The sequence below is a fragment of the Clytia hemisphaerica genome, unplaced genomic scaffold (genome assembly GCF_902728285.1).
Source record: "Clytia hemisphaerica strain Z4C2 unplaced genomic scaffold, Clytia hemisphaerica genome assembly, whole genome shotgun sequence".
In the NCBI taxonomy this organism is placed as follows: Eukaryota; Metazoa; Cnidaria; class Hydrozoa; order Leptothecata; family Clytiidae; genus Clytia; species Clytia hemisphaerica.
In genome coordinates this window covers 466,754-538,159 of record NW_027104115.1, presented here as the reverse complement: position 1 = coordinate 538,159, position 71,406 = coordinate 466,754, and the positions used below count along the sequence as shown (strand labels likewise).

Here is a 71,406-nt window from a genome sequence, read left to right as displayed (position 1 = left end):
TGTTTTTTTGTAAAAGCTGCGAAGAAAAATTTTATTGCTTTGTGAAAAAATGCAAAAACCTACAAAATGGTTTTCTATTGAATAACTTTTTATAAAATTTAGTCCCTTTGGTCTCAAATTTTGAACAGTAATTCACTGCAAATTTACCAATGCTACAATTAGATCATTAGTACCTAAATATTTTTAAAACTGCGTTAAAATCAAATTACACCTTAAAACATACACTATTGCTCCTTAAAACCTACAAACATTGATCCCTTGCTCACAACTTACTGAAACTGTGAAATTGCAATTCAGGTGCGGAACCGTGATTCACTTGATCAAATAATTGCTAGAAATACATTCCCAAAACAATATTTGTATTTTTCAGGATTTCATGCCCATAATGCAATTGCGCCTGTTTTTTTGTCAAAAAACGTCTTTAAAGGGTCAAAACTTTTATTCACTTCATTTTTGACGTATGTTACTAATGTTTTTCTAAATCTCCATCAAATTTGTGACATTTTAGTTTGCAATATGACCATGTTTCGAGAAAGCCGATTTTCAAATTTCATTGGCCACTACTATAAATGAGCTTTAAAATAGAACTTTGAGGGCCTTACGATTTCTTTGTGGTGTAACATGGAGAAGAAAATGATTTTTTCGTACCTGCAATAAGTGTAGGTACTTACCTAAAAAGTATAGGTTTTATGACCTTAAATTCATTTGTGTAATCTCTAGGTCCGAAAAACTTGATTTTTGAAGGGATTTTCGATAAAATGTTCAATAACTTTGTCGAATTTTACGACATCAAAAATCGATGTGAAAATACATATTTTAGTAAATTTGATAGTTGAAGAGCTAGACTTTTTGGATCGGAAATTCGTGTTTCTCCCAAACAGTTTCGAAAACGTTAAAAATCCATGTGGAACTTGCATTTTTCTAAGATTGAGACCTTTTTTTGGAAAACTAGACTTTTTGGGTTGGAAATTTGTGTTTGTCCAAACAGTTTGTAGTGGGGTCGTTTAGCATAATTTACGGGAAAACAATAAGATCTAGCGGAAACTTTCTCCAGACCTTCTCTATAGGATGGTTATGCCTCAGGAAAAATTCCCCTAAAATCCCACTGGTGGAACATCCCTTTTATGGGACATTTCTTTTTTCCCCAGGCAAAACCCTAAGGACTAAATCTTTCATTTTCATACATTATCAAGTATACCATTTGAAAGCTCTCGAAAAACTATATAGAAGACTTTTAAACGGGTATAGCCGATTTCATTACCTAACTCAAGATAATTCACGCAGAAGATGCTCTCTATGGTCAATTTTGACCAAAGTGTGGCGAAAAGTGGAACTTGCGCATGAAATATCTCGAGTTAGGTAAGAAAATCAGCTATACCCGTTTAAAAGTCTTCTATATAGTTTTTTGAGAGCTTTCGAATACATGATATTGTCTGGAAATAAGTTTGAAATTTTCAAAAAATTCGCCCTTAGGTTTTTGCCTGGGGAAAATAGAAATGTCCCAAAAAAGGGATGTTCCACCAGTGGGATTTCAGGGGAATTTTTCCTGAGGTATAAGCAAAAAAATGTAGACCATAAATACCCCATAAGTTGGGGTACCCCATGGTACGGCACCGCCTTTTAAAATAACCAAAATGTAAAAGTAAAATCGAATTTTTTTTCTACCAATGGGCTCTTCCAGAAAAATATTTTACATGGGGGTGGAGGATATAACAATTTTTTGTCATTTTTTACCCCCTGGATGGGGTGACTTTTGGCCCCCTGGACAATAAGTTTTACCCCCCGGACAAGCATCTGCTGACCTCCCGGACAACTCAAATTACCCCTGGACAGAGCAAATTTACACCCCGGACAAGGCAAGTTTTGATGATTTTTTGCTACCCCCCGGACAATATATCTTCCACCCCATGTAAAATATTTTTCTGGAAGAGCCCAATGATGACTTTATCATTTAATACCTTATTATTATTAAAAACCTTAGATATGACACACTTCCAAAGAACTTTCACCGTTGAAAAAACACTGATCTACACACATAACTCTGGATTGGATGATGATGTTCATCATTACAAACCAACAAAACCCATAACAGAGGAACAAGAATGTAAACCGATACGAACTGGTCCAAGCATTACGAAGTCTGTTGCCAACTTTAGAGAAAGATCGTTGCAGTATTTTAAGGAAAACACAGTCACAGGGGAGCGACATTTTCCGCCATCATTTTATGTTAAACATAGCAAGGTCAAAGATTGGTTACAAAAACTGGACGAAATGAAAATGTTCAAAGATGTGAAATTTTTGACACCATACAATCCACGAAACCATTTGTACATCATGGGATTGGATGATAAGGATTGTAATGAAATCATAACAACAAAACATGAATCGTATGATGACGTCATTCTGATTGTTGATTTTGATCGTCACCTGTTGATGGTATGTTCTATCATCACTTCAAATGATCGAGAAACTCTGTATCAAGGAATACAAAAACTTAATGACGTCACAAAAACAATTATCCATGTAGCCAGTGATGTCATCAAAAACAATTACGTCACCATTATGTCGGTCCCAGTTTTCCCTGACGTTGACGCGCACACTTTAAAACTGTATTCAATATTCAATGACAATTTTGTTAGTTGCAGTGGAATGTTGGTCACTAAAAACGATTTAGATTGCACACGCAAGTTGGAAACCAAATTGGAAAGCTTCTGTGGAAAAGCTTTGAAAGAGATGTCATCTATTAAAAGACAAGGTACCTCTTCAAGAGATCCAACTCTGTTCCAGGGTTTATGTGGCGAAATAATGAGTTCAATGGCCTCCACAACACAATATCTGCCGAAGATATCGGAAAATGTTCCAGAAAAGATCGACACTATCCTTCTAAACCATAATCAAATCAACCTCATCAACGACCCAACGAAATGGAAGATCATTAAAGGACCATTTGGGTCTGGTATGTTTTTTTTGTATTTCTTCAAAAAACTTCTTATTTTTTTTTAGAATTTCTGGTTGTACTAGTTCATAAATGTCTTAATCCCTATTATCTCCAAGCTTTTTCGATTTTTCTTGTCCAAGCGGGTGGGGGGAGGTCAAATCTACCACCCTCGATTATTAATATTCCACAAGAGCTGTGGCCATGAAAATTGGTACAGATTTTCTCTATCATGACACAAATTTCCAAGAAAAAAAAGAAAATTAATGACGTCATCTAAAAAGCGATGACATCATCAGAAATTTTCCAATTATCGGAGAAAAGCCCAAATTTATGGGTGACAAAAATGTCTGTCACAGTCGTTCCAACAAACAAAGGTATTTAAATTCTATTCAAAGATTCTGAAAGGTTGTTCTTTAACATAATTGCCGGTTTTGCAGTTTCCATAAAGATTTTATCTTAAAATCTGTGCAGAAGATGAGTAAAATTTTTAAAATTTGACGACGTCATAAATAATGACGTTGTAATTTTCTTTTTTTTTCAATTTTTTCAAATTCATATTGTCAAGGTCTGTCACGTGTCAAAATTTGAAAATTATTGCATAAATATTTCAGAAGTTATCAGCACTTTAAAATTAAGATTATCAGCCATTTTAGCGGGTTTCATGTCATTTTTCACAATAAAACCATACAACCTCATCTGGACAACCTATGACCCTAAGATTTGCTTGCACAAGTACTATTAAAAGTCAGAAAATTTTATATTGTTTCAAAAATTTTTCTCCGAGATATACGCAAACCAAAATAATCAGGAGTCATTCAGAAAATATTTTGGGGACATTTAATTGCAACGTAAAACATTTTGCATGAATTTTTTTCAAATTTTGCTGACGTCAGCAGAAATCAGCAAAAAACGAAATTTTGCAATAAAGTGTCGACGTCAGCAAAACTAAAAAGAAAAGTTTTTTTCAAAATGATCCTTCTGCTTGTGGCTCAAAACAGTTTCAATTCACTCCACCATCCACATCCGATTCTTTTCAATTATTTAATAGGTAAGAGTGTCTCCATGTACGAGATTGCACGAAAACTTATGCATCAAACAGATCAACTTTATTACATTACTTTTGATCCATTTTCATTGGTGGATTTAAAGTTCCAAGAGGGGTTCAACAACTTGTGTGACGAGGAAAAACTTGACAAGTCCAAGATCAAAGCTTTCAGTATCGGTGATGCACTAGAAGGATCAACAATCGATATTTCGGATGTTTACGATATGATGTATCCACCGCGTGTCAATCTTTGTCGAGTATTGGAATATCTTTATTCTGATAAAACAAAACATTTAGGATTTATGATCGACGAGTTCCCTGGTGATTTTCTCACAACCAAATACGTTGAAAACCTCAAGGAAAGCCTCGAAAAGAATTTCCAGGATACGACTGTCATTCTTGCGCTCCAAAGTGTAGAAAAAAAACGCAAAGTTATCAAATCAGGATTTTTCAATGGTAGGTCATTCTTAAACTTTGCGTAGATCAAAAAAATCATCACTTTTCGCTCATATTTCAATTTGTACTTTAAAGAAAATACGATAGATTCTAAGCTAATAGAGTATACCTTTAGACCATATCTTTTATTACATGGGTTAATTGGAAGAGAATGTTTTGCAAGTCTTGCATATCCTACCAGTGCATACCCCTTAAGACCGCATACTCCTTAAAACCTACAAAGTTGGGTTTTGGGCTCTCTTAACTACCAGGCCTAATTTTATATTACATATTTCACTTTTTAGAACCTCTTATATAGGTACTTTTATAAAATACCAAACTTCAACAATTTTGATTATCGCAAAGTGTCGTAAAATTCAAACTTACTCAAAATTTTATCAAGAATCCCTTCAAAAAATCTAGTTTTTCGGACCTAGAGATTAAACAATTGAGTTTAAGGTTATAAAACCTAAACTTGTTTCTTATTTTTTCACGAAGCAATAAAAACTTTCTTAGCAGCTTTTACAAAAAGCATACTCAGGGAAGAAATCATAGATAGCCTAGACTCACCATTTCTATTTCTATTTCTTTATTAGCATGAACTTTTTACAAGTTATTTTCGCTAATGGAACAAAAAATAAATAAATGAAAAAATATTAAGTAATTTACAGATTATAAAACAACTATAGTGTACATTTCATTTAAAAAAAAAAAATAAATAAATAAAAATAAAAAAAAATAATAATAATAATAATAATATTAAATTGCGAATAAAAAGTAAGAAATGAATAATAAATAAATAAATAAAATAAAATGTGCTTTATTCAATAATTAAAAAGTCTAAAATCAAAAGACTAAGATAAAAAAGAGCTAGATTTAGGCAGATTCGAGAAGTCTAGTAGTATATTGAAGCTGAATGTGATTTCTTTCACCAGAAAATGTTTCATTACACCACAGTTTTCTCTATCAGGTTTTAAGGGGTACGTATCCATTGGTACTTTGCTTTTGAAGCAAGCGAACCATTCACTTCATTATGCAATATTTTGCATTAAAACGGTTGCTCAAATTATATTTAACTTCCTTTTGTAGACGATGTGAAGGAAGTTGAGAGATGCGACTACCATCAAACCGGTATGACAGTCTTCACTTTGGACAAAACGATGCGAATGGCAGTAAATATTCACCAGATGATTGAAATCTTTCAGGAAGAAATCGAAAAAGAAATCGTAGACGTACCTTTGGAATACAAAACACTAGTTCTACGCAGACCGTACGAACCCTCCACCCGCAAAACAAGAAAAGCTACCAAAGATGTCCCTCTTAAGCCTCAAGAACAGAAAGAACAAAAGCAACCGAGACCAACAGATGACGCCAGTCTCCAAGATAATCCGAATTATCAAAGTGTGCGAAGGAAAACCAACGTTGCCTCGTTCTACGATCCAGAAACATTGTTAACAGACATAAACGCTAAATCAGGGTCTGTTTCCAAAAAACTTTCAACTTCATTCTCTTATGTTCGTGGTCAAAGTGGTCACCAAATAAAAAGTGATTCAAAGCCCAACCTCATTTATTTGAACAACTTTAGATTCGACGTCAATAACTTCAATTCGTCTGATGCAGCTTATTTGAGTGCAATTTTAAGAAGGCTGATGAAAAAGGATGTTCAGTTAACCGTCATATGTGGTACAATCGAAGAACTAGCTATTTTGAAATATGTGTTTCAACATAATTTAGAGGTATCAGAAATAACAACATTTGCACCGTCTTTAGCAGGAAAATATCCAACCAAAACAGAGAAATGGGAGGCTTTAAAAACGGGAAAAGTATTACTCACATGTTATAGAGGTTTCAGAGGCTGCGAAATGGACCATTGTATTTTATTTGCTAGCCCTGAAGATAACGTTCCAAAGAATTTGTACATTGAGATGCTCACTCGAGCTCTCAGGCATTTTAAGGCATGTCCAAATTTTCTGTAATTTTTAAACACCAATAGCACTCGCCAAGAGGTGTTCATTCATACCTTTTTGGAAGCGTATTAGGGTGTAGAATATGAAAAGTGCTGTTCAATAATTGTTTTTCTTGCCTAAATAAAGATATATGAATAAATATTGCAAAAAATACAAAAATGCTGACGTCAGCAAAACTTAATTTTTGAATAACTTTTGATTGGCTTAACTTTAGATGCTGAAATTTTAAACGAAAGTAGGACATTATGAATAGGCACATTTTAAATTAAAAAATATTTTGAAATTTTGCTGACGTCAGCATATTTTTGCAAAAATGCGTTTTTTACTTATTTCTGCTGACGTCATCAAATTTCAAAAAAAAACTTTGATCCGAAATGTGCTTTTCAATATTTTCTTGCATTCTGCAAAATTTCAGCATCTAGAATAAGCCAATCCAAAGTTATTTAAAAAATAAGTTTTGCTGACGTCAGCATTTTTACATTTTTTGCATTATTTATCAATAAATCTTTATTTAGGCAAACAAAACAATTATCGAACAGCACTATTCATATTCTACACCCTAATACGCTTCCAAAAAGGTATGAATGAACACCTCTTGGCGAGTGCTATTGGTGTTTAAAAATTACGGAAAATTTGGACAGGCCTTAAAATGCCTGAGCTATTAATTTCGTTGATATAATCGTTCTTCCCGTAAAGAAATCAAGGTGGGTCAAAGCTGGTTTGATTGGAATTTTCGATAAATGGCTGCAAGCTGGTCTTGTTTCTCCTACACATACTAAACGTTCAAGTACAAACATTACTTTCTCGTCATTGGAAGAGCTAGATGATACTACCGTTACAAAACAAAAAGAGGTAAGTAACAGATTTGAGATTACCAAAAAATTGTTTTATTAAATGAAACGCGCATGCGTTGATATCTTTCGTTTGATAGATGGTAAAACGGTTTTTTTTGTTGTTTTGTAACGGCAGGATATTGTACCACTTGATCAAACCTGTGATCATAATGTTAAAAGACAAATTCTTCAAGTCATCGAGGATAGCTCGTTATTCAATCACTCCCACATCGATGCAGCAGTAAAGTAAGTAGAATTTATTGTATATCGGTACTTCATATACAATATTCACAGTAACCCTTATAACATAAGTTTTTTAGTATATTCTCGAAAGTTTATTACTTACAATATAACCTACACTAAGTACGTAAAATCATTACTTCATAAAAAATCGAAGATACAGAGCACATATTGTGAGAATGATATTCTATCCCATATCATATTTTATCACCTGATAACATCACTGTAAATAACTAGTCTTGTGATACCAAACGGAAGCATATATTTTGAAAACGCGTTGGTTTTTTTTTTTTTAATTATCTTTTCTTATTTTTTCAGGAATCTGCAACAATTCAGGACTAGGTATATTTCCAATGAAATAATTTTCAAACTGTCTTAAAGGTCGTGCCCTTTTTGCTAAGTATTTAAGGATATGTAACTAGTTCAAACTCTACCTCCAGATTGTAGTTACCCGTTCAAGGCTTGTTAGGTAACGAAAGGCTCCTTTACCTTTTGATTGCCAGAAAGAGTATCGTTTATCCACTCAAGCATCATCATTTTTTTCTATAGCGCAAAAACTAAACCTTACCTGTCTTCATTAAAAAGACTGTTTAGATATCGGTTATTTTTGGACGTACTGTATGGAGCGTTTTACACTCCGAGACTGAACTCTGAACCCTGTTATTGAAGAGAACGTGGCGGATCGGGTTCGCATCGTAAATGACGATGTATGTGCATGTAGGTGGTGGATAAATTAGTAACTAGTTTCTTTAATGCCAGAATTACGCATCAAGGCTAACTGTGACATTACTGGTTGCGCATCCTCGCAAATTGTCCCAAAATTAAAGAATACCATAGGCAAGCAAAATCTTAAGCAAACTCTTACCCGTCCCTAAGCATGTCGAGGGTAAAGATAAGCAGGGAAGGAAAAAATGAAAATCTAGGAAAACACTTTTGAAAAATTCCATTTCATCTTTCCTTGTTTTGCAGACACTTCGGATACGAGCTCCGAGACACATCAGAACGACATTATAATGATTTTGATGGTAAGTTTAAATTTTTGGAAATGAGCAACGCACTGTCAAAAATGCTGTGTATATGTTAACGATGTACTTTTACTTTCTTGGGAAACGTTCATATTCTTTTACTCTTGGATTCCAAATAAACCAGGGGGTTGGAAATTGTATTATAATCAGGCTATTAAGAGAAAAATAAGGGACCTTCTCTTTGAAACCTATAAATATTCTTAAAAATTAAAAAAGGGGGGTGCTAATGAGGTCAGGGGGTTTGGAAATTTTCGAAAAATAATTAAGCGGGGGGGTTTATTTGGAACAAATTAAAAAAAACATTTTATTCTTCAGATTAACTTCTTGACGTCCCATCAGCGAAATTTTTTTCTCTTAGGACCGATATTTTCGGCTGCCGGTAGTTTTGATTTAGGACTTTATTAAAAAATTTGACACACTGAAAAGATGGAGCTTTGAAAGATTCCAACGGTACTAAACATTAAGGCTTTAACTATCACCAAACCCTGCTATCACTAAAGCCAAGATAATTCGATTTAAAGTTTAAGCATTAAAAAATCTTTAAAATGCGATTTTTTTGCTATTTGAGAACGGGAGTTAAGGAGTACTTAAGTTTAATGAGAACAATCCGAATCTTTTTTGGAAGAGTAATTTTCCAATGATGCCAAAAATAGCTCATAACTCTTAGAATCGACCCACAATCAGGGGGTGCTAGAGTTGGACAAATACAATCATGGTCGTAATATTTGAGGAAAAAGGGAAATCCACCGGGAAGTTTTGAAACCACAATCGATTTGTAAGTGCTCTAAAGTAGGTTGGAGGGGTAGAGTTTTAACTCTGAGTTCTAACATGAGACTTAACACTTAGGACCTTAGGATCTGAGGATAGGACCTTAGGATCTGAGGATAGGACCTTAGGATCTGAGGATCCAAAAGTTCAAAAATAGTCCAATAGGGCTCATAATATAGCCTGGTGGTCTATAAACCCGAGCCAAATTGAAATATCCTATTAAATTTAAGAGATGGCCCAAAATCGACTTCCTCGCCCGAACTCCAAATTTCGAAAAACGAGGAAATGAGTTTAGTTCTCAATAGATTTCGACCATGATTGTAGAAAGAAAAACTTTTCTTTTTCAAAATAAAGCACGCACAAAGGGTTCAAGAACAAGAACGAAATAGCTGCGAAAAGTCTTTAAAAATATTTTTATTCAGCCAAAGCCAATACAGTGTAGAATTTATGCCGGGGGTTACTAAGTACTGACTGACATGCACCGCAAGGGTCGATTTTCTTTCACGCTAATTTACTCAAATTCTGAAGTAACCAGTCATTTTCTTGTCTGTAAGCTTTATTACACCGGATTTTTTAATCATGCTGAATGAGATGCCTTTAATATGAATAGATAGAATTTATCAGTTGGAAAAAATTGGAAAGGGCAGTTTTAGAGATGAATCTAATCAATTATTCTTTTGTCTTTTTGATGACAAAATGAATAATTTGGAACAGAAATAAGTGATCTGATGATTAAATACAAAGCTTTTCAAAAGAATTTCAGTTTTCATCGCTAATCATTATGACGCTGATAGTACAAAAGGATAGAATTGACACCCTTTTCAGGGCCCCCCTTTTCAAGTTTCAAGAATGTCGAATTTTGCATTTTGCACGTGACTCTAATTAATTATATGAGACAGGGGTGAGCTAACTTAATACAATATATTCAAATGATAAGGAGAGACCATTGAGTTTAAAGCCCGAAGGGCTAGAGTAGAATCTCTAACCTTTCTCAAGCAAGAGATAGTGAAACCTTAAAAAATGCGCCGTATTTTTGACGACAGATTGAATCTAGCAATTCCTTTGTTTACGATTGATATTTTTTTCGCAATTTAGCGGTAAATTTTAGTTTCAATCTGTCATTTGTGTAAAAACCAGGCGAAACGCTCAAGGCCGCGCAACTTTCGGATGAGCTGGAGTTTTTACAACGTCGGCCATGATTTTCGATGTGTATTTCACAGAGCGCAAAAACTGAATAAGTTGAGATATATTCTATCTGAAAAGAACATTCACCAACCGAATTGAAATATATCAAATTTCTATCAGAAAAAAAATTTTGTCCCGAAGTCCCGAAATGTCAAACTTATGAAAAGAAAATTACACCAAACAAAAGTCCCGAGGTCTCGAAAGTCCCGAATTGAACTATATCAAATTTCAAAGAAGAAAAATACACAAACCTAAAGTCTCCAGGTCCCGAAAGTCCCAAATTGAAATATATCAAAATTCTACCAGAAAAACAATTTTTACACCAACCTAAAGTCCTGAGGTCCCGAAGTCCCGAAATATCAAACTTATGAAAAAAAATTACACAAACCTAAAGTCCCGAGGTCCCGAAAGTCCCGAATTATAATATATCAAAATCTACCAGAAAAAAAATTTACACCAACCTAAAGCCTCGAAGTCCCGAATGGAAATTTACCAAAGTATAGTCTGAAAAAAGTTACCCCAATCAAAAATCCCAAGGTCTCAAAGTCCCGATGTAAATATGAAAACTCAAGTAGAAAGAGGACCGGGGAAATGACTGATTGATTAAATTTGATTGGGCAGGGGTGAGATTGATGAAATAGACAAGGGTGTAATTTCCACACAAAGTTGGGGGAAACTCAAGTGGAAAGAGGGGAGAGTTTAGTGAATTTTACATAAAGAAAGATTGGAAATCTATCAAAAGAGGCGGGGTGAAAAAGGGGCGGAAACAATGAATGATAAATTGAATAGAGTGAGACAGGGGTGAGATTAATGAAATGGACAAGGATAAAATTTTTACATAAGGAAGGAAAACGGGTGGGGTGGAACTAGAGTTGAAAAAGGACCGGAGAAAAAGAGTGATAGATTAGACGGGGGATCGGATTGTTGAATTAGGCAAGGGTGGGATGAAATTCAAGCAAAAAGAGGGGCTTGGATAAATGATTGATGAAACACGAGATAAGTGTGAGATGACGCGTAAAGAGAGGTCAGAGATATACATGAAGACAGGGGTGAGATAGATGCAAAGGGATAAGGGAGGGTGAGAAAGGGGTGAGATGGATGTAAAGGGAGGTGGCAGTAATAGTATGAAAAGCGTAGGGGTAAAAATCAATTAAGACGAGACATGGGTGGAAACTTTCGCTCTCAGAAATTTGATATATTTCAATTCGGGACTTCGGGACCTCGCGACTTTTGGTTGGTGTAATTTTTTTTTCTCAGAAATTTGATTTATTGAAATTCGGGACTTTGGACCTCGGGTGTTTAGGTTGGTGTAATTTTTTTTCTCAGAAATTTGATACATTTCAATTCGGGACTTCGGGACCTCGGGACTTTTGGTTAGTGTAATATTTTTTTTCAGAAAGTTGATGTGTTTCAATTCGGGACTTCGGGACTTTTGGTTGGTGTAATATTTTTTTCCGAAAGTTGATGCATTTGAATTCGGGACTTCGGGACTTCGGGACTTCGGTACCTAGGTATGGTGTGATTTTTTTTAAATAGATTTTTGATATTTTGCATTTCGGGACTTCGGGACTTTGGGTTGGAGTAATATTGTTTTTCAGAAACTTGATGTATTTCAATTCGGGACTTCAGGACTTAGGTATGGTGTGATTTTTTTTAATAGATTTTCGATATATTGCAATTCGGGACTTCGGGACCTCGGGACTTTGGGTTGGTGTAATATTTTTTTTCAGATAGTTGATGTATTTCAATTCGGGACTTCGGGACTTGAGTATGGTGTAATTTTTTTAAATAGATTTTCGATATTTTGCAATTCGGGACTTCGGGACCTCGGGACTTTTGATTAGTATAATATTTTTTTTCAGAAACTCGATTTATTGAAATTCGGGACTTCGGGACCTTGGGACTTTTGGTTGGTGTAAATTTTTTTTGATAGAATTTTGTCATACTTCAATTCGGGACTTCGGGACCTCGGGACTTTTGATTGGTGTACTTTTTTTCTCAGAAATTTGATTTATTGAAATTTGGGACTTCAGCACCTCGGGACTTTTGGTTGGTGTAATTTTTTTTCTCAGAAATTTGATTCATTGAAATTCGGGACTTCGGGACCTTGGGACTTGAGTATGGTGTAAATTTTTTAAATAGATTTTCGATATTTTGCAATTCGGGACTTCAGGACCTCGGGACTTTTGATTAGTGTAATATTTTTTTCAGAAATTCAATTTATTGAAATTCGGGACTTTGGGACCTTGGGACTTTTGGTTGGTGTAAATTTTTTTGATAGAATTTTGACATACTTCAATTCGGGACTTCGGGACCTCGGGACTTACTTTTGGTTGGTGTAATATTTTTTTTAAGAAAGTTGATGTATTTCAATTTGTGACTTAGGGACTTCGGGACTTGAGTATGGTGTAATATTTTGTAAATAGATTTTCGATATTCTGAATTTCGGGACTTTGGGTTGGTGTAATATTTCTTTTCAGAAAGTTGATGTATTTCAATTCGAGACTTCGGGACTTAGGGATGGTGTGATTTTTTAAAATAGATTTTCGATATATTGCAATTCTTCGGGACTTCGGGACCTCGGGACTTTTGATTAGTGAAATATTTTTTTTTCAGAAAGTTGATGTATTTTAATTCGGGACTTCGGGACTTAGGTATAGTGTGGTTTTTTAAACAGATTTTCGATATTTTGCAATTCGGGGCTTCGGGACCTCGGGACTTTTGATTAGTGTAATATTTTTTTCAGAAATTCGATTTATTGAAATTCGGGACTTCGAGACCTTGGGACTTTTGGTTGGTGTAAATTTTTCTTAATGGAATTTTGACATACTTCAATTCGGGACTTCGGGACCTCGGGACTTTTGGTTAGTGTAATATTTTTTTTAAGATAGTTGATGTATTTCAATTTGGGACTTCGGGACTGAGTATGGTGTAATTGTTTTTTTGATAGAATTTCGATATATTCAGTATTTCAATGATTGTAACTTTGTAATTTTAAACATTACAGTAAGAAAGGATGAATTGGTGCTGTTCTGCAAAATTCAGCATTTCTCCAGCTTGTCCCGCAATTTTGGTAGGATTTGTTGACTTCAAATCCTACCAAAGAGATTGACTTCTAGCCCTTCGGGCTTATACTTCATTGGGAGAGACACTCTCCCGAAGGGGGGGGGGCCACTCATATGGTCCGATCCACGGCATGTGTTTTTTTTGAGACTCTCGAAATGCAAAGTGTGTACTTTTGATATAGTGCATTATAAGGATCTTCTTTTAGCTGGAAACAATGTAAGTGCGTTTGTGTTTGGGACTGCTGAATCGCAGGTCTGACAGTGAAATTTTTGAATCGCTGCTAATTTCATTCGTTTTGCACATTGTATTATTCCTCCCCCCCCCCCCCGTAAAAGGAAGAAAATTTTTTTACGATATGGGAGGTCTCTAAAAAGCATCAAATGAAATTGACAAGAGTTGTCAATTTTATCCCCGAGGGAGTTTCTTAATCATATAAAAATATTTCTCTGGTGCGTTTTTCATTCATTTGTTATTTAATTCATTGGGGCTTGTTGAGTGGTTGTTTGTGTACGCATAGAAAGTTAATATTATTTTTGGAATGTTGAATAATATTTTATCAGGTAAAATAATTTATTATACGTAGAAAGAATTTCTTGTACAGAATAATTTCTGTAGACATGTTGAAAATGCTTGTTTTCTCTGAGAAATGATTTCTCAAAGTCTGAGAAGCGACTTAGATATTCATCTAAAGTTTACCTTTTTACCCGAATTTAAATAGTTTTTTGAATTTCCCTCTTGGAAAAAAGCCATTGGGATAGTGGGTGCCTTTTACAAACAAAAACTAAACGGTACCTTTCTCGTTTTTTCCTTCAAACTTTTAAGTCCAAAAGAAAAGTGACGGAATTAAATTTTTCGGTTTTAAAGGTTTTGCCCTTTTCGTTGAAATTAATACCATAAATCTGAAAAGATCTTAATTTTGTTGCCCGAAATTTAACTTACAATAGTGGGATTGGAGTTTGTTTTTTTTTTAATTTTTTTTTTTTTTGTATTCTCAGCGTAGAAATTTTTTGTTCATCAAAAATATCTTCAGCCCGAATAAATAAAGTCTTTTCTTTTCAAACTAAATGGAAATTCTAATTCCAAAATTTCAACTTCAAACAATTCTTCGCTCGGAAGATATCGAAATTCAATTTTATTTTTCACGGAGGAGATTTTTCCCGTTATAAGTAAAATGATTTTTCACTGAGCAAAAAGTTTTCGTCCAAATTTTAAAAACTTTTTGCCATCAACTCGGAAATATTTTTGTTGTTCAGATTGGAAAATTTCAGCTTTAAAGTATTTTTAGTTCTTGAGATATCGAGGTTAAATTCTTTTTTAAGTGGAAATATTCTACCGTCAAGAATGAAAATGATTTCTTGCTGAGCAAAAAGTTTTCCTTCAAAATTCAAAATTTTTTCGCCATCAATTCGGAAATATTTTCTTCGTTCTGTTTGCAAAATTTCAGCTTCAAAGTATTTTTAGTTCTTAAGATATTGAGGTTCATTTTTTTTGAAAGTTTTTTTTACCTCGGGAAAAGTTTGAATTTCTTCATTTTTTCTTCAGATGTTTGGAAAATTTTGCGCGAAAAGAATTTCAAGAAATTCGAAGAAATTTTCCAACAAAATCCGAACATCGTCAACTCGTTGCGTGATGGTGGTTTTCGTGGTGGTGGTTTTGGTGGTGGTTCGACACTTCTCATGAAGGCTGTTTATGAAGATCGTTTCGACGTTTTCGTTCACTTGATGGAATATCCGCACGATTTTTCACTCGTGGACAAACATGGTTGGAACGTTCTTCATTGGGTTGCTTCGAGAGGATCAGTTCGTCATTTGGAAATGTTTGATCGACAAACAATCAAAATGTTGATCGATGGAAGAACCAAACATAACTACACACCATTGCATTTTGCAGCATTGAACAACAAACATGACGTCATCAGACGGTTGTTGGCCAAAGGAGCGGATCATGAATTGAAAGATGATAATGGTCAACGCCCTGATGAACAGTCTGAATGTGATGGTGTTACCAAAGAAATCTTTCGATCGTTTCGTTCGTCTTGGTAAGAAACATATCCACTTTTTCATGTTTTTTAGGGTGGAAATATTTTTCGTAGGTTGGAATCTTTTTTTCTATTATTGCGAGAAGTGTTGAAACTTTTTCTTAAAGTTTTTAAAATAGATGTGAAATGTTATTTTAGGTAGACTTTAAATTTTTCAGTTTGATAAATTTTACCTTTTCGGAGTTTAAATGAATGAAACGGATAAATTAATTTCAATTTTTTGATTAAGATTTTTCATTGCATTGGAGCAGACATATTTTGGAGACATATTTTTGCAAATAGATGGTTGTTTATGAAATTTTTTCTCTGGTTGTTATGAATTAATTTTTCAGTGAAGAAAGAAATTGTCGTTTTTTTCGATTTTATAGTACGTTTCTTATTATATTGTGTTCATGTATTTGTTTTCAATTGTTACTCACTCGATGATTTATTTTTCAGATTGATTGATTGATTGTTTCCATTGTCTCTTTCATCGTTTCCAATGACGTCATCGGTTCCAAACATTTCCACGTAAGTCTATTTGATTATGTATTTGGTTTCTGGTTGAAGCAATATTGTGTATGAAGCCTAAAATATCCTAACTTTGACCTAGAAGTAAGAAACAGCTTTGCAACAACATGAGGCTGAAAATTCCAAACAGGTTGTGATACTGTACCTCAAATAAGTTTAGTAGTTCTTATAAAAAATTGTACTGCTCCGTTATCAGATTCTCAGCATTCTCATTAGCTGCTTTAAAAAAAAACATTTATTCATCTTAAAGAAGTCAACAAGTTTCGTTTGGCAATAAACCTCCAATTTTTTATTTTTAGATTCCCAACATGACAGCACGCATGAGAAGTTACACCCGTTATTTTCGACGCCGTTTCTACGCTTACGATATTTATTCATTCCATCTCTACATTTCTGTAACGCATTTTGGCTTGCTTTTAGATGTATTTTTACCACTTCACTATCTTGACTATTATTACGTCAACCGTCACTAGTTTTGGTGGCGTGTCTACTCTTGTGCCCTTACTTTTCCACCTTATGGATTACCTCGGTTGAATATGAAAAAGAGTCACTATTGATTTCGATTGGATCACTTCCCTTGTAAATATCCGACTTTTTTCACTAACTCGGTGAAATTTTGCTCAGTCAGAAAACCCTGCCAACAGTGGCCTCGGTGAAAACATGATTTTTTTCTTACAATCAAGGTTAAATTATCTAAGTACTGTCAAAGTTTTTACGGTTTTTTTTTCGGAAGAGACTCATGGGCGCTAAATATTGGATGGTTTTAGTTTGCTCTTTATTTCAAGCCGATGAACATTTTTTGGTATATATATACGACGAATATTTATATGGTAATAGACGATATCGGCTTAACATGAAAACTCAGATTTGATCCCCGAGAATTCCCCAAGTTTCACAATGCTTTGCACGGAAAAAAGTTCACGGTGAAATATTTTCCGTGCAAAGCATTGTGGGGAATTCTCGGGGATCAAATCTGAGTTTTCACGTTAAGCCGATATCGTCTATTAGATAAGAAGACTTTATCATTATATAGAATTGATAAATACATATACTGTATAAATATCAGGGGGGATCGGGTTCAATAATCCGAAATGATAAGCCGTCGTCGAACATAGAGGTCGTCGTCGCCGCGCATAGAGGCCGTGGTCGGACATAGAGGTCGTCGCCGGACATAGAGGTCGTGGTCGGACATAGAAGTCGTCGTCGTTCATAGAGGTCTCAGCCCAATTTTTTTCGGTCTTTATTTTATAAGTTCTGGTCTGGAAATTTGACAACACAGTCTTCAAAATAACACCTTATCATATTTGTGTATAGCAAAGTCACGGCAGAACGTCGTCTTCTTCGATAACATAGAGGTCTTGGCCGGACATAGAGGTCGTCATCGAACATAGAGGTCTTGGCCGGACATAGAGGTCGTCGTCGAACATAGAGGTCTTGGCCGGACATAGAGGTCTTGGCCGGACATAGAGGTCTTGGCCGGACATAGAGGTCTTGGCCGGACATAGAGGTCTTGGCCGGACATAGAGGTCTTGGCCGGACATAGAGGTCTTGGCCGGACATAGGGACATAGAGGTCGTCGTCGAACATAGAATTCGCCGGGGCGATGCATACAACGCTTCCACATGTGATGAAGGAATAACGATTCCTTCCGGAGTTAAAGGCAATTACGAATTATTCTACGTTTGTTTGAAAGGCGTTATGGAAGGGCGCACTTTTAATGTAATTTGAGTATATTTTCCAAACGGACTTCTAGCTGTCCAATGTATTTAGTTTGATCTTGGTGTTCTTTTTGGTTTGCTGTCATTTGGAAAGCTTTGATTATGTCTATGGTAATCAGACATACTTTAATTTTGTTCATGAAAGTGGATTTTGAGTACATGTTGTGTAATTTTGCTTCTCTTGTCGTAGAATAATTATACATCCGACGGCATTATCATACTTAGTCCATATTTAGTATATTAGATTCTTATTTTTAACAAAACTGAAGCTTTTTATGTTAATAGTTGTTAATATTTGTTAATATATGGCGCCGTCCACATAGTACGTACCCCCTCGTAGTAGTACGTACTTTTTCATTCACCCCCTCGTAGTAGTACGTACTTTTTCATTCCGAAAATCATTTTTTTCCTTTTAAGATTGCGTATATGCCTTTACAAACTGGTCCTAATTTGCTTAGCCTTAGATTTTACGTCTCAGGACTGAAAATTACTTTTGAAAATTAAAACTTATTAAAAGGTACAATAGTTTCGGAAAATTTTACAAACTGGTCCGTTTAGTACTAAATATCACCTAGAACCGTTTTTCGGTATATTTTGCCTTAATTTAAATTTAAACTGAATTTCCAGGGTGCTTTCCTATTTCAACAAATAGGAAATAGGTGGATGAACTAAAATTTTGTAAATCAACTTATTGGTAAGCCCAGGAAAAACAGCGGATTGATCTAGAAAAATACTTGCGGTACACATTTTTTATAAGCAACCGGGTTGCTAAGGGCTCAGGCCTCAAAATGGCCCAAAAAAATTAAGCAATTTGCTTAGCAATCCTGACGCCTCAAATCCAAATTAGCAACTTTTTTTCCTCAGCAATAAAAAAAACTCGAGCACAATTTTAGAAGAGAGCCTTGCAAACATTCGAAAGATGCCTTTACTGTCCATTTAAATTGAAAAATTGTCGAAAAATTCAAAATTGTGCTTTTCAACTATTTTAAGTTTGAAAATCTTTTGCCCTCCTGGATTTCGAAAAATCCTTAGCGAAAAATGGAATTGCTTTTTAAAAAATTTGTAGACTAGGAGCTATTGACGCAAACGCCATTTTGACCAAAATTTCAAAATAACAAAAAAACTTTTTAGAGTTGAAAACGAAGTAGCCAAGCAAGCTCGACGCTCGCTTGCTTCTTACTTCGCGCTCGATGGCAATTCCAAGACATCGAGTAAGAAGCATTAGCGAGCGTCGAGCTTGCTTGGCTAAAAACGAAGCGAAGAACCAACAGAAATGCCTACAATGACTTATATTGAAAAAAAAATCATCACCCCATTCATTGATCATTGATTAATTTCCAAAACATCTGAAATCTTCCAGACGACTTTAGAGTCTGGCTGGGCAGAATAAAAATCAGAATGGCCACTTATCTGCGTCATCCAGTCTATCAAAAAGCTCTAAGTGACCTCCAGGCTAATGATCCCGTTGTTCGACGGCGACTTCTATGTCCGGCCAAGACCTCTATGTCCGGCCAAGACCTCTATGTCCGGCCAAGACCTCTATGTCCGGCCAAGACCTCTATGTTCGACGACGACCTCTATGTCCGGCCAAGACCTCTATGTTCGATGACGACCTCTATGTCCGGCCAAGACCTCTATGTTATCGAAGAAGACGACGTTCTGCCGTGACTTTGCTATACACAAATATGATAAGGTGTTATTTTGAAGACTGTGTTGTCAAATTTCCAGACCAGAACTTATAAAATAAAGACCGAAAAAAATTGGGCTGAGACCTCTATGAACGACGACGACTTCTATGTCCGACCACGACCTCTATGTCCGGCGACGACCTCTATGTCCGACCACGGCCTCTATGCGCGGCGACGACGAGCTCTATGTTCGACGACGGCTTATCATTTCGGATTATTGAACCCGATCCCCCCTGATATATAAACACCGTTTCGACCGTAGCCGCCAATTGCCGCGTGGGCATTTTTTTGTCCGTTTCAACCCACTAAAACCATCCCAGTATTTTTTTTTTGCGCCTATAGACAATAGAAAAATGTGTCAAAAAAGGATTGGATCGAGTTTAAGGGGATAATTAAATAATTAAGTGGCACGCGACTGACCGCGCGACTACGGTCGAAAGGTGTAAATACAGGCATTTCTTTGTAATCAATTGTTGTTTTTTTAACTGTAAATAAAATTCTCATTAATTTAATTTTATTTATAAAAAGTTACAAATTATGTAAGGAAGCCGAGAAGGGACATCCAAACTTCCTTTTTTTGTCGACTGTTTTTCTTTTTTTGCCAACTTTTTTCTTTTTTTTCAAAAAAAGGTTCTTTTTATTTAACTTTTCTTTTCGAGACTGCTTTCTTTTTGTTGATCAGGGCAAATTTTTGATATTATGCTCCTAATAAAGTGTAGAATTGTCCAAAATAAATTGCCCTTCAAATCTCCTGCAGTTTTTGAGTTAATCGATTTTTAGCTAATCGATAGAACTTATCAAGAGTCCCCCTTGAGTTTTTTTCGAGGTCTGAAAATCAAATATCTGATTCTACCAACTGATTCAGTGTGAAAAGTAGATAAAGAAAATATTGGCTTATTTGTTAAGTTTCGACCATCTGGTGCCGAGAAATGGCATTTTGAAGGCGAAAAATCGACGTTTTTGGTGTTTTCCGATGACGTCAGCATTTTGCTTGGATCATTTTTTTAGGAAAAATCTTTCTCACAGCTGATGGCTGGATAGCTCTAATTTATTACATTAAGGGAACTTATTTTGGCGGATTTGGCGAATTTAGACGAAATTCGCCAAAATTAGTTCCCGCCAAAATTAAATATTTCGCTCACTCGCCAAAATAAGTTCCCGCCAAAATTAAATATTTTTTTTCCTTGCCCAAATAACCCCTGAAATTCATCAAAATTACTCAAAATAAGGCAAAATAGAACAGATTTACGCTGTCATTCGCCAAAATTAGTTCCTGCCAAAATTTAAAAAAAATCGCTATTCGCCAAAATAAGTTCCCGCCAAAATTAAATTTTTTGTTTCCTTGCCCAAATAACCCCTGAAATTCATCAAAATTACTCAAAATAAGGCAAAATAGAACAGATTTACGCTGTCATTTGCCAAAATTAGTTCCTGCCAAAATTAAAAAAAAAATCACTATTCGCCTAAATAAGTTCCCGCCAAAATTAAAACATTTTAGGATATTTGCTGCCCGCCAAAATTAGTTCCCGCCAAATAAGTTACTTTAAGGTAGTATCCAAAATTGGTATTGTTTGTTAACTTTCGATGTCTACATCTCGAGATATTTTAGTTTAAGTATTGAAAATTATCGATGTTTTCAGCTGAGTCAGCAGTTTTTCAGTATAGATACACCTTAGATATGAATTATCTCGAGATCTAGACACTAAAACATAACAAACCATAACATCTTTAAACCCGGGGTTTTTTTTGAAAAAAAAGAAAAAGTCGGCTAAAATAGAAAAAAAGTCGGCAAAAAAAGAAAAAAAATCGACAAAAAAGAAAGTTTGGATGTCCCTTCTCGGCGTCCGTTTTTATGCGACTTAAAGATAGTCTAATTTTTACAAAAATAAATAAAATCTTGCTTTAATTATTTTCTGCTTAACGTGTTCTCATAACGTTACGAAGTGTCACTACAAATGTTGTATTAGTTTTAAGTGTGTTCCTTGGAGGGTTTTTGGAGTAACGTTTTAAAGTGTCACAATTATTAACCTTTTTGGCTTTTGGCATGATAAAGAAAGATCCTAAAAGTCATTACGCGAAAAAAAATAGCTTTTTGGAGATTTTCAAACCAATCAAAATACGATAAGAGGAAATCCGTTGCTAAACTCGTCGCAATCGCAATCACAAAAATCGGAGAGATCGAATTCAGTAAACGGGTTTTTGTCGTTTATGTTTCAGGGCTAGTTTCGTCTATGCGGATATGTTTTGGCGCAGTTTTTGGATGTCACTTTAACCTTTTACAACTTTGTGTCCCCCATGAGCGTCCCAGAAATTATGCATACAACACAATAAAATAGTGTAGAATTGAATGGTGAGCCAATGGGCTATTGGGGCCAAAAGTGACCCGATAATCAACTTTCTTCAATTTTGTTGGAATTCACAATTTTTTATTGAGTTTTTCATGTAGAATGCGAAAATTAAACCAAAAATTTTCAGTAGTGAAAATTCCAAAAATAAGGGGGTTTTTGGTCCAATTATGGGCTATTGCGTATTGGGCTGATTGGCTATTCATTAAAGTTTTCCACAGTGATCTTTCATTGGAACTTTTGCAAAATCGGGATTATTTTGGCTAATATCCCTTGTATCTCCTTAAGTAGTGCTCATAAGGAGATGAAATTTGGTAAATAAAGTATCCTTATAGAAATGTAAAAGTAGGAAAAAAATTTTTTTGATACATAAAATTGTTCACCAGTTATTGGGCACTTTCGTTTTCGAGAGATCCCTCTATCCCGTCCTCATCCCGCTTGAGATCCCTCTAAATCGGAATCAAGATAATTCCGGATGGGAAAGTGCTAGAGACTTGAAATTTTCACAGAATGTACTTATATTTGTCCTCTAAAGGATAAAAGAAAAAGAAAGCATTTCTTCTCAGTTAATTTCTTAAAAGTTGGCTAAAACAACGAAGATTGAATCCGATTAATCCGATCAAAGATCGCCGTGTTCAAGTAAGGGAAATAAAAACAAATAAACAATTTGTTTCAGAAAACTTATTTACATAGTCGAAATGCCCGGGGAGGGGGGGGGCAATTAGGCAAAAATGGGTACTGGGTAAGTGCAGACGGTAAGGGTCGGTTTTTTCACTTTTCAAAGTCTCTCTAAGGATCGCAAAAATCATGAAAATCTAAACTAGTCTCTCAAAGGGTCGGAAAATTCACGATTTCTAGGAAATTGTTTTGATTTAGAGTGAGAAGAATTGTAAAAAAGTCTCTCTGAGGGTCACTTTTTCAGCAAAAATCAGTCTCTCTAAGGGTCAGATTTTGGAGGTCCAATCCGCACATACAATCATGGTCGTAATATTTGAGAAAAAAAGGGAAATCCACCGGGAAGTTTTGAAACCACAATCGATTTGTAAGTGCTCTAAAGTAGGTTTGAAGGGTAGAGTTTTAACTCATAGTTTTAACGCTAGAAGTAAGACTTACGACCTTAGGATCTGAGGATCCAAAAGTTCAAAAATAGTCCAATAAGGCTCAGAATATAGCCTGAAAGTCTGCCAACCCCTCCCAAATTGAAATATTCGATTAAGTTAAAGAGATAGCCCAAAATCGACTTTCTCGCCAGAACTTTAAATAATCTTGAAAAACTTTAAAATAACCTGAATTTTCATTCTATTTCGACCATGATTGTACCATCCGCACCCGGGTAGAAATGAAATATATTTTACAATATATCAAGGATAATATTATATAAGAAGATAAACTAAGTCAAATAAAACATTAAAAAATAACGCCGGCCCTTATTACGCCACAGCCTAATTTTGGGCTTACGCCAATTAGTGCCGTTAATAACGCCAAAATTTGTAAAAATGGCTACTTATGCTTCAAATCAATAAATTACATTAACATGTCATTTTTCAGTTGTAAACTGTTGAAAATTCCATCGACAATCATTGATTTTTAAATATATTAAATATTTCACTGAAGTTCTAAATATGGAGTAAAACAATGGATAATTTTCGTCTTCGAATCATACCTAAAATCCTTTAAATTGAGAAATAATGATAAAAAATTAACGCCGTTTTTTAGGTTAAAATTACAAAATCTTGGCCCTTTGTACGCCGGCCCTTACGCTACGAGCTAAGAAATAACTCCAATAAGGGCCGGTGTAAAAAGGGCCAATAAGGTAGAACAAAATCCAAATAGTAGTCTCTGTTCGGAGTTTGGAGCATCAGTTTTAATTAACTTTACCTCGGAATGGCGACCTAGATGTTAATTATTACAACTAGATTCACTACACACTTTTTTTACAAGAATACACTTCATAAGAATGTCCATGATGAAAATGGTCAAAAAATTAAGAATAATCCTAAGAATATCACCATCATGGAATTTTGCTACTCATGCCAAGAATGCCATTTTTAGAGCATTTTCAATTATAAAGTGCCAATTACCCTCAAGTAAGGCTAACTCCTTTCACAAAAATGTCATTTATGCTTGAGACGTATATGTACTAAATGATAAATCTACTAGTAGTCCGAATTAGGATCTTAAGCTAAGAATGGTGTGAGAATATTTTAGGATGATTTTCCCAAAAAAGAATATCCATGATGAAATGGATTTACACCACTCTTATAAAAAAGTGTGTATATACTATGATTTTTTTTCTATATGAAGAACTACTTAGAAAGGATTGCTGAAAAAGTTTTATATAATATAACGATTCATGCTACACGCTAAAAGAAGCTCTAAAGACTCTGGTTGTAAAATAAGGGAATTAAAGTTTTAAGATTCTCAAAGATTCTCGAAAGGTTCTTTCGCATTGGGTTTTTGCAGAAATAATCCGTACCCCCCTGTTGAGGATATCGGATACCCAGGGGGTTAACGATTTTTGTTCAAAAGTGGATATCCACGGGGTTAAATATCTACAAGGGAGCGGATATCCAGGGGGTAAACTGTCTTTTCAAGTAAAAAATACGATATCCAGGGGGTTGAGCATATTTTCAAAAGTGCATATCCAGGGGGGAGGGGTCTTTACTAATAAAGTAGGATACTTCGAAAAATCAATATCCTCAACAGTGTGGGTAAAATCTTTTTCTGCAAAAGCCCATTTTAAGACAAACCAACAAGTTAGATGAGATATCTTATACGGCGGAAGACTGTTCCAAAATCATATTTCGGTACATTTGTGACCCTATAGAAAACATCAGGAAATGAGAGCCTTCTACCCCAATGGTTTGTGTGTAGGGGCCTCCAAAAGCTGAAAAATTGATTTCATGTTCAGCACGATAGATTCAAGATTATTTTTCTCACCAGCTGATGAGAACTGATAATATTGAGCAAATGAAGATCTAAAAGATTCTAAAAGTCTTCAATGAGTTCATCTTTAGGGTATGCGTGGCCTATACTAGACGCCACGGCTTTTTTTCTACGCTGTAACGTCTATTCCACTTTGCGACTTTTTTGAATGTTTTGAGCCCAGGTTTTCGGGCTCTAAACATTCGATTTTTTGACGTCACTTCAAACGTTTGAAGCTCCTGCAGTATCAAAAAAACCGAATTTGCGTCAAAACACTTGAAAGGCTTCTATTTTTCGAAAATCGTCAAAGTGGAACTCACTAAGAAACGGGATGAAAAATCCCGGTTTTTGGTGAGGTACTCGCTAGGCTATGCGCAGACATCGCGGTTTTTATTCTACGCAATAACGTTTATTCCACTGTGCAACTTTTTCGAATGATACGAGGCCAGTTCTAAACATTCAATTTCTTGACATCATTTTAAGCTTTCAAAGATCTTGCAGTGTCAGGAAATTGAATTCGCGTCAGAACACTTGAAGGATTTGAGAAAGTCATCGAAGTTCCAACCAACCAAGAAACGGGAAAGTGAAAACTCCCGGTTTTCTTTGAGGTACTGGCTAGTTTATCATTAGCAAGTTAGTAGCCTTGAGCGGTAAACCCCTTCGCTTGATGCATCTACTGAGTCGCAAAATTCTGTGAATTTATTTACGGCATCCGAAAGATAATAGCCTTTGCTATCGTTCTGTAAATTAACAATTTGAAATTCTTGTTCTCGCGTGCAATAAAAATGGTAGACATTTTCAAACTAATCACACGTCGTTCTAACTCTCTTGTATATTCAAAAAAAAAAAGAAAAAAAAGTTTAATTTTTTTTTTTAACGCAATTTAAAAATTTTGAATTGAATTTTGTTATGATCTCCGATCGTGTTTTTGGTATTTGTTTTATTGGTTAGATTCGTCAAGGCTCCTTACGGTTTCCTCTATAACAGCTCAGATTTTTACAAATTAAGAGACAGGCTGGGCACCCATTTTCGGCTACCGGGGTTATGGAGGTTTTTGCCCGGGGGTAGTCTTGATCTATCTAATCCAGTAGAGTTATCTTTTCGAATGAAAATTATTAGAGGACGGTTTTGTTTTTTTCTGTTTAGTTGCTATATTTGTAAAGAAAAATTTTTTTATGAATGATGGTTAGTTTTTAGCAGTTAGAGATAACATAAGAGGTAATTTTCATAAAGATGGAGTTTAAAGAATTTAAAAGAATTTTAATTTTAGATGGTTTATTTTTTTTAACGGCAGATAAAGATAAATTTGTAACGTAAAGGTGGAGTTTTTTTTTTTAAAGAGTTTATTTCTTAGATGGTATTTTTAACGGTAAAAAAAAAAAAAAAAATTATATGGAAAGTAATAAAGGTAATATACGTGACGATAATGAAAAGATTTTAAGAAAGGATTATTAACGGAAAAGGTGATTATGAAGTAAAAGGAAAAGGAAAAATTTGTAACGTAACATAGGTTGTTTTTTATTTTGTATAGATCGTGTTTTATAAGATTTAATTTTTATTATTTAGAATTAATGTAGGAACGTTTCGGGTTGCCATGGGCCTTTTTTCCCACGAGAGCTTGAAACGATGAATTACTAAGCTAAATAAAATTGGTCAAAACCTGTCTCAAAAAATATCAAAATTTCTCAAATTTTTCTGTCTTTCCCTGTGTTTATCTGAAGGTGCAGTAAATAAATAAAGTTATTTTCGGTTCAACGATTAGAAAATAAGTGCTTTTAATACGCTTCCTAACGTTGACATTAGCGCCATGTGAAAGATGCACGAATATTCCGTTTTCGGGACGTAGAACTCCAGTAGGTGATTTCATTGGAATGTATCGGACTCCTGAAAAGAATTAAGATAACATCTCCTACTTAATTTGGAAAAAGGTTTTGCAAAGATCAGCCGTTGAAATTCAAGTAAATTATACACATTCATTGGTGTTAAAAAAGAAAGTGTAAATTAGGAGCTTAAATATGGCTTAAATGAAAGATCCAGGGTGTTTTTCCACTGGCGGCTTAAGCTAACAGGATTAACAGAACGAGTAATAAAACGCTGAATAGCCCAAAACTATCCATAAAAAATTAACGTGCAACCATCTCTTTTCATCCAAAAATTATATGAATAGTTTGGGCAATTATCTTAAATGAAAGATCTTCATCCAAGGATTTGAAGAAATATCACATAGGGGGCCTTCAAAATATTCAACAATTTTGTTTGCTTCTAACCAGTCACACGAAGGGAAAACTTTTAAAAAGAACGTTCCAAGGACAAGTTTAAAATGTTTATTGATAACGATGACAATTAGTAAGGATATTTCACCAACAAATAGCCATAGGTAGTTAAAAGACACAAAGACCATGGAAATACTCAGGGATGACCTCAATCCGAGATTTTAGTACCCGGGAAATTCTATCAAAACAAATTACCTGTCTTTAAACTAATCGGTTGACACGTGACACACTCACAACCTTTACCAGCAACAAGCACTGAAATGTAAGACAGTCATAATGTAATTTCATCAAAAACTTTTCCTAAGGGAGTAGTCAGAAGGTATCTATAATCAGCGCCGAGATATATTGGCAATTTTAGGTATTTTAACGTTTTTCAGAATTTAAAGGTCGGGCGAGAATTGCAATTTCAGTACTTCCACTTTGCTTCATTGGATTTTTCGATTTGGGAGGGGTTAAGTGGCTTCCAGGCTATATTGTCAGCCTTATTATTGGAACATTTTTGAATTCCCCTTTTGTGCCAAATATTTCGGCGCTGATTATAGTAGGGTGGGATGGAGGATATTTTCAAAAATTCCAAAAATAATTTGCACCCCCCCTTGATATCCTCAAAATAAATTCAAACCCTCTAACCAGTCAAGATATTTTTCGCCCCTATCCTTTCTAATAAAGAACCCCCCTAAAGACATGAATATTTTTCAGACCCTCCCCTAAGGGTGGGAAAAACTTTTCATACCCCTAGAATCCTCCATCCCCCTAGTAGATACTTTCTGACCACTCCCTAATGAACTTAATACTCAAAGCACATTCTAAGAAAAACTTTGAGGGAAACATTTAGTTTAAAACCTGAGTTGAATCTTTTCCATTGGGGAAACGAAACCACTTATCTCATATCAAAAGCGCACGACGCTTGGCTACACATAGTTGAAAGTAAAATATATCACCGTAACGACAAAGTAAGCGCTGAAGTCACAACCATGGTAAGATGGAATTTTTATCTCTGGTTATCCATTCAAAGGTAATTTGAAAGTCAAAAATCACATACATATCAGTAGTCTTTGGTTTCCCCTTAAAAGTACATACCATTGAGGGTAACGATAAATCGAAAGTGAAAGTGCTTCGTTCCCAAACAGGATTGAACAGGTTATTTGACGGCTTGAAAAAATAGATAAAAGTAAATAATGTTTAGCAGGCGCAGTCCATGAATTACGTAACGAGTGATGCTTACCTTATTTTACAAATATTTTTTTGATTCCCGGAGAAACTCATAAGAAGAATGCTCTATTCATGATATGCACCATTGCAATGTCTTCCGTTCCACCCAATAGCTGATTGGTTGAAAGTGACGTATTGACTGATTTTACGTCACTTCCAACCAATGAGCTATTGGTTCTGTGACGTATTGTCAGAAGACATTGCAGTGGTGCATATCATGAATTAACAAAAGTTACACTTGAGGACTCAAGGGGTGAAATCATTGAGTTTCAAGCCCGAAGGGCTAGAGGCGAAACTTTAACCTTTCCCAGGCAAGAAAAATTGAAGGCACTTATTTCCCATTCAAAACGCGCATATGACTTGCCGTAATCATGACGACGGATTGTATCTAATAGTTCCTTTGTTTTGGAGGAGTATATTTTTTGAAAACTAGCGATAGATTTTAGTTTCAACCAGGCGTTTGTGTAAAATCTATGCGCAGGTGTTCTGAATGGGAAATAAGTGGTTTCATTTTCCATCCAGGAGGCTCACCTCTAGTCCTTCTGGCTTAAAACTCAATGGTTGAAATCATCTTGGTAGTGATTTCAAAACGAGGCAGTCGTTTCACTCAAAATAAAAATATGAAAAGGCCTGATTGTCTTTCCATCTATCGCTCTAAATAATCCGATTAAATTTTGTGTGAGCCTTTTCTTCGCAAAGCGAGAATCTAAAATTTTTGCGTTGAGTAAAGTTTGCGAACGAGTCTCTTTTTTTCATTTTTCTATGAGTTTTGGCCAAAATTTACAATAATAGAGAAACTAATCTACGATAAATTTCATACACATAAACGCCTTAGACCACTTGTGATAGCTCCTCAGCAACAGCTACTGGTGTCTTTTAGTAAATATCTCAAGGGAATTTCTTTTGGCCAATTTAGCAAATTTTGACAAATTTCGTCACGCCAAAGTAAGTTCCTAAAAACCTTAGTTTTGTCTGTTGTCTGAATTACTCACTTTTTGGAAAAAGAACCAACTTTTTTACAAATTAGTTCTTATCAGAATAATAAAAAAATTTACTGTCTCGTCAAAGCAAGTTCCTCGCTAAATTAAAAAGTGTTTTAGTGCGATTACAATGAGCCCCATTTATACCTCAGTGTAAAAAGATTGACAATCTTTTTCTACGGCGCCGATAATTTCCATCTCTATAGCAACTGGTAGGTCTGTAAAATGTTCACTTTCAACAAACTGACCACAAAAGATCTGTAAAAATACGAAGAATAAATGGAAAATAAATATTCACAAATCATAGAAATGTTGAAATTTTCTTGCTGATGAAATCAAACAATAAGATTTTCCATTCCATTTCTCACTCAGTTGAGACTTTTTGTGATGGCTAGTAATAAAGTGATTTCAGATACACTTTCGATATATAACTTACAAACCTCGATTTTCATTCTTTGTGAAAAATCACCGGTAGCCGGTTTCGTCATCTGAGGGTGATATGTAGATCCTGTAAAGAAAATAGAGTTTCAATAAAGTTTTAATTTGTCCTCCTCATCAGCATACTTATAAAAATAATTTTTTTTTAATAAGAATTGAACTTATAAGCATATATCATATTATATGGCAAAAACTTAAGAGTATACTAAGGATTACCTAGCCCGGGGGCTTAATAGACTTATAGCTTTTTGATAGACTGGGTGGCGCTGATAAGTGGCCCGGTGTAAGTTGGTAAACTGCATTTTTTGGCTTTGCTTGAGGTGGTATCAAATACATGCCACTAGATCCACACCCTTTTTAGAGAAAAACAAACATAAAACCATGACTAATGAACCAACTTTTTTCAAATTTTGGAGGTACTTCTTGTTTGGTTGTTTTTTTATGATTTTTGAAAACGAAAGTGAAAAAATTCAAGATAGCGATATCCTCTTGTCTGCTTCACTGGACTCTACTCTAAGCATTACCTTGAAGCTACATTTTTTGAGGCTACAGAGTCTTGCTTAAAATTTTGCTCAAGGATATATCGTTCAAGCATTTTTCAGTATTGATCTAATCATCTCCGAGCCAGTTTTTGGATGCTTAGGCGAGACCGATTTGATTTACGGGCCCGACCAACCCTGAAATCTCAAAAATCGAGATAAAATTAAATTGATTTTGGTAAAACGTTTGCTTTACAGACTGCCAAATTTTCAAAATTTTGGTGTCTTTTTATTCTCTATTTGACATTTTTGTCAAGATGTACTAGTTTTTGCTGACTTTTTAGGAGATTTTATAGGAGAAATTCTACTTTTATTATATTTTTTCGCCGACAGACCGACCGACCCTCTTTTTTGGGTAGCTTGGCCCGTAAAACAACAAATTAAATTGGTCTCGCCAATTTAAAAAAAAAGTACCTTTTGTTGTCATCTGTGACGGCTTGAAAACGTATCCAGTGCCATTAGATTTTATGAAGAGTCCATCGTTTATATAAAATCCATTATCTGTATTAACAAGAACAAAACATAAATATACACGTTTTTTCATAAGAATATCCACAATTTTGAAGCCTTTGGATATTCTTAATTTTTTGAGTTTAAAGCCTAAAATGTTCTTAAAATGTTTTTATTTTCACCATTTTATGAGTATTTTTGACCCATTTTCCAAAGAAATTGGATGTTTTAGGGTGCTCTGAATTTGTTCTTGATAATTCAGCCATCGAGGCCTATTATGTTCTTATATAGTGTGTTCTTATAAAAAAGTGCACATCATTTTGGTTGCTCGGATGGTTAAAAGCTATCCAAGCCAAAATTTGCTGGTTTATGTTAAAGCCGTGTAGCACAGAAAAAGTAAAATAAAACTGACCAGGTTTTTGAACATTGATTGCAGCCATTTGTATTCCGTGTCTCCATGACAACATAGGATTGTAATTTGATGAATCTACCCGTGATGCTTTGGGATATGTTCGAATAAATTTGCGTTGTGTCAAATAGATCATCTCTGAAAAAAACAACAACAATCGTCGTTTTTGGAATTCCTACACAGAAGTAAAAATTGGAGAAAAACCCAAGATTCGTTAAGCAGTACTAGTCGTATTAAAATATGTTTTAGAATTTTTCAAAATAAGCTAAGCAAAGTCACGGACCTTGTCAACGTGAACTTTTGTGTCAAACAGGAAAAATGCACACAGAGTTGTACAGAAAAACTAAATTACCAGGTAGCACAAAATCACAATTCAAATAGTTTTTAGTGTTCTTCACTTACAAGAAGGACATTTTTCGCGCACGTCTGAACCCATTGATTTTAAAGCACCGGAAGGTGCTAGATCCGAAACTCCTGGATTGGAAATTTCCTATCCAGAACACGTGACCCGTGTGTTTTGCAAACAAGATTTCTAAATGTTATGCAAAATTAAGGCTTCACTTTCTTTTTGGTTAGGAAAGGTGAAGATTCCTCTCTAGCCATCTTGGAGCTTCAAACTCAATGTCTGAAACACATCAAACATCAATTATTATCCATACAGCGGTCATTAAGTAAGCCATTAAAGATTCAATCGGCGGGCGCTATTGAAAGGTTTTGTGACTCAAATTGTCATACCCGCGCTGAGGAAACTAAAGCACCAGGCTTCAGAGGGCTGAAATATCATTAACCGCCTGGGTTATAGGGCAATAACGTCATTTGCGGCCCGCTCGGAATTGGATTGAAGTTGTTGCATTGAAGCGAAGAGACTAAACTAACGTCAGAAAAAAACACGTTTTGGTCATTTGCGGCCCACTCGCAAGGTGCTAAAAACTTATTAAAGTCATAGCATTGAAGTGAAAAGATTTAGCTGACGCTAGAAAAAAACGTTGTTTGAATGTCCGATATGGATAATAATACGTAATAGTGTTATATTTACCTAAGGGACATTTTTCAACCAGTGTTGAAATTTGGTTTACACTAAAATAATGCATTTCACAACAGTTGGGGTTGGTTTCCCCATGTTTATAAGGTACACTTATACAATACACAATAAGGCGTGCCATGGAAGCTTCGAAAGGGATTTGAACCTGTTCGCTATCCCCAGTCTTTTCTTCGTTGGAAGCCTAGCAAAAAGGAATAAAATGAGATATAATTAACGAAATTTTCTTCGAAAACACAGTACTAAACATCATCAAGCATGGTTTGGGCTATGGACTTTCCGACGAAAATCCAATTAGGCGATTTCCGGCAACTTTCATTTTTTTTCATTTTTGGGTAAACAGTACTACTATCCATGGTTGTATGTTCTTAGCCCCAAGTCCCAAATATTTAATGAAATTCGACATTTTCTTGCATATTTCTGAGGTTGGAGCCTCAGGTTGTTCCCAATTTGTTTAAATTTCCGCTATAATTTTGCTAGTCTATCAAATTATGGTCCTTAAAAAACATCAGAGACCGTCAGATTTGTCCGAACATAACACCAAAATGTCCGAAAAAAAATTGGCACCCAAGAGAATTTGATTCCCCTACCCCTTACCATTCCCCTACCCATTCCTTTTTTCACTTATGTATAATAAGTGCTTTGAGTAAAAAATCCAGCGACCAAAAAACAAATTCCCCCCTGCTAGTAGTAGAAGCGGATTTAAAATGAAAGTCTTGACTATCGTGAAAAAAAATCGTGAATTAGAATCGACCTGGAATAAAAAAATAATGAGATATAAAGAATCTTTTCCAACCTCATTCATCTGTGGAGAATGTTGTGAAGGACTGTTGAATGACGTCATCTGAAAAAGATCATAACGTTGTAGTATACAGGGAAAATCTGACGCCCGTAAAATAATTTATAAGTATTTTAGCAGTCCGGGAGCTTGGGGGGTCAATTATGCTTTGGTTTAGATGACCAAATGATTGTGAATTAATAGTCCCGTAATTTTCTGCTTTTCTCTGAAAACACACAAAAGAATACACCCTCATTTTGGGATGAAGTAGAAAACAATTCAAGTTTTTTTGACAACTTTCTGGATCATCTCTCTTATTCTAAAATTTTTGTCGATTCTGTATTCTATTAGGTCTTATCATACAAAAAATCGACAAGATTTGTTGGTTCCACCTGAAGCTATAGGGAAAAAGGCTCACCTACATTTTGGGGTGCAGTAACTTTAAAAAATTAAACTTTCAGCTTGAATGATTTTCATCCAAAATGGATTCAAATGGAACTATGCACTAGGATAGATTCTTTAGGTGACAAATCAGTGGCATTTGGCTCATTTTTTTATTTTCAACGATTATTTGAGGCGTCAGAAAGAAAACAAAATTCATCGACGTTTTTGGGTGCAGACAGTGTAGGAAGCATTTTGATATTTGGGGGCTAAAGCTTAGATTTTTGTATCTTTAGAGAATGCCTAAAAATGCACTCAAAAAGCAACGATTGACTGAAAACAGCACATAATAACGTAAATGCAATGACTTCTTTCAAGTCAAATTCACGATCTTAACTGTTGTCAAATGTTACATTTAGAATATGTCAGATCAGAAAGCTGGCCGTCTCAACCAGCTATGATGCACGTGTAAAGATATCTCTTAGTGTAGCACTATACACATGTCCGAAAATTCTAAATTTACTTGATAACTGTCCGAAACTTTCTCGTAGGTTTAATACCTTATTTTACACCTAATTTTGACCTTTCGAATTCATTCATGCTATACTTCTTAAAATTCCCTTTTTCTTTGGAGTATTGAGGCTCATTTTTTTCTTCAAAAATAAGAGTAAAACATACTTACCGAGTTAACTGATATCGAGCGTTGTGTTTTCAATCCTGGAGTCTTGACAACCTTCACATAAAGCATATTCGTGTTTATTGGTATTCATGATATGTACCACCGCAATGATTTCACAAAATTATGCAACTTTTCTGTTTTTGTTCCACCCAATACGTCAATTTTTCTATTGTTTAAGTGACGTATTGGGTGGAGAATTTTAAAAGTTTTCAGAAGACTCTCCAGTGGTGCATATCATGAATTAATACATTGTAAACATATTTTAGCAATTTTGGCGGTACTTTTTACGTTGCGAAAGGTCAAATAATCAAATGCCTATTATGAGTAAGACTGAAAAAAGCAAATCACAAAATTCCAAACTAGCTCAAAGTCAAAGTGTTAATTTTATTCAAATTAATCAATTTTATCGGCGATCCAAAAAATATTAGCAATCTGATTGGTTAAAAAGAGTACAATATATCTTGTATTTTGTATTTGTATTTTGTATTTTTGTATGTACAAAATATAAATTGACCAAAAGATGTTGTTGCATTGTAGCGGTAGAAGCAGTCCAGTAGAATTATGTAAATTTTCACCAGAACCTGGACAAAATTCCCAACAAGCTGAAATTTTGTACATAGGTCCCCAATAGGATACTTGACTACCAGAAAAAAAGCCCCATCGATTCGGACATGGGAAAACTTTTTACGGACGATTTAATTTCGGACACGTCCGAAAAAAAAACTTGAAAAAAAAGTTCTCAAAATATGCAAGTGTCATATATCAAAAGAAAGATAATTTCAATACGAACAAAAAAGTTGCCTACAAAGAAACCTGAAAATCATCTCACAAAGATTAATGAGGCCTTAAAGTGGATACATTATCAATAAAAAATAAAGGACAATCGGTTTCGTTTTTCAAGGACCTCAATCAAACAAATCAAAAATATTCCTATCATCGTAAAAGTTATTGAAGGTTTCGTTCTGATTTTCCTCTGTTGTTTTAATTGTCGTGTCATATGTTGCTTCGTGTATTGTTTCGTCTGGTATCTCCTCGCCGTCTTGATCCCTTTCCACCTGAGAAAACCATCAATATAAGAATTAAGAAAGAAGCTTTATTTACGCCCCAAATTTCAGGCCCGGTTAGACTTAAATGGTTATGGAATCTTTCCGTTTTATTGTTACAATCCATGCCATGGCAATTACCACACGCATGTATACATGGTACACCATTTTTCCGGCAAGAGCAAAGATTTGTTCCACAAGGATTCTTAGAGGACATCTTGCATTTACATTTGATAATTTTGAGAATTTCGGGTGGCGCGACTGACTTGATGGTTCTAATTGGACGAAGACCTGTATCAGAGCCCTGCCAACCCCATTTTGTTGGGTCTAAGACGTTCTCATCAAGTTCTTTCCACCAAATCACCTAAATAAGTAACGAAAATGACATCTATTATAGTTCATAAATTGTTTGGTTTTGGTTTCGCACTTGATCAGCCAGAGGTGATTACCTGGATGTGAACTCTGGCACCATGTTGCGTTGCAGCATCAGATGTGGGGGGGGCAATCGCTCAGGTTGAATTAATCCTTTGCAAAGCATCTCAAGGTATTTGTTGTATCTGAAGTGGTCGAAATTGAAACCAATTATCATAAAAATATCTGATACATATGGACATTTGAATACTTAAATGTTAGAATGGTTGCATTTTATTGTACATATTACACTGTTATGTAAACTATACCTTAAATTTGAAAGTGATTTATCATGATTTCCACCATATATCTCTCTGAAGGCTACGATTGAGACATCCTGAATTTGTTCCTTGGTCGATTGAGAGTCAGTAGAGGCTTCAGATACTTCGCCCAAAATTTCTGATTTCTTGATTTGATTAACGAAACTGACTTTGGCCTTGCCACATATAGCAGATGTCGAGTCGCATCCAGTCCAAGCATGGATGATCAAGAGATGTTTTTTTTGTCCATTTACCTCGTCTTGACAGCTACCAATATCCCAACACTTCTTTGCTCGTTCTGACAGGAACAAAAGTGGTTTCTTGCCAGTGATACGCCATCATGACAGCCACGTCAGTGTCATCAGCAACTACAGTTGTTGATTCTTGTTTTGCCAGCTCCGAGGCTGTGGATACGATCTTGGTGTCAACATCACCTTCACAAATATGGACGCTTTGGCCATCACGAGTTAGATACTCGGCAATCAGCGCTACCAGTTGTTCTTTGTTCTTCCAATTAGAAAGAAAACGTTCCCGGTTGTATTTTGATTCGTTATCTTCCAAAATGTCAACGTCAGGACAGGACCCATGTGATTTCTTCCTCCGTTCGTGCTCATTGGATTTTATCGAAGTGGGGTCATTGTAGCCATCGAAAACGACACGACACGTACCATAGTTGGCTCTCACATAGCTGACATGATATGAGGCTATTTCCATGAATGTGATGCCTTTCCTCCAACTGACTCTATATGTATCAGAGCACCACCATCAAGAACAAACTAGCCACTTGACAAACGATCACAAGATTTCTGTTCTGGTAAAATTAGCTTTCTCAGTGATGCTTTGTCAGGTTTTCTCATCAATCCTCTTTTTAAAGAAAAAAACTGTGTCAGCTCGTACTCAAAATACTTTTCCACATTTTCTTCTCTTTGAGAAACAGCCACCAGGCGAGTGAAGAGGCTTGTCGAGTCAACTGCTATTGGTTCATCATCGACAATTATCGTATTTTGAATAACTGCTAGTGATTTCACTTCGTCTTTCCGTTTAAGTTTGGCGTCCGTGAAGGCCTTTTCATCGATAGTTTCCTGGAACTTCTTACCAACTTTCTCGGCCTCTTCGCAGTTCACGTTGTCTTTGTTTTTCATTGATACAACGCCTGATGAAAGCGAATGTAGGTGCTGATCTTTGAAGATGAAAGGGTTCCTTTTCTCCACCCAACAGAAGAACTTCATTGTTCATTGTCAGTTTTGATCCGGGAAAACCCCATCTCTTGATGTTGATCGCTACTTATTACTTTCACCCCGGTCAAAGTTGTCATAGAATCATGGACAGCTGCACAATAGCTCATACTCGAAATCCAGAGTTGACGAACATTCTCCTCCATTCCTTGTCCTCGCGTAAGCCCACCTCGACTTTTAGCAGACCGCATAAGCGTTTGTTCAATAACTAGGTCAGACCACAAGCCAGCCCAGTAGCGGTTTGATATTCTCACTGATTGTTGACCAGCGGAGAATTTTTCGAACAGGTACGGGTACTTTTTTTTAAGTTCTGGCATTTGCTGGAGGTACATTTTTGCACTTCTCGCGTAGTTAACGTGGCCTGTTGCAGCAAAAAGATTCAGCATTTTAGATAAAGTTTTCAGATGGAAGTTCCAATCGGATGTTCACTCTGCAATAATGTAATCTTTGACGATGTCGATGTAGTTGATATATTGGATCCATAGTTTGGCGGTTCTCGAGTCTTCATTCAAGCGATCACTCAATTTCTTCATCTCCTTTTCAAAGGATTTTGCACCTTCTCCATTGGCAAACTCAACTAGATCTTCAACTGCCAACTCTCCTTTCAGAAGTTTTGAGTAGCAAGATTCGAAATCATTGATGGGGAGCAGCTTTCCTTCATCATCCATGATTTCAACGAGGTGCTCCACAAGTACACTCTGAGTCATCAAATGAACTCGTAATATGCCCTAGCATAGGCTTTCCCTGATGTCATGTGTTTCACAGTATCCTCAGCATAAACTTCTTCAAACAATCCCTCAATTCCAGACCCCATCATCAATTTCCCAATACTACCAAGGAAACTCATTAAGTAACGTATGAAACCCACCAAGACGACACACAATAACCAAATTTTTATCCTGTATGATCCCGATAGCTTTCTGCCATAGAGGCTGATCAAAGGTGATACAGGGTACTTCAATTTTGTGCTTCTTTGCCTCGTCTTTAATGAATAGAAGTGTTGAGTATAAGCAAGTTTCGTCGGATGAACTGAGGTCGATGATGGGTAAGAATGTTATGGACGACTTTGACACGGGATTGTCGCTATTTTCTGGTACTGCCGCAATCTGCATTTTCTAGGTAAACTATTAAAAGGGACTGTCGAAAACTTTATACTTCTAAGGTTCTAATGAATCTAATTTACACATTTCCTGGGCATTTTCTTAAAACTACTGAGATATAAAAACCTGTGCAAATATCTTCGAGATTTCTTTGTTTGGCAACTCGAATGAGTCTGTCGAAGCCTTTTTTCTTGACTTCAACTAGATTGTCTGGCTGAACATCTTCTTCACATAAAATACATACTCTGCCCAATGAAGCCATTCTACAATATAACACTTTTATTTAAACTTTTAATATTTTCTTTTTTACTCTAAATAAAAACAGATGAAATACACAGATCATGTTAAAAGTTACTTTTCCAAAAATGAAAAATATACCTTTCAGGAGTTGTCAAGTTGATGAATTGATGAATGTAAATAACACTTATTCGCATTCGAATGTTTACATATTTACACTGCAATGGCATCAAAAATAATGAAAAAGATCTTTCAGAGTGCTCAATCTCTTAAAATCGTATTTTGAACCTAAAAATCATACTCAAATCATAACAAACTTAGACATAATAGTAATTTTAAAGAATTTAAGCATAATATAAAAAGAAGATGAAAACCATGATGTATTCGAGGTCTCCTAACTCTTTGTGAGATGATTTCCAGGCTTTCCTGTAGGCAATTTTTTTGTTCGTATTGAAATTATCTTTCTTTTGATATATAATACTTGCATATTTTGAGAACTTTTTTTTCAAGTTTTTTTTTTCGGACGTGTCCGAAATTAAATCGTCCGTAAAAAGTTTTCCCATGTCCGAATCGATGGGGCTTTTTTTTTGGTGGTCAAGTATCCTATTGGGGACCTCTGTGCAAAATTTCAGCTTGTTGGGAATTTTGTCCAGGTCTCAGGCTAATTCTACCGGACCGCTTTTTTCCAACACAGAAAAATGTATTTTTTGGGTCACAGATAAACCAGTTATCAGACCTTTGCTCGTACAATATGGAAATATTTTACTCATTCTCGCCTAAAGGCTCGGAAAATGTTGTACGGAAAAAGCTCGGAGCTCGTAAAATATTTCTCATATTGTACTCACAACTGTCCGATAACTATTACGTAACAAACTATTTTCAATCATTTACATACCTCATTCCTTTTCTCCAAGTATTTGGGTGAAAAGTTCACCGATGTTGCCTAAATGAAATCTAAATATTAATATGCTAATTCGTGTATGTTTACAACACCTTGTACTGATGATTTCACTGATGATTAGTATGATTGGTGCCTGAGAAACTTAGCATGAAACTCTGAGATATTGTGTCGACTCTTTATTATAGTAACGCTCTGTTTACTTATCGAGCACTCTACGAGGAGAAGATAAACACCCTCTACTACAACATTTTGTAAAAAAATTTCGAAAATCTAACAAAGCTCTTCAAAGCATACGGCTAGTTTATTAGTATCATTTAAATTAGTGTCATATGGAGAGGAAAGGGGGAGTAGGTAGGTTGTTGGGAACCACTCACGAGTTGTCTCTATGTCTGTGTATCAGGGTGTAGTTGGGCGGGGGGGGCAGAATTTCGCGGATCTAATCTTTAAAAAGTTAATAGTTCGAAAAAATTTTTACTTCGCAAAGAGAAAAAGCAGAATCTTTCGAGTAAAAAAATCGGAAACACCGGAAAACACCGAGGTTTAACCCCTGAACAGTACTAAAAATAGCAACACAGGGGTCCAATTTTTTCTGGTGTTTCTGATATGAAAAATGACGTAATTTTTTCTTATGCATATCAGAAATTTACAGTGAGGGATGCCTAACTAGGTTGTAACTTTACTAAAAAACCACTTGTGGTGTATTTGCCAGTGCTTTATTTACCTTATTTTGGGTTTTCAGAAGTACAATTTCCAACTCTTCCGGCAATTAGGTCCCCCCCCGTTTATTAAAATTTTGGAAATTTTCGGTATGGCACATAAGAGTAACCCCATTTTTCCAGAAGAAAAGGTTTTGATTGACATCATGCAAGTGGCCTTGCTCAGAAAACATTTTAATAAACGTCCCCTAATTAGGTGGGTTAGAATAAGAATGTCCTTGGTGGAAAAACTTAGGAAAATTAATCAGCGGAGGGAACGGCTATTAGGTACCCGAGAGTAGAAAGTTAAGGCGCGTTTAATCAAAGTAACCCGGTAATTTTACAAAATTCTTATTTCAGTACCACCCTACAAGATGGAAAACACATTCTGGATAAAATACCGAACACCACCGAAGCATACAATACGATAACCGCAGCAGTGAACAAAAAGTACAACGCTAAACCGTCTTACTATCCTAAAGCTCACCCCACAATCTGATTGGTTGAAACTCAAATATATGATGTAATTGATCAAAATTAACCAATTAGGGCTCAGATAGTGATTTGATTGATCAGCAAACTTTTTGATAGTAAATCGTAAGTAAAACAAGACGACTTAAAGTCGAAAATTTCGCCTAGAATTTAAACTACATAGGAAAAACAAGAAGTAGAGACTGAAGCCAATTTGAAATTGCTGGCAATCCTGAGTGATTCAAATTATTACAATTAAAAATCTTAAATTAATAAATTAATAACTAATATATATGGATAGAATAATGGATTTTATAGGAAAAGAGTTTGAAAGCAAACCTGAAAATTTTCATAGAGTGAGGATTTTAAACGAAGGTAACTTCGGATGTTGGTATCTTGGATCAGATTACAGTTGATGCTCTTTTACTCAAAGTTCCACTATTTAATATTAACAATACGCTCAATTATTTGATGAAAATCCAATTCATCTGGACAGTCCAGTCTTTTTTTTGAAAACCGTTTGATGGAGTTCAATTCCTTATGTGTTATGAAGAAATGTATTTGATAATCCTTTTTTGTATTGCTTGTCGTTAGAGATGTCAAGTAAAAGAAAAAGAAAACCAAAAGGAATTTTACAGGATTGGTTCAAGAATGCCCTTTTGGACGACATGGCTGATGATCCTGACCATTTGGAAAAAGTTCCTAAGCTAAAAGAGGCTGTTGCAAAACGTCAAGCATCGTTAAAATGTCAACAAAGAAAGTCCTCAAGCAATAAAAGTAGATCAAATGCGACAACAAGCTCTAGGCAAATAGAATCTGAAGATGTGTGGTATATTATATTTTTAAATGTGATTATTCTTGCTATATTCCATGATATACTACATAATATATTCCACAAGGATTTTTCTGTTTACTTTTTTTTGAGTTTAAAGGCATTTAATACCTAACTACTTTATGGTTTTAGGGGAAACAGCCATCGTACTTCAAAAAAGTCACACATGGTATACGAAAGAAGTTGTGATTTGTACCCTACCAAATCGAAAAAGGTTTATCGCATAGAGCCTGTGACTGAGCGACCTCCTAACTTTGTTCACGAAGAACTATCTATGGTTTGTAATGCTAGATTTTTCCATATCGATATCCCTGTTATGGCAAATCTCTGAATTGATCTCGCTAACCAAAGCCTTCGTGTAACTAAAATTGTGCTGTTTTTACCTACAAATTGCTAAGATCAAAGAAAAATAAATTCCCCTTTTTATTAGATTAATCTCAGAAGTAGGATCACTGCAAAAAATGCTCAATCAAAAAGCAAGACAAATCTAGTAAGTTAATTCTTTATTTAGAGCTATACCTTATAGTGCTATTATACAATGGCTTTTTAGGACCCAATTTAAAAAAATCTTAATCGCCTTGGGAATTGAGTATTCATTTAGTGAACAAAGAAACTACATCTTATTTTAACTGGTGTGAATGCCAGTATATATGAGTTTTGAGGATTTGACTTTATACAAATGAAAAATAAAAACTACGGGCTTAATGTTCTTGCCCAACATGTTCAATAACTTATTTTTAATAACTCCCTACAGACTTTAAAACATTGTAAAGCTTCCCTTCATACCCCTGCTTTAGATTTTTATAATGTTACAATAATTTTTTCAAAAGAATTCGCTGGATTTACCATTTTGCCGTCAAGTGCCTCAAAGAAATGAAGCGGAGAATTTCGAGGTTAGAAAAAAATTTTTTTTCCTTTTTTGTCTGGAAAGAGGAAGTATATTATAAAGGAAGTATAGATATCAATTTTTTAATGGTGAAGATATTTTTCTCGAAATCTGTCAACAAACATCAATTAATTTTTGAATGTTGTTAACCTTTTTTAGTCGATTAACAATCCAACTACATCTTCAAGTTCAACAACCTCGCATCGAGAGAATGAAATAAAAAATTTGGAGGTAAGACAACGCCATTTGTCTTCTATTCAGAAATAATCTTGAACTATTATTGATACTTATGTACATTATATTTACAGCCAACGCAATATGATTACACATCTCCGTCAATTGCTGAACAGACCGATGTTGATGATGCTGGGGATGGTGACGATCTTTATGAGGTAACATCTCTTCCTTCCTATTCACAAAACACATCAATGGAGAATGCTTATATAGCTATGAGAATCGGCCTTCGTTTTTCATTTTGTTACAAAAGTTTTATATTATTTGAGATGTAGAAGTTTCCTTGTTTTTTCTTGTTTAGGAGAGCTTGGAAACAGACCCTAGTGTCTTTTACGAATTGCTGGTTCGAAAATCAAAATGTTTCGTACCGATCGATGACCATTTCTTCACCGTTGTTGTTCCCGACTTTGATCCAGAAAAAATGGCCTTAATGGTAATGATTAAAATATTTAAATTCCTTGTTTTAATATTTTGATGTTTTTTTTTCATCGCTTGCAATAAGTTAACTTACAGATCCTCATTAAATGAAATTCTTTGAGCTATGGAATAGTTTTTCCTATCGCTAAATACAAAACATAAGGAAATTACTTTTCTTTACAGAAGTTACATACATTTCTTTAGAGTAGGAAGAAAAGTTACATCAACCGTAGAAATCCTTTATAGAGCAATAACTCATGCATTTATTTTCTTTAGAAACGCAAGTTTGTTGTCGTTCAAAGGAAATGTGTTCTTGGGGAGGAAGATAAAATTCGATGGTTATATTCCTGTACATGTAACCCCTTTGAGAAAGCTCATATCGAAAGTCTCTCATGTGACACTGACCAAGTCCAAAGTGAAACAGGTACAATGACTTTTCACGATTAGGGTTGAGTACACGCTTTCATTTTTATAAGATTGATGTAAATCCATTTCATCATGGATATTCTTAATTTTTTTGGGAAAACCATCCTATAATATTCTTCAAGCATTCTTAGGTTAGGATCCGAATTCAGACTAGATTTAGCATTTAGTACATACGTCTCAAGCATAAAATGGCATTTTTGTGAAAGGAGCCTTACTTGGGGGTAATTGGCGACTCATAATTGAAAATGCTCTAAAAATGACATTCTTAGCTTGAGTAGCAAAATCACCATGGGTGGTGATATTCTTAGCATTATTCTTAATTTTTTGGCCATTCTCATCATGGACATTCTTATAAAGTGTATTCTTATAAGAAAAGCGTGTGAACTTCATTCAATCGAAACGACGTATGTACAGTTATTAGTTATAACGAGATAAACATAATGTTTATTTGACATTATAAAACTACTCACTTGTTGAATTCGATCTTTAATGCCAGATTTGTGCATCCATGTCAAAGTAGCAAGATCATTGATAAACGAGTTGGAAGTCTGGGAAGAGAATGAAGACCCCTTCGGTAATCATTTCGTTGCTATCTTGTTATTTCTTACTGACCAGATTTTTTTTAATTCAACAGAGAATTTCATTTTGATTAGAATGGTGAAAGTATTGTGTTTTTCTTTTTACGTTTTAGATACACCTCATCCAAAAAATGTAAGACAATTTTTGGTTATTCTTTTTTGTGTGTGTGGGTGTGTGTGAACTATTTTTCTGGATCCTATACCTTAAATCCTACAAAAAAACAACGATAAAAACTCATTATAAAAAGATCTTTATATCTATTCTGTTTTCTTTTCCGGAACACTGCAGTTCCTTTTGTCGAAATATTTTTCTTCTCAAACGTTTGTTGTTTTTGTTTGCTTTTACATTATTTTGAAGGAGAAGTAGTTAAATGTTTTCTACAATTTATTTCTACGTTGCTTGAAATGGCAGCTAATTTAAATCAGAATTTGCATATTGTACATAGTAATTAACTTAAACTCTCAATTTTAGGACAATGAAATTTCAGAGATACCTTTTGCAACGGGAAAACTTCTCGTCGTTGTCGAGGGAACACCAGGTGTGTTAACTCATGATCGAAGAAAAATCTTCTGTTGTGTATGTTTAAATATATATTGCTGCCACTGTAATATGATGAGAGAGAAGCGAAAAGAAGAAAATCCGTCAGAGATTGTTGCAGATTTCTTACTGGACCCTCCTACATCCGTAACATCTGTACCATACAAAGAAACAGTTTCATGGAGAAAGATATCTTTCGATGTTCCCAACCCAGATACATGTAACCCGACGAAATTCCTCAAGCAGGAGGAAGGTCGATACATCTGCGAAGACAGCATCAATTGCAGATATTGTGGTCATGAAGTTTCACCGCTCATGTGGGAGGAGAAGATTCTGGTTTGCAAAAACTATTCCTTAGAATGTAAAGGTAACATTTTAAAATAATGTTTCCGATTTCAAGCTAACCATAAAACAGATCAAGTGAAACCTGAAACGTAATTTTTTTAAATTTTGATATGTATTGTAGATTTTATTTTTATTTTTTATTTCAGTAACCACTATGAAGTGTACAAGCTGTAACGCTTGTCTTCCGTATGATGGTCTTGACCAAGGAATTTTGAACATGGAAAAATTTCTGATCCACCATAATGTTATGCGTGACTATATGCTTCATTTCTTGCATGGAAATAGGTAAAAATCTTGAATAGGTAAAAAATCATTTTTCTAGGTCAACATTTTCTGTATCAGTAATTTTATGCTTTCGCGACTGTGCTTTACTTGAAATCTATTTGAACTGTCTTTGCAAATTAAATATCTGATGTTTTGTTTCTCATCTATTATAAACTTAAGTAAGATGGTGAGTTTTGAAGAATCCACTCTTTATAAGTTCTGACATGCATGGGGACAATTATATTTATAATGTTCTTTATTATTTTCATCCAGTTGTACGATCCATGGTTATTACCAGGTGCTACAAACCCTACAAGCTGGTAGTGGGAATTCAAGTTTCAACAAATTCGTGTCCTACAACAACTTCCGTTGTGCTTGGTACGGTTTCTTGAAGCTTCTAGATATCAGCCTCAGCGACAATGCCAAGTGCAATATTTGTGGACCAGCCCCTGACACTGTAGTTTGTGACGCAACAAGCCTCGGACACCAACGAAAATTTTTATCTCTGGCGCTTACAGATGATGATGATCTTCTATCATACCCCAGATTTTCGTAAGTTTAATTGTAATATGTTATGCAACCGACATCCAATAAAAGTTACCATAAAAAATTACATTACATTAACTTTTTCACTGAAAATCTTCCGACTTTTAAAACATAAATTGACTAACTTAACTAGTTTTTTTATCATTTACTTATTCTCATAGTCATTTCAAACACCGGATTGCCATTGCAGAGCCAGAGATCAGAAAAAGTCTAAAACGATGGTATGAGGTGAAAATGGATGTGCGTTCGTCCCGTTTATTTCAAGAAAACATGCGTTTGAAACACCGCACCATCCATAATATCATGCGATGGGCTTTAGATATTTTTAGCAAATGGTCAAAATTCCCTGTCAGCCTAAAAGATATATTCAGCATGCTAAGTTCTTCATCGCCTGTATGCTCCTACATCGACCCAGATCAAAGGTCCTGTGATCTGTTGTTAGAGATATTGAAACCAAACATCAAAGCTAACAGTGATAAAATGAGAGAACTTCAAACGAAGCACCCATTTTTTCACAAGCTGCTAGCTGACTTGGCCGTGGAAAGCAGTTTACCCGACATATGGAAAGGTTTGCTGCTGGACCTTATCGATAAAGCTCAGCAGCCTTTCAAAAACTACCAAGAACTTAGAACAGGGTCCTACGACACCGAGCCTGGATTTTCAAGGTAATTAGTTCAATATTTTATTTGAATTGTTAGCATAATTTCATTAATGGTTTGTCTACTAGTAAATGTAGAAATTAGCATGTTTCTTATTTTATTTTCTCTCTCTTCTCTCTATGTTTTGACAAGAAACTTGATTTTAAGTTGCTTGTGAATGAATTTGCGAAGATATCAAACTAGATAGAATCCTGCATCATTTAATTCACCTGCATTTTTGGGTCGAGACTGTGTATTGTTTTTCTATTTTTTTCTCCAGCTTCCCGAATCTTCCTACTGTGCGAAAGCGTGGTAATTTTGCCCAAGACAAGGTAAAGACCAAAACTGTTGAATGTAGGAAAAACCACAGGGGTCATCCGAATTTAACATCTGGAATATTTACAGTTTATTGCATTCATGGTAAGATATTTTTATATGTAACCTGTATCACAAACCCTGTCGCTAATGAATGTGAAATGAATGGGCAAGAGACTATAATAGAATTTGAAATACTGAATAAAAAAGAATGTTTGGTTTCACATCTCTATTGGCATCATGTTCATTTATTTCAACCCACTGGCTGAGAAAGGGGTGTTTATATGCTTTTAAATCGACTCAAATAAAATGTTTATTATTTTCTTTCTCATTTTCTTGCTCCAATGGATATTACTCTGAGAGGCTTTTATATTCTGCCCGACCCCATCAAAGTTTCTTTGTCCTTATCTTTGCTTTAATCTTTCTTAATTTTAGGTATATGCATAGGATTTCAAGTCATGGACAAAGAAGAGTCTCCAAATATTCCATTCACGATCTTTCGGACGCGCTTTCCTACAGGTTATTTACTCTGTAAATATTTTTACATCAGATAATAGATGTGACCCGGGGAGGAAAAAGAAACTAAATAGAATAGATATTTTTGAGGAAAGAGCAGTCCATTTCCTTGTTTTTATCGGATATTCAGAATAACTCACCCTCTACCAGGTGTAATAAGAAACAAGCTACTTAAGTGTTGGGTTTAATTACAAACATTGACTGTTTAATAAAATCTTCCTAATATTTTACATTCTCAGCTCCAAAATATATCGTTTATGATAACGCATGTAACTTGCACAACTACGCACTGAACAGAGATCCTTTCTTCTTCATGAATTCGAAGTTCCTTGTGGATCGTTTTCATTGGCCAAATCACACAGGTGAGCTAATCTTGTACTGTATATGAATATAATTAATTAGAAAATAATATCATATCATAATTAGTGATTTATAACTTCTTATTTGTACCATCCATTTTGACAAAGGTTCAAGTGTAATTTTTTTTCACAACAATAGGCTCTAAATAATGTTAACCAGAAGTATTGAAATAAGTAATAAAATGTTCTCTTTACATTTTCTAGCATGTTCATTGGGCTATTGCATGTCGCGATACAGAATTCTCGATGGAATGAACTCGGAGGTAAATGAACAACAAAATTCAAGAACCAAGAAATTGAAAACACAATTATCCTACATGTCCCCAGAAAACTTCATGAGGCACTGTGAACTTTTCTTTTGGTTTAGAAATAGTTTGTGCAATAAGAAGTCAACGTGAACTAATTAATGTACTTGAATTTCTCGTGTGAAGAACTATACAACTATAAGGAATGATCGCAAATCAAGGCTAAAACTTGAAAACCTGTACACCTCGAATTCCTTCATTACGCGAACGGTTGATTTCTTTTTCTACGTTTTCCACAGTGGTTCAATAATAATACGGAGACTCAAAAATAGTGAAATTAAGGTTGCATTAATGGTAAAGGTAGCATCAATGTAAAAACCACTGCTTCAGGCTTCCTAAAAGCAACATTTTTGCTTAGTTTGAACTATATAAGATGAAAATAATTTTAAAACGTAATCCGTATTTTCAAAGACGCCTTTTAAGATTTTATTGTATTTTTTATGTAGTTTTGCCAAAGCCTGTAAATTTATTTTATCATATCATATCCATTGTTTGTAAGGCATTATATTTGTGTTCATTGTATAAACAGTATTGAATATGAAGAATAACACTCTCACCTTTTCAAAACCAATCTAACCAACTGTCGAACTATTCTTCCTTCTGAAAATTTGAAAATTGCGATGAATGAGCTGATGAAAACCCTTCTGTCAGCCCTTCTGTAATGCCCAGCTTGAGTTAAAAATCGTCATTCTTGGTCTAAGTAAAGTCTATGGATTGTGGTCTAAGGATTGTGCTTCATGGTCAAGCAAAAAAAAGTTGAGTCTTTTTAGTGAGATTTTAAGCCAAATATTGAAACAAAGATCAACCTCCAAACTTGGTCCTGCTTTACTTTATTCTGTCTTCTAGCAAATTGATTTGAAGTTTTACTACTGAGCATCTTTCCGTCATTCAGTTAGGCGCCCAAAAGAAAGAGGCTTTTAACTCCTTCTAGATCCGGAGTTATAAGCCTTTAAAGTTTGAGCTAGCGATTTTTTTTTTAATTTAGAAAAAAAGGACCGGGGCACTTAAAGGGTTAAAAAACGTGAACAAGAATTTATGGGAATCCCATTTATAGAGCGCAAGGTATTCAAAAGGTATTTTTGCTCCATTTAGAGGTTTTAATCAAGATAACAGAGTTTGCATAAGTCAACCCTGTTCTTGTTGAAAGGCGTGAGCAAGATTTTGTGGGAATCCCATTTATAGTGCGCAAGGTATTCAAAAGGTATTTTTGCTCCATTTTAGAGGTTTTAATCAAGATAACAGAGTTTGCATAAGTCAACCCTGTTCTTGTTGAAAGGCGTGAGCAAGATTTTGTGGGAATCCCATTTATAGTGCGCAAGGTATTCAAAAGGTATTTTTGCTCCATTTAGAGTTTTAATCAAGATAACAGAGTTTGCATAAGTCAACCCTGTTCTTGTTGAAAGGCGTGAGCAAGATTTTGTGGGAATCCCATTTATAGTGCGCAAGGTATTCAAAAGGTATTTTTGCTCCATTTAGAGGTTTTAAACAAGATAACAGAGTTTTCAATAGTCAACCCTGTTCTTGTTGAAAGGCGGCTTGCATAAGTCAACCCTATTCTTGTTAAAATACGTGAGCAACATCCGTTTTCTCAAGTTAAGTGTAAAGCTATAGGAATCATTTTTGGCCTCATGAAAATTTATATTGCCAAAATATAAGAAATAAGACATAATTGATGTTGGTCAATGCACCCAGGGTTTGATGCACCTTTGAAGCAAGCTTAATAATAGTCTTTTGAGAATACATAATTTCCAACGGTAAACTTTACTCTGAAACTCGGTCCCACTCCCTTAGTTCGGTCCCACTTTTTTATGATTCTGATGATAAAGCTCATGAAAAAGTACATTTATTTGAAATCTGAATTATATGACCGGCCGGTAATATTTACCACAGCTTTTGTATCATATCCTGAGAAAAATCAAATATTTGGTCCAAGTGACCCTGGGTACGATATATTATGTTGGTTGAGGTTCACAAGTCTCCATGAATGTATATACAGATAAAATTTTTGTCACATTGAGTTATCCTGTGTTTAAAGCGCTTCTTTTTAAATTTTCCTCTAAGTACTCTTAAAACTTTGACAAAAGTCATCTCAAAGATGAGAAGCGTACCTAGCGATAAGTTCGAAATATCATTGTTAGTGCCTGGGTTAACGCAGTGAAAAGAGTGGAGAAAACCAAACCAAATACTTGCTTATATCGGGTAACTGTTAATTGCAGACAACAGCAACGATCCTAGGGTCGTTGTCATCATTTCATTTTAATATCTTGGTTAACGATACTAATCCCTAGCAGTTGAGATTTACGAAAATAAAAATTGTGAACTGTTATTTAGTAAGTTGGTTCTGAATTACCTAGATTGCTTGCATTCATCAATCAAGTAAGATTGTAACACATTTATATATTTTCAACTTGATGGATACCATAGCTGGTAAGTTTAAACCATGGTTGGGTTTACCGCGACGAATGTACAGTAAAGTTAGAAACCTGATAGGTCAGACTAGAACCTTTAACCTATACAAGAAAAGGATTTACGCCGTGTAATAGATGATTACGGATTGAATCTATAATCATGGTTGAAATACATTGAGAATTCCGGTTATTTTAACGTTTTTCAAGATTTAAAGTTCCGGCGAGAAAGTCAAGTTTGGGTTATCTCTTTAATTTAATCGAATATTTCAATTTGAGAGGGGTTGGCAGACTTCCAGGCTATATTCTGAGCCTTATTGTATTGGACTATTTTTGAACTTTTGGATCCTAAGGTCTTCAGTCTAGCGTTAAAACTCAGAGTTAAAACTTTACCCTTCGAACCTACTTTAGAGCACTTACAAATCCGATTGTGGTTTCAAAACTTCCCGGTGGATTTCCCTTTTTTCTCAAATATGATGACCTTGGTTGTAGCGCTTATTTCTTTATTTCTTTGTTTTTGTGTAAAAGCCAGACGGCCCATGCGACATAGGAGATTAATCTCTATTCTTATTTGGCTGTATTTCTTTTATTACAAACAATTTTTTTCGGAAAATGAATTTAGTTTTAGTTGTTTTCTTCTTTGTTCATCATATTTTTAGTAGCTTTTTAGCCTAATTTACAGTAGAAGACTATCAGCTAAAAAGTCTAATAAAAACATTCTTACAGTACTTATTGTCAGAGTGAACGATAAGCAAGTAGTTCCGCATCTCAACAGATAAATAGTTTTCCATTTGAATATTCATAACCTACAAAAAAAACTAGCAAAGGTTCCCGGGAAAACTTTTTACAAGACATTTTGCTTTTCGCTGTTTTAGTTAAAATTTACCCCAGGCCATAGTCTGAAAGGGGTACGGGGATGTGCCATAACTTTAGTAACTTTTTGCGCAGATTTTGGCATTTGTCAGCAAGGGTAGTATCCCCTCGAAATTTTAATTAATGTATGTATGAATTATATCTGAAAAGAAAATATGCAACAGGACCAAACCGAAAAAACAGGCTACCAATCTGTTTATAGTTTGTAGTTCTGAGATAACAAAGTGTAATCAGTTCCAAACACAGATATCTAAGCCCGAAGGGCTAGATTTGCAACTTTAAGCTTTCTCCAGCAAAAAAAAGTGAAGCAAAAATTTGACTTTTTAAATTTCGTGCCGATGGATAGGATCTAGCATTTTAATTGTTTTCGGAGCGCGAGATCAAAAAACGTAGGCGGCAAACGCTATTTCACATCTCTCAAACCGGTGAAATTGCATATTTTAGTCACGTGACTCTGGTAGGAAATCCTTCCAAAGATGAGCTTCACTTTTTGAACAAAGCTGCAAATCTAGCCCTTCGGGCTTTACAGATATCTGTGGTTCCAAATGCCTCCTAAAGTGACTTGTGACATTGTGACTTAATTTCTTGAATAAAAACCAAACGCATAGAAATTAACGAAACGATATATGGGAATGTAAATGTCCGCTCAGAAACGTCAGTCTTTTTTATTTTTAAGGGGGCTTCAGTCCGTTAACTATATACGATAAAACTTGATTGACAACGTGTGTACTTTACGAAGTCAATGATCGTGTACACGTGAGGCTTTGTTCATAGCAAGAAAGTTTCTTGTTCATAGCAAGCTAGGAAGACCACAAGCAGACTGTATATTAGAGAGCTTTGTACACCGAGATAAACTTTCTTTTCCTTTTCTATATAGAAAATAATCACTACTATAAAATACAAAAATATGATTTCATTTACATAACAATCTGACAATAGGTTAATATGAATAAGGGCCTTTTACTGTTTGATCCAAATAAAGTGGTTTAAAACTTCTCGATAAAGGCCGGGGCGTATCATCTAGGGGCGTATGCTTAACAAAAAGGCTAGATATCCAGAGGGGAAGTAGGAAAAAAAGTATTTATCTTAAATAAATAATTTTTTTTCTTCAATCTTTGGGGTTGTTAGTCATGGATACCCATCAAATATGACGAAATATTAATAAACTGTATTCAAGTTTTAACTACGCTTTAGGAATGCAAAGCAAAAAGCAAAGAGCAAAACAAGCAAAATTATGTAAGAAAGAGTCAAGATTCAATGTATTAAATTGCAAAACCTGAAATCTGTTCATGAATTGATATCCTCAACATCCCAACGCAATTTTTTGGAAAAGTGCAATACGGTCGAAGAAGAGTTATTTCAAAATTGAAATGAGGGGTATAAAAATCATAAATCATATTCTAAATAAAAAAGGATATTTGAAATCGTCATCTCCGAAACATTCCGAATGCCATTTGTTGCCGCCAAAGTTTGGCAAATCTTGATGACAACCTTAAAGAGATATAAAAATATTTATTACAACAAAGTGTTTTTTATTGCATTAAAACATGGTTTCCACTGTGTATTAGTGTGTGACTTAAGCTTTGTTTACTAGAGACACACCTGTTGAGGTGACAAAGTACTTATTCGAATTCGTTACTGAGGTTACTGCTAACCTATCTACTTATTTTTCCCATCAAGAAAAGTCGTAAGTCGTATTCTTTTTTATATAAAAACTGGATTTCAAATTCATTTTGATATGTAATCTTTGCTTCCATTTGGCTTTTCCAGAAATAGGCAGTGCCCAATGAAGTATAAGCCCGGAGGGCTAGAAGTCAATCTCCTTGGTAGGATTTGAAGCCAACAAATCCTACCAAAGTTGCGCGGCCTTGAGCGGCTCGCCTGGTTTTTACACAAATGACAGATTGAAACTAAAATTTACCACTAAATTTCGAAAAAAATATCAATCGTAAACAAAGGAATTGCTAGATTCAATCTGTCGTCAAAAATGCGGCGTATTTTTTAAGGCTTCACTTTTTCTTGCCTGAGAAAGGTTGAACTCTAGCGCTTCGGGCTTTAAACTCAATGGCCGTGCCCCCCTGTCGAGGATATCAAATATCCACGGGGTTAACGATTTTTGTTCAAAAGTGGATATCCATGGGGTTAAATATCTACACGGGAGCGGAGTGTCAAGGGAGTGTCTTTTCAAGTAAAAAAATACGATATCCAGGGGGTAAGCATCTTTATAAGAGAGGATATCCAGGGGTTGAGCATATTTTTAAGAGTGGATATTCAGGGGGTCTTTTCTAATAAAGTAGGATATCCAGGGGGCTCCATACTTTGAAAAATCAATATCCTTGCATGGTCAAGCAAGCAAGTATTCTACTTACATCTGGCATAAGCCATTCTTCGATCAATTTCTCGATCTTATCCTCAGGGAATCTCTTCATAAGCTCTTTCCTCGACTCGTTCGTAATAGAGTTCTTCACGAATTCGACTGCTTTCTTATACTAAAATAAAGATTATAAATTAATGAAACTAAAATCAGCAATTTTATACAAACCTTATGAATTGGTTAGTTGTAATAAATTCATCTGATAATTTTTGCTTGAGATAATATACAGTTTCAAGAATTTTTCAGTATTCAAGATCTCTTCGGAATAAAGAATGAGTTGAAAAAAAAAACATACCGAGTTGGTATGCATAACATTTTTGAAGAAGCCATTCCACCACTCTGCTTCTTCTTTTTCAAAGAGTTTCGTCGCTAAATTGCCCCGAAACGTTCTAAACATACCATTTGCCAGCTGTTTTACAAAATCCTGTGATAGTATGAAAAGAATAAAAAAAGAACCAGTGAAAACCTTAACTTTTACATTCAAACTATGCATCAATTGTTAAAAGGTCTAAAAGCCATTCAGAGAAAAAAGTCACCCACAGTTAGAGTCAAGGTCCTTTTGGTCCACCTTAAGGGCTCTGACCATAGTTTCTAATATTTGCCACGTACAAAATATAAATGTCTGCATGATGTAGCTTTGGCATGTTATTTTCTGTTAGGCCGACTATCCTTGAGTCTGAGAATTTAAGAAACATAATGAAAAAAATTAACGAAGACGAAAACGAAGTCTTTTTAAAGTTCATAACGTCATTTTTGCAATTAAATTCTTAATTACTCTTAAGGGATTTGATTAAAAGGCAATTCTTTGTTAAAACTGTAAGGAACCTATGAATGTTATGTTCAAATAACAAAATCAACTTTTCGAGGGTCATAGCCCTTAATCGATATTATAAATTGGTTTTTGGTAAACAACGTGACATACCCTATTGGTCTGAAATGACCGCAGAAATTATTTTGAAATCGTTGGATAACCAGACAGACAAAAATAGTAGATATTTTCTTACCCCAAGGAAATCTACTCCTATGTCAAGATATTTGTCGAACGTATCGGGATCGAGAATTTTTGTTTTTACACTAGAAAAAAAAATCTCTATTTAGAAAATGAATTATTTTATTGAAATAGAATAATTAATAGCGGTTGTTATGCCACATCAGTGGGCTATGGGCTTAACGTTTAGGCCAGGTTAAAATAATACCCCAAGCCAAAAAAAAAGAGAAAAAAGAAAAAAAGAACGGTCCCCAACAAAGATGAAAATATAATCTAAAACCAGCTCTTTTTACAATTTTGAGACAAAACTTAGACCCATTAATGTCATAACTTAAGCTCCAAAAGCATAAACCATTCGAGCTATTATGAAGATAGATACTTTCAAGGGAGGTGCCTGCCGACAAAAGATCAAATGAAAGAAATCTAATTTGATACAGACCTTTGTGCCAGAGGAACCAGGTTATCACATCCACAGAATTCCTCATTCCAAGCCACACAAAATTTATGGTAAGTCAGTCTACAATGCTTGCATTTCATGACAGCGTGACTTGAAATAGGAGAGGCCCAACAATACGGGTTCTCCCCACATGGACCATTGTTGATGGGCTCTTTAATCTTCATTAGACTACAATAACCCGATTCAGACTTCAGTATTGTTATTGTTGTGCTACTGGGAAGTGAAGTCTTCTTTGCAATCTTGTTTTCTATTCCTTCCATATCAATAATATTGACTGTCAGGTCGAAAGCAAGAACACACCCAAAAAGATAATACATTTCTAAAAAACAAATTTTATTTTATAGTTACACATATTATCATACATGTTCTTTGGAGTCAATCAATGTCGGTGACCTTTTGTTATATGTCAATTACCCCCGTACAATCATTTAAAAGTAGTACAGTTCAGTTGTTATTCGTATACCGTCAAGTTTGTCACTATTCGTCGGCAAACAGTTCCGTCAGTCCTTTAAAGAAGAAAGAGTAAAACATCAATATATATCAATATGAAATAACATGTTAACGCCTTAGAATTTGGTTCTCCCTTGAGCTTTGTTGCCTTCTTTTATCTTCCTTCCTTAAAGTTTGAGCTCTCTTTTTTTTTTAAAGAATCTTGAATATGGTTTTAGTATTGCTTTTAAACCCCGGTAAATTTCCAGATCATCGTCAGGAGACATATTAAACCTTTTACTAATTAGTAATACATCTAAGAATTATTGGTAACATTTATGGTAAGGTAGCAAGTTAAATACAAAAATTCATTGCACTTTAGAATAAGACAATAATAATTACCACTAGCACTGGATATATTCATTAAATGGTCCTTAACGATGTAGGCCTCCGTGTTAAAATCACCATCAACATTCAGCCAGGTTTTGATTTGGCTTGCATCTATAGAATCAGTACCTTCTCGAACCTAAAATTACGAAATAAAAACTAAAATAAAGTGTTTTTAAACTGATAAGTATCTTTGACATAAAAGTGCTTTACAGAAAATGGCTACCGTGGCATTAAGTTAGAGCATCCAGCTACGGTGCGCAAGGATGTGGATTCGATCCCAGCCGGGTTGTACCGAAGATTCTCGGTACTTGATGCTCTCTGCTTAATTATCAGGAACTAAAGAGACGGATCAAGGGTAAGTGGAGAGATCCAGGAAAAAGAGTGGCGCCCTCTCCCCTACCTTCGGTAGACAGTTAGAGAAAAGAGAGCCTTCAGGTCGCCCTCGACTGCGGTCGCAAACTTACTTACAGAAGTAGTGAGAAAAAAAGCAAATATCCCAAACAAACTTACAAAGTTTAAAAGAGCTGAAAAATCTTTAATGCATGCAGCAAGTGCAAGATTTTTAATGAATTTTTCTTCTTTTGATGTGGCGAAACCAGCAAAAGAAAGAGATTTCGTTAGATTGGCCACCAAAAGGTTCTCTTTCGGACGATGCAATCCAGTCCGATGTGACAGATCTAAATCTGAATAAAAGTAGAAAGGAAATGAATTTAACTTATTCTTAAAGTTAATGATTGGCTGTTTAGATTTTAGGTTTTTATCCTTGTATCAAAGGTATTGTTTCGTAAATAGTTGTACGGTTGGTATTCAATACTAATCGCAACTACTACGTATTCGTTCCAAAAATGACATGAAATAAACCTACTTAAACGGAAACTAAGCAACAAACCTGCGCGAAACAAATCTTTTGTTGATCGTGGGTTCCTGCAGTCACATTTTACCCAATCTACCACCAAATCAACTTCTTCAACCGTCGTATCGCCCATTTCTTCAGTTCTAACCAGGGTTGATTAGGCATCTCTGTAATTTGATTCTAAATCCAAAATTAGTTAAAAAAGTCGAATATCTGACAGAGTAACGCATCATGTCATTGCTACATACAGATAAGATCAGATAAGATACAGATAATTGACCATACTGTATATCATTGGGTTTTGTTACTAGCATTTTCTTGCATGAGTGCGTGAAAGTTGGTCCGCTGAGGTCCATACCGATATTTTCAGTCCAAAATTGGACAGAAGTGCCTATATCATAATTAAATAAATAAAATAAAAGACGGGTTATGACAACCATAATAGAAAAAACTCACAATCCTCGACTTTATCAACATCTTTCGGTAAGCATCGAGTATTCGATCGCAAGATGCAACATTCACACTTTTCATGTTACCGAATGTAAGGTTAGACGGCCACCAGAATGGTGTTCTTTCCGTGTCCCATTTGAAAGCGTCCCCCAAACCTAAACAGAAATTAGAAAACGAATAAAAAGTTTTGTTCAAGACGAAAAGATACTTAATTCGAAAATTTTTACGGAAATTCTTAGATTTGAAAAACTAAACAGGAATACTCATAGGATGAAAATAACTGACCCATCCTCTTTATATTTTGATCATTCTTAGAAAGACTTCTTCGCAATGATAATTAAAAGCCGTACTGAAAATCATGTACCTGAATCCCAAACCACGATATCTCGGATGACTTTCCTTTTTTTATGGACGTTGCCAGTATTCCATCCTTCCTCCAAGGGATATGTTGCACTTTCTTGCTTACTGCCTATAAACAAATTAAGTAAAAATAAGGATAGGGGATGGCAATCCGATTCAATTTCACACTTCGGAAAGCACGGTGTGAATTAATTCTTTGAAACTCTAATTATGTCTTTTCGACATAACATTTAATTTTACAATTTGAGCTTAAAGAAATAGCTAAATTTTCATCATAGATTAGTTTGTTTGTTTAATGTGTAGAAAAATATAATCAACACTAGTAGAATGTCGAAAATCGGAGGAAAGTAGGAAATTTACTTGGACTACTTTCAGCTATTGGTTCTTCATCATCTGACGACTCCACTCCGGATTAGCTTTCGCACATTCAAGAAAGCGACGTTTAATAGATCGTCGTCGTTCAAAAACTCTTTCATTGCTTTTGTTGAGCCTGAGAAGAGTGAAATATATTATTATAAAGTACGTCTGAAACAGTCTTTTGATTCTTTTTTTATAATGGTCTTTTTGTGATTAGTGTCACTTCAGATCAGTTGTTTTAAACACTAAGATTGTAGGTAATCTGCTTGGTACTTACCAATTACTTCTACTTTACCTTCAGAGAAGGCAAAAAATGCACTCGGCATCTTGGTCAATACAGCCGCATCGCGTATCTTAAAATAGAGCAAAAAAATGCATTATGCAGAATATCATAAAATTTTCTTTTACTTTTCCAACGATTCAAAATATCTTCTACAGAGAGCAGAAAATGAAGTCTCGATCAAGAGTTAAATCTGCCAATGCTTACCAAATAAAATGATGTTCATTAGAGGAGTCATTTTGTAGTTATAAAATCAAAGAAATTGGTTTTACAACAACAAATTGGAATCATATACTGTTTCCTTTCATATATGCCAAGATTTAACTTACATTTCTTCGAATTGATGCTATTTTCGCTTTTTCTTTGTTTTTGCGAGAGGCAGGATCGGTATGTACTTATCCTAAAATTATGATAAAAAAGGAATGTAAATAATTGACCAAGCATTTTTACAGAATATCAACCTAGAATCAAAGTTTGTTAAATAACAATTATAGAATTATACAGCTACAACTTAGGTACCTACAAATAAAAAATACACTTACGCTTTTTTTAAACGACCCGTGACTACCTTGTCGCTTTCCTGGTTGTTGGTCTTGTTGTTGGTCTGATGATTGACTTAGCGTCTCCTCCACTTCCATGATGATTTATATATTATAATATTCCTATGCAAAAAGATCTTTCTACGAATAAAACCGAGAATTAATTATTAGTCGATGAAATCGAAAAACTTCCTTGGTCTAAACTTCAAATTTTAGTGAAATTCAAGGCGACTGAATAACTGCACAGATTATTTGTCGGAATGCCTGACAAAATAATCTTCTCACTTCGGTTTGTTGAAAGAAAAGAGAAAAAAGTTCTAAAGCAGCTATTTCCCTACGTTCCTAGTTTTATAAAAAGTTTCTAAGAGAAGACAGAGACAGTTCAAAGTAGAATTTTCTATTTCTTTCCAGACCGAAAATCCAAAAAATTGATTAATTTAGTTTAGGAATCCAGGATATCAAATTGCTTCATCTAGGAATATAAAAAAGCATTCCAGGATCCCCCCTTCAATCATGTAGTGTGCTGGCTGAACAAGTATATTTTCAGATAATATAATCTCTGTTACAATGTTATCTGTAACCATAATGTCATTTGTATTTTAAACGAAACAAAACAAATATTGCAAATGCCTCCAATTAAAAACATTTCTGGATGTTTAAATGATAGCAAAGTAAGAATAATCTACGAAATAGGGAAAAAATCCTGAGACTTCCTTGCAAAGTATCTCAGCAAATGGATTATATAGCAAAGTGTATGTAAATTAGCAATGTTCATAGCTGTCGTCTGTTCGTAGTCAGTGCATTGAAGCATGAAATTGAAATGCCCACATATCCAACAAGTCAATGATTGAGACAGCCTGGGCAAGAGCTCAATAGTTTCATTTCAAAATGACGTATGGGGTTTGGTATGTTTTCTAGTGTCTAGGCTTATAAATCTTAAACCAGCAAACATTCCACTTCCAATGTCGCAGTTAATTGTTATGTTTGTTCCACTTTTGGATAGGTTCCAGACTTGTAAAGTGTTCCANGATGATTGACTAGCGTCTCCTCCACTTCCATGATGATTTATAAAATATTATATTCCTATGCAAAAAGATCTTTCTTCCAATAAAACCGAGAATTAATTATTAGTCGATGAAATCGAAAAACTTCCTTACGTCTAAACTTCAAATTTTAGTGAAATTCAAGGCAACTGAATAACTGCAGAGATTATTTGTGTGCCCAGAATACCTGACAAAATAATCTTCTCACTTCGGTTTGTTGAAAGAAAAGGGAAAAAAGTTCTAAAGCAGCTATTTCCCTACGTTCCTATTTTTATAAAAAGTTTCTAAGAGAAGACAGAGACAGTTCAAAGTAGAATTTTCTATTTCTTTCCAGACCGAAAATCCAAAAAATTGATTAATTTAGTTTAGGAATCCAGGATATCAAATTGCTTTATCTAGGAATATAAAAAAAGCATTCCAGAGTTTCCCCTTCAATCATGTAGTGTGCTGGTCTATTGAACAAGTATATTTTCAGATAATATAATCACTGTTACAATTTTATCTGTAACCATAATGTCATTTGTATTTTAAACGAAAAAAAAAACAAATATTGCAATTGCCTCCAATTAAAAACATTCCTGGATGTTTAAATGATAGCAAAGTAAGAATAATCTACGAAATAGGAAAAAAATCCTGAGACTTCCTTGCAAAGTATCTCAGCATTTCAAATGGATTATATAGCAAAATGTATCTAAATTAGCAATGTTCATAGCTGTCGCCTGTTCATAGTCAGTACATTGAAGCACAGAAAATGAAATGCCCACATATCCAACAAGTCAATGATTGAGACAGCCTGGGCAAGAGCTCAATAATTTCATTTTAAAATGACGTCTGGGGTTTGGTATGTTTTCTAGTGTCTAGGCTTATAAATCTTAAACCAGCAACATTCCACTTCCAATGTCGCAGCTAATTGTTATGTTTGTTCCACTTTTGGATAGGTTCCAGACTTGTAAAGTGTTCCAGGTTTAATTTGTCATCAAAGTTTGTGCGCCATGTTAGCTATTGTTGGCTGGAAAGGTAGTAATAGTAATAGTAAAATAATTGCAGTGAAGATTAGGGACTGTTGAGTCATATTTGGCAACCTTCAATGGAGGGCATTCTATTCTTCCAGATAGAAATACCAACAACACAAACAATTTATTTGTTTTGTTTCATTAACATTTTACTTATTGAACAATGCTGTTTGTATTGTATCTAAAGGAAAGAAAATAAACATTAAGAAAAAGTACTAGAAAAAAAATATGGTCACAGGCTAGTCCCTTTTCAATGACCAACAATCTTGGACTTTGAAACAAGTTCCAAGAAAAATAGTTCAGATTGTACTTTTTTAGCCTTTATTCATCCTACCAATATCTGCCAACTTTTATATTAAAATCTTGGAAGATTGATAATATAATTTATCATTTGTATCATTTGAAAACTAAAAATTCACCTGCTGGAAAATATGTGAATTGTTTTATTTTGTTCAATCTTAGCAAACACTAACATAAGCACCAAATATCACCAAATATATCGTGCGATGTGATTGTTTTAAAAGTAGCATCCAATCAGATTGTACTTGAAACAAATAAAGGTGGCATTAATAGAGTGCCCATTATAAAACCTCCTTTGTGCGAGGCACCAAATAGTTGAATATACCAAAAAGCAATTGACATTGGCGCCAAAATTTAGGTCCAACCATCCGTTAACCAGGGATAACGATTTGGTTAACCTGCATCATAACATATGCTGCAATTGCATTGCATTTATTGATATAAAAAAACACTTTCTTATGGAGCAAGGGGTTGGTCTAAAAAGCAGAGTAGCCAATTTGCTACCCCAATTAGCTACCCTGCTTTTTAGACCAACCTTGGAGCAAGTAACAGAAGCACTGAATAGAAGAGATCACTTTTCACTTTTTCACTGTTTTTATTGCAGATTTTGATATAAATATCACATGGGCAATATTTTTGTCAATGTGTTTCATGTGTCGACTATCACTTAGAGATGACGACTCGGTAAGGCTGGATTTAAAATGCGGTGGGATTTTGGGTAATTTATAAGCTGGACAAAATAGGTAAGGTTCAATTCCACCGGACAAAACTTTACAATGTACGTGTCCAGGGTCAGAAGGTTTAACACACTTATTCCAAACTTCCTATTATATATGGAAACGCAGAGAACAAAACCCACAAAACAAAAGGACAAAACAAATTATATAATATGCCAATTTATTTACTGAGCTGCTGTAAATATGTGTGGCATATTTTGAAATTTAATAACTAACAACCCTTGGCTCTCTGATCACAGAATATATATTCCATGGAAGGTTGCCTAGCTAATAAAGTGCAATTTTTCATTACAAGAGGAGGTTCATAGTATCAGTTTCACAAGTTGTGTAGAATAGCGCGCTGTAAAATTCTGCAATGTTGCAGTTTTCGCAAAGCTTTCATAGTGTGCGTAACAGGTGCGCTGATATTCATGCAGCAATTCCAATCAAAGGCTGTAATTGAAAATTATGAATACCTGTGCATTTGCCTTTAAATCACAAGCAAAATCAGGCTAGGCGAATTCAAAAATATATTCCATTCGGGTCCTAAAACATCTTCAAATCTAGTTGGTTGGTCGGTCGGTAGTAAATTTTGTCAGATTTTTAAGATCTAGTAAATCCAGATGAATCAAGTCGGCAATCAACAGAATCTTATGCCGCCATCTTTAATTTGCCAAACTAAATGTGCGCGTGCATGTGTTAACCTTAAAGAGGCCCTTATTTTTGGCCCCCAGGGTATTGGCCCTACCGCGTTGCTGAATTTGGACATGAAAATTTCAATAAGGGTACATGAAAAAACTTGAACGGGACTCAATGTGGGTTAAGTAAACAAAACATAATGATTCAAAGACAGACATGCTCTGTTCACCCGTGCCCGCCATTATGGTAAAGATCCGAACCTGCGAACAGCACCCAAAAAACCCGACGATTTTACCGACTTTCCGAATTGGGTTTTCTTTTAAATAAACAGTCGGTCAGACGACCCGAATGGAACATATTTTTGATTGCCGCCCTAAATTTATAGAGCGCCTTTTTAAATAATAAAGTAGCCTTACTGCCAAGCCAATGGGGCAATTTCTATTTTTATTTCTATTTGGTTGAGTGGCAGAAGGCTTTAAGGCCTACGTAACTATAGACCTTTTCAATGAACGCCTCGTCAGCACCTTGGACTGACTACCCAATTCCCCTCACATGGCATGGGTTAACCCAGGCCAAGGTTCATTACCAAGTGAACCGCTGCAAGTGGGAATCGAACCTCAGGTAGGACGTGGAAATTAAAATTATAGGGTGAAAAGTTTACTTTTGGTTTGGTCTACAAAATGCACATGATTTTGAGATCCCTTTCGTGACCCTGTGACCCTGTTCATGGTTCTTTGAATCAAAGACAAGCGTTATCAAATTTGTAATTTGGCAGCGGAAAAAAGCTGCAATTATTTGACAACGCTGGGGAATTTGAGAAAGCAAAAGTTACAAAATTTTGCAGCGCTCTCTCCTGTACTATAATTCTATGCAATTTACCAAGCTGCTATTGGCAGTTGAATGGCAAATCTCAAACACCAACTAATATATATAAATACTGCTAAAGAATTTTCACGCACTACTGCACCCACTGTATATAATCAAATTCTCAATTTGGCTTTGTTTTGTTCAACCATCACCATTGTTGCCAATTTTGTTGATCCTAATGAACATCAGGAATAAACTCAATAGTAATAACAACAAATAACCAATGCTATCATTAAATATGGATGGTCATCCATCCTCTCTTTCTTTTCTGTTGTTTGTCTGTCTGTGCCCTTGATTTCAGTGTTCAGACTAGACTGAGACTAGCTCGACTAACTAGAGAAAGGGCAGACTATAATCAACTTAACCAGCATATTAAACATAAAGAACTGTACTTCGATAGCTATAAGTATAAGAAAACTCACATAAAAGGTTAAATAAAAACAAAAAAGGACCTGGAGTGACCATACGATGCGGTGCTTAGTTTACCATTTTGATTAAAGATTTCCTACAGTGTGCGGGCGCTATCAGCGTTATGCGGCGCTCGAAAGTGTAATTCCCCTTTTGCGCAGCCCTTTGCTCAGCCTGTCGGATTCCGATAAGAAAAATAACTCATCTGTGCTAGTGTCTAGATACAAGGCTATCCAGGCTATGTGGGCTCAAAACTAGACTATTTTCATCAAAATTTTATGCTTTGGTAGCTACGCAGTTCTGAAAGTTCTAAGGACTTCTCGAAGTCTCAAAGACAGGCTACACAGATTTCGAGCCCTCTAAGTCTCATTACATGCATGAATAATAAAGATATCGTTGTGTGTATTTTACAGAGCAGAATAAAGGAATTAGATGATTTTGACGGATTACACTCAGTAAAATTCTCCAGCTCGGGTTTTTTCGTGGTAAGTTTAAACATTTTAGGGTAAGAAGAAGAAGCACTTAATTCTGGTCCGTAAAATACACACAACGATTTACATGTATTCTTAATTCTTTGCATTTGTCAAACTAAAGAATAGAAGGTTCAACTTTGTTTGATGTCGAGATACAATGAGAGACTTTGTCAAATCTTTGAGTAATAGCTTGGAAATTTCACCGTTTTTGGGATCAAATCTTACCAAAAAGAATACGCTTATTAAGTGCTGACCAGATACATTTAGCCCCTATATATTCCCCAAGTACCTCTCTGAGTATAATATGAAGAATCGAGTGGCTCTAAACCTTATTAAGAATGATTTCACTCATTCATTTCAGACGAAAAGGCCAATTTTGAGAGAAAAAGATCTTTTTTCTACGGTAAGGAAATTGTACTCTGGTCTGTAAAATACACATTTTTACTGCAAACTTATTGAAAATTTGCACAAAGAATTTTTAATGCCTTTTCTAGGAGCACTTAAAGTTTTTATATGTTTAAAAGCTAATTTCTTGAGATATGACTAAAAGAATTGCCTCACTCGATGAAAGCCCGCCTACAACTGCAGCTAAACCTGAGAAAACGAAAGTGATTTATATCCCAGGAGAGGAAAGTTTTCAGACCCAACTTTCTATCTCAAAATTAATCAGTATCAAAATTCAGATCGATTGATATATAATAAGCCTATATTTGGTTTGAAAAGTTTTTCAGTTTTGGCTACGGGGGTCACATGACCAAAAATCCGCCATTATGGATACCCAGGTGAGAAATCCAGGTGGCCCAGAAGCTTAAAATATTCTTATTACCATAAGGAACAAGAAAAACCTCAAGAAAGTTAGTCCACCAAATGGATAAGATACTTCCCGGCTCGTACCTGTCTACTATGGTATTTCCTGAATCTCAAGCTCAGGAGAATTTTTTTTGTGACCTCAAAAATTGAAACACACGTTGTATGGACATTTAGATCCTTCCCTTAAAACTTTATTATTGAGACTGACTGGTGAGAATTTCTGAGCTGCAAGCAAAATGCCAACAGAGCAACTTTCCTTTTCCTTTTCAAACAATTCTGAATTGCTCCACTCTCCATATGGTCAATTTCTCACAGCACTCAAAGAATCTCGAGAAAATCTTAAGGTGCATGGAAAACTTCATTACACTGAAGTGAAAAAGTTGCTATCATATGGTTTTATACTGAATGGAGAAAAGTTCAATGTTGTCCCGTTCTTACGTGCTGACCTATCTTTTGTCAAAGAAGTGTTGGGAAAATGTTCATGTACGAGTTTGTACGGGTTCTTCTACTGCGAAATGAAAATAGATGAATGGGTAAAGACCGGCCAGTTAAAAGACAGAAACAAAAGAAGAAAAGGAAAAGAGATTTGAACAAGAAGAAATTGACTACAAACAACGACAGCTGAACATATGTGATATCATCTTTGCAGGTTACTTTAATCGTAGAAATTTTAGCGAGACTAATTTTAGCGTGTTAGCGAGTTTTCCCTATTTTCGCTAAAATAAATATCGCTAAAATTTGAAATTTCTGGTTATATCTAAGAAAAGTTTGAAAATCTCTCATGGATCAAAACACTAACCTCAACATAATCTCGGCAAAAACTGAAACACCATCACACCCCAATTGCTCGACCGACAATACCAACAAATATCATACAAAACAGACAAAACATTCAAACAGACAACTATACAAAGAAAAAGAAAATGGCAAGATGAAGACAAAGCCTAGAGTCAGGTGTGGTACCAAGAGTAAGCACTCTCTGGCGCCCGCGAGCCACCCGTCATCTTTACCAAAGAAGAAATAGTGTTGATCAGACACTATCTCGTACATGAAAAAACAGAGAAAAGGGATTAAAATAAAACAAGAAGCCTTACGGCTTAAAGGCCCAGCGTATGGTACATGGAGACAGACCGACAGATAGATAGACAGACAGAACATTCGAAAAGCGTAGATGATGTTAAGTTTGAAAATCAGATCTTTACGATCAACAGACATTTAATCATGGATTTTTTATGGAAACATGGAAACAAATTAAAAATGTTGAATTTATCTTCTTTTTTATAGGTTACAAAACAACAATTCTATCAACGCTATGAATGACGACATTCTTATGGTCAAGAATACATAAGATATATACTAGTATTGAAAGTTAGCTTGTTTAATGACGTAAACAAATATTATCAACGCTGATGTTGCTGTAATGCGGTCACTTTGAAGAAAATTCCCGTTCGTTTTCAATAATATACCTAAAGTATCACGAAGAAATGAAACAACAGTTATATTATAATTATTGTTAGTTTTCATTGAAAGCCCACTTTCCCCCCCCCCCCCCGATTTTTGAGATATAAATTAACAAAAGAAAGCGTTATTATTTTTCATTCTCTTTAAATCATGAAAAGCTTTCTAAGAGGGGCTCCCCCAGGGGCTGGCGTGACACGTGAATGAGCCTTTTTTCTGACGTGAATACGTGAATTGGACTTTTTTAGCGCGTGAATACGTGAATTGAGATATCAGCGTGAACGTGAAAATAAGATTTTTCCACCGTGAATTCGTGAATTGAGATTTTTAGCATGAACGTGAAAAGCAAATCATTGTCTAAAACACAAGGAAACTCTAAAAATCCAAACATAAATCTGTAAAGTATTCTTTGCTCGCTTCGCTCGCATAGTCAGCGTTTAATAATGGTCGTCTCCGTAGTCACTCATATTCTACTACAATACAATACAAAAAATGGTACCGCGTTAATATAGAGGATTTTTGCTCCTTCAATAATTTGCAAAGTAGGTAGTTCTAAAAAATCTTGTATACATGTAGCATCGAACAATTAAAAAATAATCCTCATAGATAATGGATGCCCGTGATGCGTTTTCAAGCAATCTAGACATTCTAAATCTCAAAAGTTTTCTCTTGAGCAAAACTCTTGGAACGCCGCACCGGGTAAGGCAGGTACGTCGCTCGTCGTAACCGATCTTTGCTAACAAATGGTCAGTGCTAAATAAAATCAAAATTTTCAAAAGAATTGTGTGACCAAACAAGGCAAACTTGGCTAACAATAGCATATTAAGGCCGTTTTTCCGTCATAAAAGAGCGAAAATTGTCAAAAAATTCAAATGTTTTTGTCTTCCATAAATTTCCTTCCATGAGATAGGGGTCAAACATTGGAATTGGCGTCCTCTGGTTGTACTACTGCTCCACGTCTTCGAAGCTTGTTTTGAAGTATACGGCTTCTCAAACCATGATTGCCCCAACCTCGATTTAAAATTAAAAAAGATTTCTTAAGGGTCTGCGAGGAAAAAAATCCCACACCAAAAGTCCACCCTAAAATAAGAGGGTAGTTCTTTGTAACATTGGCGCGGCAGACCTAAAACATTGCTTTATTTAAGCTCAAATAGATGTAAAAAATGCCTTAAAAGGTCAACCCTATCGAGAATAAGGTCACAAAACTGCAGAAAACTTCATATTGACGAAAATGTTTGGCATAAGAATAGGTCAAACTGCTTAAAGGAAACCATAAAAAGGTAATATTTAGCCCAACAAGGTCACAATCGTTTTAACCAAAGATATAAAAGCAAAAAATTGGCGCGTGAACGTGAAAATGGTTTTTTTTCGCGCGTGAATACGTGAATTGGTAAAAATTTGTGCGTGAATACGTGAATTGAGGGTCGACTGGGGGGGGCCTCCTAAGACCAAAATGACTGTCAACTTTAATCCTTGTTTACAACCAGCTTCACTTTCAGTACGATAAATTTCTTTCCCCGGTCCCATCATGGCATTTTATTTCGTAATCAGCAATTTATTCTTATTGAATCAATCAACATTTTTAACCTTGGAGAAGTTTGTTACTCAAGTCTGTTCCAAAAAATTGGCAGTCTGCACTTATTTAAACATGGCTCTTGAGGGAAAAAATATATAATTAAAAGTAATACCTCTTTGGAAAGATAATTTTTGGTGCTTTGAAGAATCTTCTGAAAATTGGAAAATGAAGATGAAAACAGTGAAGATTTTTTCTAATTGGTTAACATTTTTGATTTTATCCGTTTCTAAAACCTTGAATATCGCTAATTTGAAAGGTCATTCAGATTTTTCATATCTTTTCAATGTATTACTTTTAATAATATCTTTTTTCCCTCAAGAAGAATGTTATAAAAAGTACGGACTGCCAGTTTTTTGGAATAGACTAATCTAAAAATTTACATTTGACGATTCCTTGGAGCATGAATCTTTCGATTGTAATTTATAAACGTTTAAAAGAAGTGATGTTGTGTTTAATGGAAGTATCAAAAGTGCCAAGTATTTTTCAAAATCGTCAAAATGGCAAATTTTATAAATTTCAAATGTTGATAATTACTATTTCACCTAAATTTGCAATTCTGTCAAATTTGATGGCAACTCCTTGTATTAAAAGTGCCAAGGTAATTTTTGATGATTTGAAATTGTAAATTTTATGTATTTTTCTTTGCTTAAAATTTGAGAATCAAATGTATAAATTTTAGTTGAAGCACCCGCTCCCCTTAGGGGGAGTTCCCGCTTTATAGATTTTGTGCTTGTAAGAAGACTTAATGGCGGGATTGATGGGCGCTCAAAATCATCCTTCAAACTGTCTTATAAAAGTCACATCCTTATCTGCTGGATGTTATCCGCTCATGTTTTTTATCTATATAATGCTTTAGTTAAACACAGAGCCTCAAAGTTTGCCATAAAGGCGCCCTGACACCTCGGGTGTTAAAGTACAGAAATTAGCTAACTTATCAAAGACTACAATCAATATCGATGATCAATAGAGTATTCAGTCAATTGGACTATTGTTGTGGACCATCACACTCCTTAATCTCATTGCTACAAAATAGAGACAGTAATTAAACATATGTAGGCTACAATGACTACGATGTTCCAATGGCGCGAGTTCCGGGGAAAATCGCCTTGTAGTGGTCAAGTAAAAAGTACGGAACACAAAAGCACATTTTAAATATTAAATTCAAACTTTTAGAAAATGACAAACTTTTTGCTTCAATTGAAAATAAATCATTGAGTTGGCACTTTTGATACCAAGATTGGAGTCTGGGCATTTTCTATACCTTCAAAATTTCAAAATCATAAAAAGCTCTAAAATTTCATTTTTCGAATTTTGAAATTTATAAAAAATTTCATTTTTTCAATTTTCAAAATTTAAAAAATACTTGGCACTTTCGATACTTCCATTGAGTTTGTTTCCCATTAATTAAATTTTTGAACTTTTGGCCATTGTAAATTCCATAGCAGCATTAAAACCCATGAAATAACATCCAAATAAAAACGGCTAGATGGTCACCCTGGGATAGAGGGTACCAATTAGTATAACGCGGGATGCATTTGCCAAGGTAGGAGATATATCTAGGAAATATAGCGAGATTTCATATTCATCAAAGACCAGCTTTTTTACGATGAAAAATTTCACGAGTTTAAAGTCACAAAAAAAAAAAAACTATATACAATTTCTAGCCTGAACATAAAAAATTCAAAGCTAAAATAACAAAAGTCGAAGTTATAAACAAAAGATTACAGACATCTATGATGTCTTGCTATATTAAAAAAAGAGTTATGTAAAATAAGATTACAAGGCCCTAGAATGAAAGTTTTGTCAATTTTCCAAAGTTTCATGTATTTGGAAAACAAGAGTTCAAATAGTTCTGTTGCAAGTGTTCCCATACAAGCACCTTATTTCCAAAAAGGAATGAATTTCACAGGTTAACCTTGACTGATGAAAGTAACTTTGCATTTTAGCAAAAATTTCCCGAAAGGTATGTGATAGCACTCATTTATGTAATGTAAGTAAGTAAGTATAGTTCTAGTTTCAAGATGAAAGATATCAGTATATACATTTAAAAATAAAATATTATAACTGTCATTACGGATAATGAAAAGTCATCGCATATACAGATCTTTGAAGCACAATGGCTAATCATAAAAAATTGACATATCGTCTTCTTCAATGGGTTGTAATTTCAAGACATGGCCATTTTCAACTTCAAAGGTGGCGGTTAAGGAATTGTTTAAGAACATTTTAACTGCTTGCATTTTGTTTTCCAAAGACATGTTGATGAAGTTGGAGACAATCTCGCTGTCACATAACAAATTCCTGGAGTTGTTAACAGAATCAGTGAGCGTGAATCATGTGTTTTTTATCAAGGATGTCACTGATTGCATTTTATCGCACTTGTTACACATTGCAACCGAACCATCGACAATGACACCATCGTTACAATGAGAACACTGGCAACGTGGATCCAAGGATGACATTGATACGCCATTAACAATTCCAGAGATGCTATCAGTTTGATTGGGTCTAAGAACAATGACATCTTGGCTGATTTGAACAATTTCACTTCTTTCTGATGTTTTAAAAACCTTGATGCCAGAATATCGTGTCAAAGTGATGTAATTGATCTGGTAGTTGCGCCCAACTTCCAACTGACGTGTTAAGCCACCATATACAGTTAATTCTCGTCCGACTTCTATGGAGTTGTCAACAATGTCAACAACTTTAAATTTAAGTCCTTCAAGACTTGTGCCTTGCTTACACAGCTTTTTGACCCGTACATTCAGACATACTCTCGAGTATAATGCTAATTGAAGGGCTTCATTGATGCTAAGTGGTTCTTGTGTGAATCTTGTCAAATCAAATTGAGGTGTCTTTTGAAAGAATGTCGACCAACAGTGGTACTTGTAGGCTCCATCGGTTTTTATTTTTCAAGGTCTAGAAAGGAGTAGCCTTTGTTGACGTTGATAGAAAGAGTTGGTTGGTCGTCTATTACAAATGATACAATACGCACTTCATGAAATTCACAGGATATGTACATCTCAAAGTATGGGCTTTTGTTATCATTATTTCTATTTTTGATAGGTCCAACAAATACAACATATCCACAGATCTCGTGGCTATCTGAAAAAAAAGGATATTTAAAAAAAAACTGTTTAGATCATTCTACTCAAAAATATAATTCCAACAGTACAAAGTTGTTCTATGCTATCTAAATTCAAGTTAATGTGTCAGTAATTGTTTGTAATTTTAAATTGGACAGCCTTATGGATAATTATGTAACAAATCTACTTTTAAACTTTGCAGAATGCTGGTAATCATCATTCTTCACAACCTAAGCTTGGTTCGAACGCGTAATATCCAATATATGGTCAGTTATAGATAAAAACGTAACAATTGTTACTTTCTAATTAAAACATTGCTTCATGATGAGAAACACATGGCATAAAGCTTCAAACAAATGAGGAAGGATGTTCCAAATTGAACGCATAACTAACAAATAAATAACTAAAAAGTAAAGTCTGATATATAAACCTCCCAAAGTACGATCTACGACAAAATTCCAGAATATTTTTCAACACACGAGACTAGAACGGTCACTCCTTGCCATTTGCGGTGATAATTAGAACAAAACACATAACACAAAAAAGAAAAAACCCTAAGAACTTACTTTCCAGTGAGTCAAGTCGACCACTGAGACGGCGGGTAACAGTGAGGTCAAAAGTTGGCGACATTGCATTGTTATCAGCAAGTGAATTTGGTGACTTTGGTATAGGATTATCGTTTCCAACATTTCCACCATCGTTATCATGATTACCGTCATTATATTCACCGCCATTAAATTCATCGTCACTATAATCGTGTATTATTTTCAGCCTTTTGAGGCTTGACCCCTGTGATGTTTGCATTC

The 71,406-nt window shown here is 35.0% G+C and overlaps 4 protein-coding genes and 3 long non-coding RNA genes across 7 annotated transcripts in view; 4 read left to right on the top strand and 3 right to left on the bottom strand.

Moving 5' to 3' along the window:
• Positions 1-6,394, top strand: part of LOC136813462 (uncharacterized) — an 8,914-nt gene extending 2,520 nt beyond the window's left edge. Inside the window, exons 4-6 of the mRNA XM_067069982.1 lie at positions 1,982-2,956; positions 3,987-4,439; positions 5,508-6,394. Coding sequence (XP_066926083.1) covers positions 1,982-2,956; positions 3,987-4,439; positions 5,508-6,394 — 2,315 coding nt within the window. The remainder of the gene's footprint in view (positions 1-1,981; positions 2,957-3,986; positions 4,440-5,507) is intronic.
• Positions 6,395-7,046: 652 nt separating this feature from the next.
• On the top strand, positions 7,047-8,474 carry LOC136813488 (uncharacterized). Its single transcript, XR_010847483.1, has 4 exons — positions 7,047-7,237; positions 7,355-7,464; positions 7,777-7,800; positions 8,428-8,474. It is a non-coding gene; the product is annotated as an uncharacterized lncRNA (long non-coding RNA).
• Positions 8,475-15,429: 6,955 nt separating this feature from the next.
• Positions 15,430-17,018, top strand: LOC136813487 (uncharacterized). Its single transcript, XR_010847482.1, has 3 exons — positions 15,430-15,540; positions 15,979-16,050; positions 16,350-17,018. It is a non-coding gene; the product is annotated as an uncharacterized lncRNA (long non-coding RNA).
• A 10,182-nt stretch (positions 17,019-27,200) lies between these two features.
• LOC136813474 (uncharacterized) lies at positions 27,201-39,341 on the bottom strand. Its single transcript, XM_067069991.1, has 10 exons — positions 39,086-39,341; positions 33,908-33,958; positions 32,863-32,910; positions 32,064-32,250; positions 31,031-31,165; positions 30,583-30,669; positions 29,632-29,699; positions 29,339-29,449; positions 28,080-28,151; positions 27,201-27,254 (listed from the first exon to the last, which is right to left on the bottom strand). The coding sequence occupies exons 3-10, from the start codon at positions 32,908-32,910 to the stop codon at positions 27,201-27,203; spliced, it is 762 nt and encodes a 253-aa protein (XP_066926092.1). The 5' UTR covers positions 33,908-33,958; positions 39,086-39,341.
• A 1,445-nt stretch (positions 39,342-40,786) lies between these two features.
• Positions 40,787-47,732, top strand: LOC136813486 (uncharacterized). Its single transcript, XM_067070001.1, has 18 exons — positions 40,787-41,086; positions 41,222-41,366; positions 41,520-41,579; positions 41,920-41,982; positions 42,135-42,206; positions 42,284-42,367; positions 42,511-42,642; positions 42,903-43,050; positions 43,549-43,626; positions 43,744-43,763; positions 44,103-44,535; positions 44,660-44,798; positions 45,051-45,329; positions 45,485-45,988; positions 46,242-46,381; positions 46,712-46,795; positions 47,032-47,154; positions 47,356-47,732. Exons 1-18 carry the CDS (start codon positions 40,854-40,856, stop codon positions 47,547-47,549), a joined length of 2,931 nt encoding a protein of 976 aa, XP_066926102.1. The 5' UTR covers positions 40,787-40,853; the 3' UTR covers positions 47,550-47,732.
• Positions 47,733-51,565: 3,833 nt separating this feature from the next.
• On the bottom strand, positions 51,566-57,442 carry LOC136813485 (uncharacterized). The gene is made up of 11 exons (XM_067070000.1): positions 57,396-57,442; positions 57,040-57,144; positions 56,682-56,830; positions 56,262-56,405; positions 55,883-56,055; positions 55,385-55,508; positions 54,536-54,872; positions 54,113-54,182; positions 53,404-53,532; positions 53,104-53,223; positions 51,566-52,225 (listed from the first exon to the last, which is right to left on the bottom strand). The coding sequence occupies exons 4-11, from the start codon at positions 56,356-56,358 to the stop codon at positions 52,121-52,123; spliced, it is 1,155 nt and encodes a 384-aa protein (XP_066926101.1). The 5' UTR covers positions 56,359-56,405; positions 56,682-56,830; positions 57,040-57,144; positions 57,396-57,442; the 3' UTR covers positions 51,566-52,120.
• A 12-nt stretch (positions 57,443-57,454) lies between these two features.
• On the bottom strand, positions 57,455-58,061 carry LOC136813484 (uncharacterized). The gene is made up of 3 exons (XR_010847481.1): positions 58,002-58,061; positions 57,670-57,745; positions 57,455-57,525 (listed from the first exon to the last, which is right to left on the bottom strand). It is a non-coding gene; the product is annotated as an uncharacterized lncRNA (long non-coding RNA).
• Positions 58,062-71,406: the final 13,345 nt, after the last annotated feature.

Coding starts and splice junctions, on each gene's coding strand:
- LOC136813486 (XM_067070001.1), top strand. CDS start 40,854: ATGTCAAGTAAAAGAAAAAGAAAACCAAAAGGAATTTTACAGGATTGG. Junction 42,207..42,283: donor ATGAAATAAAAAATTTGGAG/GTAAGACAACGC, acceptor TTATATTTACAG/CCAACGCAATATGATTACAC. Junction 42,368..42,510: donor ATGGTGACGATCTTTATGAG/GTAACATCTCTT, acceptor TTTCTTGTTTAG/GAGAGCTTGGAAACAGACCC.
- LOC136813474 (XM_067069991.1), bottom strand. CDS start 32,910: ATGACGTCATTCAACAGTCCTTCACAACATTCTCCACAGATGAATGAG. Junction 31,166..32,063: donor GGTTGAAAAATGTCCCTTAG/GTAAATATAACA, acceptor TGTTTTTTTCAG/AGATGATCTATTTGACACAA. Junction 30,670..31,030: donor AATCAATGTTCAAAAACCTG/GTCAGTTTTATT, acceptor TTGTTAATACAG/ATAATGGATTTTATATAAAC.
- LOC136813485 (XM_067070000.1), bottom strand. CDS start 56,358: ATGGGCGATACGACGGTTGAAGAAGTTGATTTGGTGGTAGATTGGGTA. Junction 55,509..55,882: donor TTTCAGCTCTTTTAAACTTT/GTAAGTTTGTTT, acceptor TCGTAATTTTAG/GTTCGAGAAGGTACTGATTC. Junction 54,873..55,384: donor GAATATATCCAGTGCTAGTG/GTAATTATTATT, acceptor TTTGTTTTTTAG/AAATGTATTATCTTTTTGGG.